Here is a 72,089-nt window from a genome sequence, read left to right on the forward strand (position 1 = left end):
TCTGTCCACATATTTATTCAAGTGACACCATCATAGGATCTAATCACATTAGCCACCCCATTAGAGGCTCGTTCACCTGCACATCTATCAATGTGATATATGCCACCATGTGCCAGCAATGCCCCTCTGCCATGTACATTGGCCAAACCGGACAGTTTCTATGCAAAAGAATAGCTGCTACTCTGAAACATGGTAACACCCATTGTTTCATGTGATCTGTATATATAAAATTTCCCCACTGTATTTTCCACTGCATGCATCCGATGATCACGAAAGCTTACGCTCAAATAAATTGGTTAGTCTCTAAGGTGCCACAAGTACTCCTTTTCTTTTTGTCTTTCCCAAGTTGCCTTGCAAATATTGGTGATTTTTTTTTCTAAGCACCTAAAAGTTAGCCGTTGTGGTGGTCAGTGTGGCATTTCCTGAGTGCCTCTGAGAATCTAGCCCTCAGTATCTGAGATGCTCTCACTCTGTCTGAATTCAAAATAAATCTTGATGTTTGAGACATGGTAGTACTAATACTCCCACTAAATGACATAAAGTGGGCCAAATAACACACAAATCTGATTATCTTCCTCTCAAGCTATGACATTTCATCTTGATTTTCCTTTGTGGGTAATCAACCTCATTCCTGTGCTGGGTTTAGCTTGCCAGTCTTGTGGGAAGCTGCAATTATTTTCATTTCTCAGTTCTGTAACCTGATCATACCACAGCTGTGAACCTGTGTCACATGCAGTCCGAGCCACTGCTTTCTATCGCAGTTGATATTCTTTATTTCACCTCACTCTTCTGCAGTCTGAGTTGCCTGACATCCTGTAATACATCAGGACCACCCATCATGTCTTTGTAGAATTGCCAAGCTTTTATGTTTGCACGTGACTTTTAGTACATAGGACTAGCAAAAGCAAACTCCCCCTTTATTTTAGGCTTTCTTAGAGTCACAGGAAACTGACATTACCTTGTGAAAAAACATCTGCACTTCAGCTCTGGAGTCCATGCCTCGTTGCAGCTTGGCTACAGGTAATTTTTGGTTGAACTACAGGAATAAACTTTCTCTTTGTTTAAATATGGATTGAAAATGACTCCCTTAAAATACAGCCCCCAGTACAGTCAGTGATAAAAAGAGATATGAGAAGAAAGCAAAGGAGGATTTTCAAACATGTTAATTATTATTTCTTCCCCCCCCACCCCCCCAAGGATTTGCACTTTCAATAAATGAAGTTCATTTCAAGGCACATGAATCTGTACAAGACTGTCTGCACCATTTCAGCCCCACGTGAAGGCTTGAAGTGATACAATGATCTCTGAATTAGGATGAATTCTGTCCTGTGAGCACAGTTAAAACCTTTGTTCCCCTACTGGTTACAAAATAAACAAGGAACATGTGAACTAGGAGTAGTGACTAGAGTAGGGTACCTGCAGCCAGGGCCCTGGGGTTTTGTTAATAGCTCTGCAGTTGATTTGCAATGTGGCAAATGTTGTCTCAGTATTCCTGTTTGTGAAATTAGTATAATAATAATTTCACAGACGTTTTTGAGGTGTAATTAGCAGATATCCTGTTTGAGACTCTTCTGTGACAGTGTTTTATATAAAAGTGCACAGTATTATCTTTGCCATAGTAGAAGGCTATAGCAAAGTTGAGAAGTCTGCTATAGCCATCCCTCATTTTCCGTGTTATTGAAATTAGTTCTTAGGAACACTAGAATTGCCAGACTGCATCAGATCCCTGTTCCAGCTATTCCAGTTTATCTCCAACAGTGGCCTGTACCAAATCCTTAGAGGAAGGGCAAGAAACGATGGAACAGGCAGTTAGGGAATAACCTGCCTGCAGGGAAAGCTGCTGACCTCAAGTTATTACAGGTTGGTTTATGCCGTGAGACATGGAGGTTTCTATCCCTTTCAAAGATCTGCACTCTAACTCTTCTTGGCTACAGAAATGCTCCAGGCTGTTGGCAGTTGACCATAAGCTAAAGAAGCCCTAAGGCTCCTCAAATTTATACTGTGCGCCACATCTCAGTGTCTCCTGAAGATGCACATTGGCCATAATGCCTCAAGAAAAACCATTTAACTTATACTGACTAGCTTGGGGAGTTCTTGAATAGGTTGAATACATTCTCAACCTAATTGAATGAGTAAAAATACCCATTAACTTTATTACCAAGACTTGGCCAAATTCGATATTCTGCTTGTATGTTGCATGTCTTTCTCCCCAGTTTTTTCTTTAGATTGCATTAGTGTCTGGGCAGGGATTTGCCTTCTCTGCAGTCTGGGGAGAGCTGAGCAGGCTCTGGGTGTGGTTTATTTCTGGCAATTGAACTTATATGATAAAGGGTTTTATTTGTCAGTGATTGGGTGGAGCACATCACCAACCCTACGGCAAGAGTTCCACTTCCCATTCTTCATCTGGAATCCCCTGTACCAGAGCAAACAGCTAAGACTTCCCGCTCTCTCTCTCATAGTCAATGAGTGGCATTCTGTATTGGCCATTGCTAGTTCAAGGGTTGCTGGGAGATTATGAAGCTTCCCTGGCCTTCATGTAAGCATTACCATGTCCCCAGCCACAATCTACCTAGCCTTTGCCATACTATAAATATGCATTTCGATAGTATTTCAAGGTTTTCTAGTAATACGCTCCAGGGGTCTCTGCCCATGTTCCGGTTGGCTGATTTCCTTGTCACTTCAGGATGAATGTTTAAAGACTCTGAAAAAAATCCTGAGACTATTGCCAGCAAGCAAATTCCACTTACTGAAACTAAAATTACAGCTGTGTCATCACCCTAAAAAGACAGGGACCCGTCTTTGATGATAAATATTTATTTTTAAAACAAAATCTCTGGGAAAGCTTAATTTTCAAAATCCCTCTTCAGCAGGAGAAATGGATATTAAATAAATCTAGGAATGTGATGACTTGTCTCTCTGATGTACTCTCTAGGCATTCTGTTCAGGATGGGAAATCAAACATCCACAGGGGGGGAGAAATAATGAGTGAGAGAGCTTCAGCTGTGTATTTATTGCCATTTGGATCTAAGCCTTTTATCTGTCACATTTGGGGCTTGAGTCTGTGGTATCCAGAGCACCCTCCATTAACTTCCGTAAGAGCTCAGGGTGCTCAGCATACCACCAAATCAGGTCCCATGAGATGCAGGGGATTTTTTGAGGGGGTGGTCATTAATAGATGGAAGTTGTTCTGACTCAGCTGAGACCTCCCCAGTTTCCTCTGCTGTGATATTGTAAATGACTCCAGATTCATGTTTTTCCACAGTAGAAAACACATTAAGTCATTTCCTTGTCTTAAAAACATTAACAGAAAACAAAAAATCCCCTCTCAATTCTTCCCCGCCCACAATAAATCTGTCTGGGGAGAAATGTAAAAGTGAATGTAGGTAGCTTCATGACTCTCACTGCAGTATGGCCCTGCCTCTGAGGTCTATTTAACTGTGACATGCTTTGGGAATGCACATGACTGAGTTTTCCCACTGTTTCCTCTTGTCATCTGAAAACACCCATCTGTCCCCCCACTGCAGTGGAAGGAAAGAATTCCATCCAAAGATGTGAATCATGGGCTCATGTTACTAACTTTGTAGCTCAACATTTACACCCTCCATATTCTCCAATTAGTGTTTTCTTCTGAAAGAGAACCTGAAGGGAGCACAAGGTAACTGATTTGGAACATACTCCTTTGGAAGAGTAACATTACCTGGGTTAATCCCAAACCTGCTGTGGCAGAATTAGCTGTAACACTTATACATAGCTGAGTTTATATTCTGGGTAGTCTATAGTCTACATAGATAACAGCCACTTGGCCACGTGACCTTATGGAAGAAGCAGAGTTTTTTTATAGTTAATTCAAAGCTCGCGGGACACTGCGAACCTGTGAGAGCTATACATTACATTTTAACTGCAGACCAACTGTTCACATGTACACTGCTAGGCAGTTTTGATATTTAGGGGATAAATTCATTCAAACTGGTATTTAGAGTCCATCTGTATGACGTTTGCATTCTCTGAGATTAACTCTGAACAACTCCACAAAATTGAAAGTGAAATTCAACCAAAACCACTGAAATTTAATAGGCTCCAAAAGTTTGACTATTGTCTAGTCCAGTGGTTCCCAAACTAGGGGCACCACTTGTTCAGGGAAAGCCCCTGGTGGGCCAGGCCAGTTTGTTTACCTGCCGCGTCCACAGGTTCAGCTGATCACAACTCCCAGTGGCCGTGGTTCACCGCTCTTGGCCAATGGGAGCTGCAGGAAGTGATGCAGGCCGAAGGACGTGCTGGCTGCTGCTTCTCGCAGGCCCCATTGGCCTGAAGCGGCGAACTGCGGCCACTGGGAGCTGCGATCGGCCGAACCTGCAGCCGTGGCAGGTAAACAAACGGGCCCGGCTCGCCAGGGACTTTCCCTGGACAAACGGCGCCCCTAGTTTGTCCAGGGAACCATTGGTCTAGTCTGTTTCCTTCCTTTGATGTAAATAAACCTCTCTAGAACTTCAGTTTCATAATTCTTCACTTCTGATGTAAATAACTTTCAACAATAAGTGGTGGGGATACCAAATTTATGTGGAACATAGTTAACTTTGGGACTGTAATGGGTGATGTTCCTTGAAATGATGGTTGTTCGAGAGGATGTATGTTTTGGAGGATTAATCATAAGGTTACTAAACTGTTCCCATTAACCATTCATGGTATGTAATTAGTAGAGGTGGTCAGTATTTTTTATTCAAAACACTTTTTAGTGAAAAAAGGCTTTCATCAAAAGGGACATTTCTGTGGGAAATGTCTTTGTCAAAAACAATTTTTTGTTTTGTTTTTCCCAATCAGCTGAAATCTTTTGGCTTTCAGTTGCTGAAAATGGAAAAATCTTTGGCTTGGGGGTTGTCAAGTGCTCACAATCTCCAATGATTAGTCACATTGCATATTGGTCATAATAATCAGGGAGCAGAAACTGAATGAGATGTTTTATTAGAACTGGTGGACAAAAATTACCATATTGTTAAGGTTTCAGAGTAACAGCCATGTTAGTCTGTATTCGCAAAAAGAAAAGGAGTACTTGTGGCACCTTAGAGACTAACCAATTTATCTGAGCATAAGCTTTCGTGAGCTACAGCTCACTTCATATCCGATGAAGTGAGCTGTAGCTCATGAAAGCTTATGCTCAGATAAATTGGTTAGTCTCTAAGGTGCCACAAGTACTCCTTTTCTTTTTGCATATTATTAAGTAGTTTTATTAAAGTGTGACAAGCTTGTTTTAATTCTAAAACATGACTGTACAGCTGCACCAGGGAGATGCTACCATGAAGCCTTGCTACACAACAATTTGGTATGGCAGAAGTGGCTCGTCAGAGCAAGTAAAATACAACTTTGGTATTTTCAACCCCAAGTGGTAAAAATATGATGAGCTGAGCCCTCCAGAATATGGACTCATTATTTACCTTCTGGTGTTGGAGCTTTTAAGATTCTGTGAAGATGAGAGGAAATAACAGCTTTTTCGCATTCACTTAGCTATTTAGCAGATATTTCATAGCAGTTTTTCATTTAATGGTGTGAACTGAAACAAAACCAAACAAATGTCATCATAATTGACAGTGAACTAGAATGATGCCAAAAAGAAAATGCTCCAATGAAGTTATTTTACCCACTGGGTTTAACTTGTAAGTCAGTAGTATTAATGTCAATAACTGGAGACTTCAGTGAGTAGGTAGTGTGGGAATGAAACTACAAGTTTTACTCCCCTTGCAAAAGAAGTATTTTGTAAGACTGCAGTAGACTTCCTACATGAACTTGATTTGTAAGTAGCTGCAGTATATAGACATGTAGTCTGCAAGATTAAAGTTCTTTTCTGTAGGTACAACTGAACACTGGTTCTTAATTCCATCACTACATAATAATAGACACTACTTTAGATGCCCACATTTTATTGCAGATTACCACAGGTCTGGAGCTTTTTGGTGTAATCTTCCTGCAACAGTTTCTGTGGGACAATATTTTGTTTACATAGTAGCCTAAGCAGACTGATTATATATCCTGCAAAGAGAAGTGTATTGCAGTATCTCTTGCAATGTAACTATTAAAGATAAGACCATTGCCAAAACCACATTTAAAAACTAAATTGCTCTCAAGGGCTTTATGATAAAAAGAAACTTGATGCATTCATAGTTGCGTATCTGGTCTTGAACTTATTAATAGGTTCCATATGGAAGAATTTATATAGAGGAAGACTAAATCAGTGATGCCTTTTTTTCTGGAATAGCATCAGCTCAGATTTACAATTTAATAGTTTAAACCTGTTAGTGCACCTAGGAAAAACAATTCTGGTGGGACAATGAGCTTAGCCCTAAGAAAGGCTACCTGCACCTCAAAGGGTTGTTCAACTTTCAGAGACTCAGATTCTCTCTTAATCTTTGAACTACCAAGACACTTGTATTGGCTAGATGGTGCCTGGTCCACACAGGGGTCAAAATTCATGCCTATATATAATCTGTAGGGCAGCATGTGAATGTACATATCAGACTTCAGTATGGGAACTGCTGATGAGCCCTCCTTTGGGAGGACAGAGGAACTGTACCATGGTGGCGTACAGAGATGAGATCAGATTTCAAAGTTAGGCATGCTCTGTTGCTCACATACATTTGTGACACAGAGGCCTAATTGATGCCAGAAGGTAAAAGGTTCACTCCTGTGGCAGCAGCTCCTATTAGGCCTGACAAACTCACTACATGCAACACACTGCTTGTATAGTACTTATCCAAAAAGTGACTTGTAAGGTGTCAAATGAAAGCCCATGACACACTGGTCACTAACATTATTGTGAAAAGTATGTACTGACTCTATGTAAGGAATTGTGTGTGTGTTTACTGAAATTAAGTTTTAAATTCTGTAACAAGGCAAAGTGGATAAATAGGTCTTCCACCAGACCACAGCATGCCTAGTCACCTCTCTTTGGCTCTGATATAAGTTAAGCTTTGTAAAGTCAATACAATGGAAACCCCATGTGGATGTAAAATCAACAGGAAAAACTGGTTGACGGAGCTGTGAAACCAACATGGGGGAACACACTGGAGAACAAGAAGAGGGGGAAAAGAGTCTTATCTGGGGGATCCATTTCAAAAGGGGCATTTCAAAGGTTTACAGGAAGGAAGGAAAAAAGGACCCCTTTCTTATCCTTCACTAAGGAAGCAGAAAGGACAGAGCTTTTTGCATTCATGAAAGTTGGATCCTAGACGTGTGGGCTATTGATGCTGGGAGGTTGCTTTAGGTGAGAAATTGCTTTAGACTGGGATTTGAGCTTGTTAGAGTTAAGATTAGACTCTAGCAAGTGTGTTATTCCTTTTGTTTTATATGGCACATGTTTTCCGAGTGTGCGCGCTCTCTCTCTGTCTCGCTCTCAAATCTTAATCTTTGTAAATAAACTTATATTTGTTTTCACCATAAGTAAATTCTAGTGCTGTGGCATTATAAAGGACCTGATCCTGAGCTGTGACAGTCAAGCTGTGTACACTCTGGTTCTTCATATACAGTTTACCTGGTTATTTCTGTGACTGTCTCGTGTCAGGAACTGGATGCTACCGAAGGAGTTGCTGGCAGAAGAGTTCAGGGATTGGTGTGTGTCTGTAACTAGCCTGCACAAGGGAGAGGTCTATGGTCAGAAGCTGCTGGCTTTGGGGAGCTGAGCTACAGCAGGCATCAGGCAAGAATGCTTCACCCTAAGTGCAGGGGGTGGTGAAATCCCTCACAGCTCTGGGAAGCATCACAACGTCTTTCTCGTGCTTACCAATACAGGGTAAAGCATGCACGATGTATACATTCATATACCTCAGTGGCAGAAGCACACTAGCTAGCAGCACAAATAAACTAGGCCCATACACACAATGGCACATACCTGACTTGAGAAATATGGGTTATAATGTACATTTTACATGACATTCTGCCCCCATGGTATTGTCTCTGTGGCCAACGAGCAGCATGTGCTTGTGATAGGGTAGTTCTATCACCTAATATATTCTCATAAATCCAGGCAGCTCCTTCATGCTCTTGTTTCTGGTGTTAATGTGTAGGCTTGGAACATGGGGAAAATCTAGGCTTGAAATCCTCACTAATGAAAGGCAACATTTGGTGCAGAGGCTCACTAAAAATTATGGATAATTCTTGGTATTTATGGGTACTGCTCCAAACCTCTTGTATGTACAAAAGTGTGCTGAAAATCTAGTGGACAGTCTCCTCTGAGTTTTCTTTACTTCCTAATACCAACTGGAAAGGCACTACTGTGAGATGAGTTTCTCTCACTGTATTTTAACTTGCTTGCTTTTGAACCCAACCAGCCACCAGATACATACAGGTGCACAGAAGTGAAAAACATGGGGAAGCTATCAAAATTTTTCACAGCCTCAAGGGTTAGTTCTAGTTTGGGGTGAAGAGTTGAACAAAGGGGTATCCTTTTTTTATCCAAACCATTTTGTCCCACTAATCTTCACATACCAACAGTGAAGAGACTCTATTACTATCCAGATGTAAGCTCTGTGGCCTGAAGCCCTGAAGAGTAGAGTGCTTGTTATTGACATCTGTTGGTGAAATGGGAGAAGAGTGGCCCAGAACTTTGGCACAAAGGCTCCCTTGGGGAGGGGGCTCTCTGCAAGCATGTGTTGGTAAGCAAGGGAAAATGACTAAATAAACCCGGCCTCATTTTCATTTCAGTTATGTGACATTTGTTTTGGGCACTTTGGTCAAAACGCAGTTACATTTTGAGTTTGGGGGAATAAAACTTGTCCTTTTGTTTGTCAACAAAAAAAAAAAAAAATTGCCCAAAACATTACTGGGATGAGAGATCACCTTGTCCAAAGCCTCAGTTTTTCACTGCTAGAATCTGGAGCTGGGCTATCACCAGAAGATGGAAAAGACTCTGGTGAGCATCCTTTGTCACTGATCCTTCTCTGAAGACTGTGCAGTGAATTGGTGGATGGACCTGAAACAGCTTTTGGTGAAGTTGCATAGGGCAACAGCAGAGTTAAAGAACTTCAGCAAGGGTCCCCTTACCCAATGCCAATAAGGCGGTAAGCAATACTGCTGTGATAGGTGGTAGAATCCCCCTGAGCAAGCCAAGCAGCCCTTCCTTTAGAATGCAGGATCTCTGTGAGAACTTGATGATCAGTTGTTATAGGGATGAATTTCACATTTTACACCAGGCTGATTTGGTCTAGGTTTACTTTGTAAATTTATCTGTAAAATGGGGATCATACCTACTTCACACAAGCATTGTGAGGATTCATTAAGTTGGATGGTGGACTTAGTTGGACGGTGAAACAGAAACAAACTACTGTTACCCCTATTTCTTAGACTCAAATAGCACTGCTGTGATTGATTTCTTTCCTGTTTTTGATATGTAGAAGAATCATATAACAAAAACCAAAGAACAAATTGTATAGCATTTAAACAAAAATTAGTACTGCTAGGCCTCTCCAGACTAGCCCTGTTCCACTTCTTAATCACCAGGGTGATGTCTAATGAAGATTTCATAGGCTGTCATAAATATAAAGGGAAGGGTAAACCCCTTTGAAATCCCTCCTGGCCAGGAGAAAGCTCCTCTCACCTGTAAAGGGTTAAGAAGCTAAAGGTAACCTTGCTGGCACCTGACCAAAATGACCAATGAGGAGACAAGATACTTTCAAAAGCTGGGAGGAGGGAGAGAAACAAAGGGTCTGTGTGTCTGTCTATATTCTGTCTTTGCTGGGGATAGACCAGGAATGGAGTCTTAGAACTTTTAGTAAGTAATCTAGCTAGGTACGTGTTAGATTATGATTTCTTTAAATGGCTGAGAAAAGAACTGTGCTGAATAGAATAACTATTTCTGTCTGTGTATCTTTTTTGTAACTTAAGGTTTTGCCTAGAGGGGTTCTCTATGTTTTGAATCTAATTACCCTGTAAGGTATCTACCATCCTGATCTTACAGGGGGGATTTCTTTATTTCTATTTACTTCTATTTTTATTAAAAGTCTTCTTGTAAGAAAACTGAATGCTTTTTCATTGTTCTCAGATCCAAGGGTTTGGGTGTGTGGTCACCTATGCAAATTGGTGAGGCTTTTTATCCAACATTTCCCAGGAAAGGGAGGGGGTGCAAGTGTTGGGAGGATTGTTCATTGTTCTTAAGATCAAGTGGGGTGCAAGTTTTTGGGCAGTATTTTGGGGGGAAAGACGTGTCCAAACAGCTCTTCCCCAGTAACCAGTATTAGTTTGGTGGTGGTAGCGGCCAATCCCAGGACAAAGGGTGGAATATTTTGTACCTTGGGGAAGTTTTGACCTAAGCTGGTAAAGATAAGCTTAGGAGGTTTTTCATGCAGGTCCCCACATCTGTACCCTAGAGTTCAGAATGGGGGAGGAACCTTGACATAAGCTGTTTTGGGTTTTCCAGAAATCTAACTTCCAAGCTTCCCCAGACTTGATTTGAATCAAGCTTCATGCACTTAGCAGAGGGACCAATTCAGATTTATAAGTGACCTAGTCTCAATCAAACCCTTCTTTTTTTCTTCTTCTTACTACATGCCACCAATGTGATAAGAAAAATGTAGATATGACATTTGTGTAGAACCATTCATGGAGTGGAAATGAAACTACTAGTGATGTGTCCCTAGATGGAAAAAAAAAATCCAATTTGCAGAAAATTGTACCCTGGCATCTTATCAGATATTTATGAATACTTTAGCGGAGAAACTGTTCATATGTAACTTAGAAATTTGCCACCAAAGTTGCTTATGTTACAATCTTTCCCTTTACAAATCCCATATCATCTTGCAGTTTCCTGGCTTGTCGACTGCACTAATAGCTTTACTTATTATGAACCTTGTACAGAAAAATAACCTGTAGTGGTTAAATACTACCATGCAAATCCCTACCCATGACTAACAATGCCTCAAATCAAGAAAATGGAAAGAATTGTAAAAATCTAATATTTCCCCATTTTGCTGTTTACCTTTTTTGCACTTGACTCAGCTTGGACAATGGAAATAGATTAGTCAGTCTCACATTTGCTTAGTTCCACTTTCTGGTTCTAAGGGCATGTCTACACTGCAGCTGGAAGGTATAATTTCCAGATTATGTAGACATCCCTGTGCTAATTTTGATCAAGCAAGTATGCTAAAAATAAAGTGTAGCTGTGGTGGTGGTGGCCTGGGTGACAGGAGGGGCTATCTGCCAAACTGTGCACCTAGGGCCTCGGATGGGATTGCACTAAGGATGGAGTCCTTGTGGCACCTTAGAGACTAACCAATTTATTTGGGCATAAGCTTCCGTGGGCTAAAACCCACTTCATCGGATGCATGGAGTGAAAAATACAGTAAGCATACATGCATCCGATGAAGTGGGTTTTAGCCCACAAAAGCTCATGCCCAAATAAATGTGTTAGTCTCTAAGGTGCCACAAGGACTCCTTGTTGTTTTTACTGATATGGACTAACACGACTGCCATTCTGAAACTTATTAAGGATGGCTATCCCATCCTGATGCTTGTGCCATGGTAGCTACACCTCTGTTTTTAGCACACTAGTTCAATTTGAACTAGTGAGGGTATGTCTGCCCAAGCTGAAATTACACCTTTCAGCTCCAGTAGACATACACTAAGCATTGGTAGCACAGTGCTACAATGTTTGGCAGTAAATACTGAATGTTTCAAGCCATGTTGTCCTTAAATCATGGAAGAAATGTATTAAGTTCAATAAGACTTCAGATTTGGTCCCAAGATACCTGACAGTGTTCCTTTAAGTCAGCCCTTTACAATCTTGTTGCTATTATTGCTCCTGATCTGTTTCTCTTCATGATAAATATTCCTTGTCTGGCGCTAACACCATTCCGTTATAGAAGGATGTCATCACTGTTGTTATTTATTTGAAGACAGTGTTTCAAGTTAACACCTACAGGCAGCAACTGACCCAAATTCTATCGTCTAGTGCTTCAGTTTAAATACCGAGTGAGTTCACTGATATGGTCCCAAGAGAAATGAAATCATAAACTGAGCTGTCAATAAAAACAGCACTGAATCTGGTCTGACATTTTGGTTTTACACCTATTCCTGAGTGTTCAGACAACTGCCAAATATTCACTAAGGCATGCAAATTCCTAAAGTGCCATAGATTTAAGCACAATTTTATCCAAAAATTCATAATGGAAGAGTGTCTGCCATTCTTCTGATCTAAAAAATTCAGTCTTTCAACAGAGCAACGATACCGTATGATTTAGGAAATCAGCTACACAAAAAGAATAATACGTTTCTAAAAAAGACATCCCTTAAATTGAAAATGATTCATACAAACTACCAAACAGTAACAGATTTTATTCCAAGACGAGGATGGATTTGTGTGACCTGCTACCCAAAAAGGCCAAGTTATTAAATACTGGACCATATTTTCAGCTAGCATAGCTCCATTGACTTTAATACTGTTGTCTTCAATAGAGCTACAGCTGCTGAGTATATGGCCTGGTCCATTATACATTACAAATATCTGGACTCTCTAGTCTTTACATGCACAGTTGGAAAACTTTGGTAATATGGATGAAAGTTATTCCTGAAAGACAGTTTATTTAAGATTGTTAATGTTATCTTCAGTTATGTTTCCAGTATATGGGTCCATAAAAGCCAAACCCAGTGAAAAAGCTATGCAAAGATAAAACTTGCTGAAGCAGTGATTTGATAATGTGATCAGCTGATCACAGAAAGAAATTACAGCTGCAGTGAAACAAACAGCACAAAACAATCCTACTCTGGCAAGATTTTAGCAGTTCACTGACCTATCAGCTGCTCTTTGTGCTTTTCCTTCAGAGCTGGGGAATGAAGCAATTTTATTCCTTGCAAAAATCTCTTGGATTCTATGTGGTTGTCACCTGAGTATGTGTACTAGTGAAAGTATCTGAGAAGTTGGACTGAGCTAGTATTGGATCGCCTAGCATATGCTCTTACTAGATGAGGACTGTCTCCTGTAGTATATTTCTAGGTGCTTGCTCCTATGCCCATTGAAGTAAATGGGTGTCTACCTAAAGCCTAGTAGAGTTCATTAAAAAAGTTAAATCCGTTGGTCATTCTCCCTTGAAATTACTCACGTGACCTTCCAATACTTCTTGTGAGAGTCTATTCAAGACCGCAATAGATCTGTTAAAATATTTTCCCATTAGTAATCCTCAACTATCTTTTTTTTCATCTAATTGCAGTCAGAGGCAAATTAGCAAAATATGTTCTGCAAATATTTGGTCAGATTTTTAAATGAGTTCACTCCGATTTATTTTTGCCCATTTTGTGTTCATTCATCAGTTAAGCTAGTGAACAACTTCAGGGGAAAAACATTCACTGGGGGAGCGGGAAGCAACAAGAGCATGCCAAAGCTCATCCTTTACGGAATGGTAAAAATACAGGGCAGCCTTCTCTGCTGATGCTTTTAGAGGCACCAGCTTGCCTACTTCCCCCTCCCTTGCAATGCTCAGGTATGGATGGCAGGCCTGCTCTCTCCTCTGTGTCTCCTGGGACATTGCCTCCTTCTACCTGACAGTTCCACAGGAGCCTCTCTATTTCTCTCACATTGGGGATGTGGGGTGTAAAAAAGAGTGATTCAGATATGTACATATATTAATTGGGACTCAGGAGTCAAGTTTTGCACACATTTAGCCCCTTAAATGCCTACCTTAACTCTTTCATTACAATAATTAATGTTAAAGTCTTTTGGCTGATACTGGCTGGAGACTGGATACTATTTTTAGATCTTTCTGCCTGGCTTGATTCCCCCCCAATATGTTCTGGTGATTCTGTTCAGGTGTCTATTTCTTGCCTTGGTAGCCTAATGAAAGATGATGCAAGAAGGCTGACACCAGATTGGAACAAACAAATCAATCAGCACATTTACTGTCAGCTGCATTGATATGCCACTTGCCTGTGCAGACATCTGACTAACTTAAGCCCACTTGAGCTTAAAACTCAGCAAAGAAGAAAACATCAGATTGCATCTGATGAAGTGAGCTGTAGCTCACGAAAGCTCATGCTCAAATCATAGAATCATAGAATATCAGGGTTGGAAGGGACCCCAGAAGGTCATCTAGTCCAACCCCCTGCTTAAAGCAGGACCAATTCCCAGTTAAATCATCCCAGCCAGGGCTTTGTCAAGCCTGACCTTAAAAACCTCTAAGGAAGGAGATTCTACCACCTCCCTAGGTAACTCATTCCAGTGTTTCACCACCCTCTTAGTGAAAAAGTTTTTCCTAATATCCAATCTAAACCTCCCCCACTGCAACTTGAGACCATTACTCCTCGTTCTGTCATCTGCTACCATTGAGAACAGTCTAGAGCCATCCTCTTTGGAACCCCCTTTCAGGTAGTTGAAAGCAGCTATCAAATCCCCCCTCATTCTTCTCTTCTGCAGGCTAAACAATCCCAGCTCCCTCAGCCTCTCCTCATAACTCATGTGTTCCAGTCCCCTAATCATTTTTTTTGCCCTTCGCTGGACTCTCTCCAATTTATCCACATCCTTCTTGAAGTGTGGGGCCCAAAACTGGACACAGTACTCCAGATGAGGCCTCACCAATGTCGAATAGAGGGGAACGATCACGTCCCTCGATCTGCTCGCTATGCCCCTACTTATACATCCCAAAATGCCATTGGCCTTCTTGGCAACAAGGGCACACTGCTGACTCATATCCAGCTTCTCGTCCACTGTCACCCCTAGGTCCTTTTCCGCAGAACTGCTGCCTAGCCATTCGGTCCCTAGTCTGTAGCTGTGCATTGGGTTCTTCCGTCCTAAGTGCAGGACCCTGCACTTATCCTTATTGAACCTCATCAGATTCCTTTTGGCCCAATCTTCCAATTGGTCTAGGTCCTTCTGTATCCTATCCCTCCCCTCCAGCGTATCTACCACTCCTCCCAGTTTAGTATCATACGCAAATTTGCTGAGAGTGCAATCCACACCATCCTCCAGATCATTTATGAAGATATTGAACAAAACCGGCCCCAGGACCGACCCTTGGGGCACTCCACTTGATACCGGCTGCCAACTAGACATGGAGCCATTGATCACGACCCGTTGAGCCCGACAATCTAGCCAGCTTTCTACCCACCTTATAGTGCATTCATCCAGCCCATACTTCCTTAACTTGGTGACAAGAATACTATGGGAGACCGTGTCAAAAGCTTTGCTAAAGTCAAGAAACAATACATCCACTGCTTTCCCTTCATCCACAGAACCAGTAATCTCATCATAAAAGGCGATTAGATTAGTCAGGCATGACCTTCCCTTGGTGAATCCATGCTGGCTGTTCCTGATCACTTTCCTCTCATGCAAGTGCTTCAGGATTGATTCTTTGAGGACCTGCTCCATGATTTTTCCATATAAATAAATAAATTGGTTAGTCTCTAAGGTGCCACAAGTACTCCTTTTCTTTTTTCAGATTGAGTGGTTTGTTAACAAGCCATCCCGGAATAATGAAAGCTCACAGCAAAGGAGGGCTAAATAGCCTGCATCAGACACTATTCCTGCACACTGTATTGCTCCTCCAGACCCTACATTTGGGGTGTGCTCAGCTTTTGGCTTGAGGCCCAGCTCTCACTTAAAATTTTAAAACTTTGTTGGGCTGCTCAGCAACAAAAACATAGTATCACTGAAGACATAAACACTCTGTTTAAAGGTACATATTTCATTCTGGGATGTTGCTTGGCTTTACCTCCCTAAAAAGGAATGGAAAGTTAGAAGGCTGAACAGATTTGTGTCTGTTAACAAGAAATTTGTTAGCACACAAATTTAATTAGGTTTTCCTCCCATTGTTACTTAATATACACAGGGCAGCTATACTGAATTGCCTTTCCTGTAAGGGGTTAATCAGTTAAATTAACCTATTTGGCACCTGACCAGAAGGACCAATGGAGAAAGAAGATACTTTCAAATCTGGGGGGAGGTTTTGTTTGTGCTCTTCATTTGTTCCCTCCCTTGGGGAAAGGGATCAGGCAGGAAAAAACATCTCCTAAAAACCTGCCTGAAATGAGCATCTAAGATTACAAAAATTGTAAGTAAAACAAGGAAATGCGTTAAATTATCTTTTGTTTTAGCTTGTGAATTTTCCCTATGCTAAAAGATAATTTCATTCCTGTTTTGTAACTGGGAAGCAGAGTCAGAGGGGAATCCTCTTGTGTTTTAAACCTTTTTATTTACCCTGTAAAGTTATCTTCCATCTTGATCTTGCAGGTGTTTTTTTTTTTTTTAAATAAAATTCTTCTAAGAATCTGATTTTTGGTGTCCTAAAAACCAAGGGGGTTGGTTTGTGCTCACATTGTAACCAATTGCTTAGTATATAATTCTTAAAAAGAAAAGGAGTACTTGTGGCACATTAGAGACTAACCATCCTATGAAGCGAGCTGTAGCTCACAAAAGCTTATGCTCAGATAAATTGGTTAGTCTCTAAGGTGCCACAAGCACTCCTTTTCTTTTGGTGAATACAGACGAACACAGCTGTTACTCTGAAACCTATATAATTCTTAAGCCTCCCCAGGAAAGGGGGTGAAGAGGCTTGGGGGAATATTTTGGGAAAATAGGCACTCCAAGTGGTCCGTTTCCTGAATTTTTGTCTAAATCACTTGGTGGAAGCAATACCATCCGAGGACAAGGAAAGGGTTTGTGCCTTGGGGAAGTTTTTAATCTAAGCTGGTAGAAATAAGTTTAGGGGGTCTTTCATGCCGGTCCCCACATCTCTACCCCAGAGTTCAGAGTGGGAAGGGAACCCTGACAAAGCTGCACTAGGATCACAGTCAATAAAAATACTTTCCTTAAAGAGGAAAGGGACTTTATGCCTAAGTAACAGTATTGCCTCTGTACAGAGTATGGAAAATGCATGGTCTCTCTGCTCCCTCTGCTGGCTCAGTGTGAGAGCTGTAAGGGAAATTTGAGAACACAAACTTATTACTGTACTTTCCATACATCATAACTAACTCTCCTGCACAAGTTTTTTACACTAGTCTGAAATGACACTCTAAATTCAACTCCAAACACTTGCTTTATTTAATTCTGGGTGATGTATCAGTGGACTGAACAGTCTGATTAAGAGGAAAGTGTTTAACAAAGCAGCTAAGGAAATGCATATCCACGCCATGGCTGGCTAGAAGACAGTGTGGTGCTCTGCTGAAATTAGCATCAAATTCAGTACCTCCAAAATAAGTCATTCAGGAAATATTTTGAGAGGGGTTCTAATTAATCTGATTAATGGAGGAAATCTAAAGGACAGGTTTGCTCGTGTACACATGGCAAATTATGTTGGCAAAAAAATAAAATAAGCTTTTGTTTCATGACTGTGTCCTCCATATTTTTTCCTCAGTTATAACTGATAGTTCCTTGCAAGTCCTGCTGTGTCTCAGAAGAAGTCTCAAAGATAGATGCCGCAAGTAATTTATAAGTAAATATTTACCTGCCCTAAGAGGTGGGAAAATAGTAAGAAAAGTAGATTTGTAAGACACCATAGACTCCTGAAAACAGATTCCCAGCTTGGACAAGGAAAGGAATCCCCAGTATAATCTGTCCTATGTACCATGGTTCAGGGAAAGCAGCTGGCTGGGAAACCTTCTGCCTAGAACCAGCGTAAACTGAGAAAGCTAAAACCCCTCCCCTGTGACTGACAGCTCTGGTTCTACTTCCCCAACAGTAGAGCAGGGGGAAACACAATTCTCTGTTTATAAAAGTAGGTGGAAGTCAATGATTTTTATATTACTAAAAGACCATGCTGCTGGCTTCACAAGATTAACTTTATATTGGGACAATTGACTGAATAAGCTTATGGATAAAATAACATGAAGTCACCTAGTTTCATAGAAACATGACAGCATTGGCATTAGGAAGTCATTCTTAACCTTTCCATAAATTTTGTATAGTCTCCAGGGTTAGGCTAGATCTAAATATTTATTACATTTCATAAAGCAACCTATGTCCTCATTCACGCATAGTAGGTACCAATATGAAGGTTTAAGCACTTCAGCTGAGTTTTACATCTGAATGTAAAAGCCTTTTCCAGTGACCAGTACAGTGACCTCCATTCAACATAAACTATCTCCAAACTCATTTAAATGGCTACCCAGCTGTAACCAGCAAAATTAAATCGCCAAAAGGTATCTTTACTTTTCACAAAAAGCTAAAGAATCTTTGTCTTGTATGGGAAAGGGGCATCAGCAAGTATAAGGACACGAAACCAAGAGCTTGTAGTTATGACAACATAGGCACCCCTCAGAATCCCTGAAGCCTCTCCTCACATAGCCCTGATTTGCAATAACTTGAAGCAGAGTTGTCAGCCACAAAATCTGACGTAACTTTTCAGATTCGGGGGTGTTTGGATTTAGTCCAATCATCACTGAAAACAAAAGTTGACATTTTACAGACAAAACTCTAGATGTTGACCAGTTCAACCTCCAATCCTGATCTCCTTCGCCACCAACTCTAGCCCTGACCCCTTGCTCCTGAAGCTCCCTTCCACCACACCACTAGTCATCCCAAAAAAACCTATCTCCCCTACTTACTCCTACCACTCCAAATGAGCTCCAGCCAAAACAACACACCTCACCCATCCATTTTTTCCCTTCTCACTTAGCTCCCACCAACCATGGTATTTGTATTCTACTCCCAAAGAAAATCATTTAGAAAATATGCAGAGAGGATTTGTACTAGTTTACTTCAAGACCACCACTACATTAGAGTATGCATGAGGGTGCAGAGGTCCAAAACTGCTATTTAACATAAATCAGTAAAGTGATTTGAGGTAGTATTTTCAACTGTAGATCCTATTGCCTGTCTTCTACAACATGTAGAGCAGTGGTTCTCAAAGCCTGTCCGCCGCTTGTCCAGGGAAAGCCCCTGGCGGGCCGGACCGGTTTGTTTACCTGCCACGTCCACAGGTTCTGCTGATCCCTTCCTGCAGCCCCCATTGGCCTGGAGCAGCAAACTGTGGCTGATTGGAGCCGCGATCAGCCAAACCTGCGGACGCAGCAGGTAAACAAACCAGTCCGGCCCGCGAGGGGCTTTCCCTGTACAAGTGGCGGACCGGCTTTGAGAACCACTGATGTAGAGGATTAATCATGGACTATTTACAAAAAAATCAGATAAACTTTAAAAAAAAATATCAAGTGAGCATCAGCAATACTGCATGGATTTTTAAAAAGTCATGTTTGAGGTTAACATACAAATAGAACTTTTACTGTAAGGATTATTGGAATAAGATAGCTAGTGTGCATCATGACTTTAAACTTCAGTGCACATTCTACCCATGCTGCTTTTCATCCAGGGCCTAGAGATGGAAAAAGTAGTATTTTACATCCGAGGAACCTGCGGAACTCTTTAGATCAAAAGTTGCTGGTTGTCAGGATTGTGGATGAAGGTATAAGATTTAGGATAAGAGATGTGCTGCAGCCTCTAATTACCTTAATGGGTTCTTTTAGTATTAATTGCATCTCATTTTGGGTGGCTGCAATATATGTAAACTAAACTCTAAGGCACAGCCCACAGAACTAGCTAATTAGGATGCACCTAAAAGCTATGTGCTCTTGTAAGGACTCTAAATTTCCATTACTTCAGTAGAAACAATTTCAGGGCTAAACAAAACTAGGCTACTTGGATAGTGAAAACAAAGGACAATTCTCCAGAATGGAGCATTATCTTGTGCTGAAGAGGGTTCAGATTGGCAATTCAGAATTCTTGAAATAATCTTGAGCTAGTCTGCCAGTATAACAAGTGGGTGTTTAACTGTACTGAAAAGTCAGTCTGAAGTAAGCACAGCCAGGATGTATCAATGTATAATACAGTCAAGTAGCAGTAAATTGTTTAGGAGTGTAGGGAACCAGTATAGGTTTCCAAGGTAAGAAGATAGTTTTGATGTGAAAGCTTATATTGCTGTTGCCAGGGTTATACTTGTTGCATTGGATCTATTCTTCAAGGCTATCAATGTAGGGCCATTTATGAGTTGTACATTTAAAAAATGGCAGCTACATCAAAATTTAGTTATACCATAAACTCATTTAATCTTTCCTTTACAGGTTTTCCTCTACAGGAAGAAGAGCTGGAGAGTTGGTCCCATCCTGTTCCCCTACTGTTAAGTTATATGCAACAGTACAAAGTATATCCATTACAACAGCAATTTGTGATGCTATGCATTGACTAACAAAGGAGCACAAAGAAAAGGAACAATGGAGACACAACGGAACAATCTGGAGTTATTTATTAGGAAAAGTAAGACAAAGTACTGCTTCAACATTCATACTGAACAAAACCAGAAAAATACACTACAAAAAAGTAGGTCCATCATATTGAAGTTGGCTTATGGCAATACAGTACAAAGTAGTAAATTAAATCCAAACTTCATTTATGCAAGCAAGCAGTAAAGAGTTGTATACAGTTTTGATGGGGATGGATTACACTGTAGGCACAATCGATTTGGCCACAATGAAAATACTTAATTACATTATATCTATTCTGTACATTCAATAATGAGCAGCTATAAAATGAAAAAATAAATTAAACAATTTACAAGAGATGTACTACAGTTTACATAAATTTAATAAAGTTAATACAAATTTGCAGCACATTGTACTTTTTACATCATATCTTCAGTGTCAGAACAGTAAACAAATAAGCTCAGACATAAGTACAATATAATAGAATAAGGCAACTTAACTGAAATGGCTCTTATGGAGAACATGTGGGTTTGGAGTTTATTGATTTACTATCCCTTTTGCTAAGGAACTAAACTCTGAATGTATGATTTGGTCACTAGAAGGCCTACAACTGGTAAGAAAATTGCCTAGCAATTAAGAGAGAAAATACACATGGTTAAAATGACAAATGTAAAAACAGATGGTGCTGACTATCAAAAGACAACTTTTTGCTTATGTCCCATCTCAGTCCGAACACCAAAGTAACGCAAATTTTCAGGTTCTTGGTACTGCAAATTTAATTTTATTCCCCAAACATCCTCACTCCCTACAAAAATCTGTGTTTAAATGAGTCTTTTGTAACGTTCAAGCTGAAACCAATGTAACCACTTAAAGGCTTTGTATTTACAAAGGTCTAAAATATCCATGCTGAAGGAATTGTGAAATTTGAACAGATTAAAGTTTATTACTGCAGATTAACAATTCAGAAATCCTATTTCAGTTTATTTTATGGATAGGACTACTTAACAAGTTACATCTTTAAAATTAATTTTAATTAAATATTCACAATTTTCAAAAGTGATTAATACTAATAGTAATGGTTGTACTTTTTGAAATGCTAACACAGAAGGACACGGTGAGCCCCCAGTAGTTGGTACTAAAACTTTGTCTACTCTAAACAGCTTTAATGATAAAACCATGGGAAAGTATAAGATTAACATCTAAAGCTAGTTTTAAAACTGAAATTCTAGAAATGAAAAGTGATCCATGTCATAAAATTCACAAATTGAATGTAATCAGCTTTACAGAAAGCCAGCCCCATGAATGGCTCTTGACCTTAATGAATTTCAATCCAAATATATAAAAAAGGAAGCTTGACATAAGGCCATGAGAAATCTTCGCAATTTGACAAATTTCAGATCTGTCAAAAGGACCAGGCCATAAATATTAATTCTATTTACAACTTTTGATTCTAAATTTTTCAAATGATTTAGCACCAGCAGCAATATGCAAAGTAGCACTATTGTTTTCCCCATTTGCATGTCGTTTTTAAAAAAGTCTTGGGGCCAAATGTTTCACTGCTGCTAAAAGTAGCTCCCATTTAAACCAACAAGCTACTTAGCAACTAAGACAAGCAGGATTTGGCAATCAGTTATACAGTATTCTATACATGTCAGATCTAAGCAGGTAAACTCAGCTTGGAAAACAGGCTTGGTTACAAACTTTATCTTCAAGTCTTCTTTAAAGGTATTATTACATTTTATAATACTGGTAACAATATTTGGAATATATTAACAAGAAAAGCCAGATATATCTGATCAAGAGGGTTTAGTAATATGCACTTAAGTGTTTTGTGGAATATAAGTGGGGAATTATTGCACCACACTGTGAGAAGGCATCTTAGTGCCCTGCCATTCGCTCCATATTAAACACAAACTTCCATAAACTTGATTAAGTTTTTGCAGATAATTAACCCACCAACTCTATTCTTAATGAGCTGAAAATTCCCTGTGCTACTGTGCCTTAGCCTGAAGGGGAAGGATTATCTCAAAATGTAACTTCAACTGTATTTATCAGACATGCTTGCCGACATATTACTGTAAAATACACAGCTAGCGTTATCAATACTTAAGTATGACTCAGTATTGTGTGTAAATTCCTTAATCCAAACAAAACCCAACAACTCTACACATTGCAGGTTTTCTAAATACACGTATGTGGGAAAGATGGAGAAACCTCTGTTTCATAAGGCAAACATGAACATAAGAAATAGCCAGCTTCACTGCATGTTCCATTAGATGCTGGGGAAAGTGGGTTACACCTATTTAGCTGCACTGGTTCAACCTCATTATTTCTGTTTTGCTTGAACTGATCAGTAACAAGACCATCTTGTCTCCAATTCTGTTATGAACTAATCTAATCTGTCTCCTTAGGATACCAACAATTCATTTACAGAGTTTTTATAATAAATGAGATATTTACAAAAACAGTAAAGGCATGAAAGAAAGATTATACAACGAATAAACATAAGAATATACTGATTAGTCTTTAAAGAGCACAACTTTGCTCTAAGTGCAAGCACCTTGAAATACTTTCAAATGTTAAACTCCCACAGCTATCCTGAAACATTAGGAAATATAAGTTATTGCCACAGTTATTTGGAATGGGACAGTTTCTTAAAAAAAAAAAAAAAAAAAACACTTCCAAAAATGTGGTGCTTTACTAAATATCTACACTGGTTCAGGTAGAATATAAAAAATTGTAATATAACAAAGGCCGTTTATTCTCCTCACACTAAAAAGGCAAGGAATACCTTACATGTATATACAAGATGTGTGCTACCAACCACCTGAATGCAATAGGAATAGAACCTCTCAATACAACTAATACGCAGGCAAAAGTATTACTGAAGAACCAGAATTATTAAGCATTTCTTATATATCCCTTGAAAATGGGTAACACAGCCTGGCCTTTAACTCTCTTAATACCAAAAATTTAAATAGCATTAGGAAGTACTGCATGAAGCGTCAATACCACGTAAGTGCTTTGTTGCTGGATGTATGCCACTGCAAGCAAAACACTCTTAATGACGAAAAAGGGGAAACTGAGCTGTTCAGAGCCTTTACAGTCCCAGATTCTAAATGGAATGATGCTTTATAGAAAAGATGTTTATACAAGTGGCAATACTATTAGATTCACAAAAAAAACTTAACAGAAAAATGTAATGCCAGTATTCTAGATTTGGTCTTAAATTTAAAGGTCCAAACTATGTAGCAAAAAGGAGTTCCTTAAAGTGCGGTTACCTTAAGCACAACTAGAAAGGTGTTTGGAGTGGTTAGAGATTTGTTAGCTATACCAGCCAGTCCATGATATCTTCATATAAAAATGAAGCGTCCAATAAAGAAACGGCCTGTACTTGTGGAGCAAAAAGCAAGCATCATTGCAGAGAGACAACGTTCTGACATAATGCATGGACAAATCCAAATGGGAGGAAGGGGAGACAAAGTGGTAGGCATAAATACTCCAACAAAAGTAGACTAGCTTGCCATGAAGATGGGAGGCCAGAAAGCTCATACTGTCTTCTTGACTGGTCTAGCAGACCACCTAAAATGCTGATACACTTATTCTCCACGTCTACAGTAAACAGTCTGGGGTGACGAAAGTATTACTGGTGCCAAGAATGCTCTTACATCAAATTGCAGTGCCAGCAAAACTAACATCGTTGGCACCATATGAGAAATGAAAGGCACTCGTCCGGCTTGATTTGAGACTGGCTACATTCAGAATGAGCTTTGCCTTTTTCTTTCAAGGGAAAAACCTCTACTTGAAGGAAGTGGTTCCGTTTGAGAATTCAGCAGTAGTCATGAGGATCCACAAGCTTGCAAAGAAAGTTGTTGCACTTCATCTGCTATAACATGTGACAGCTTGTCTGAGTTGAGACAAAGGAATGCCAAATGTGAAGGTAAAAGCATAGAAGATAAGAAAGAAGTGAACCTACATCAGCGATTCACTCTAAAGGAAGTGAGCCTTTTAGCCCTGGCAAGGTTCTTTTGGTCTATATACAAAGGTCTAGATGAAGAAAGTTAAAGCTACTTTCATTTGTACTTGCCATGCTTAGTGACTCCACTAAAGGTACAATCAATCTTTGGATCGGATGACAAAAGGCTGTGTTTGTAAGTTTTTGAAAAAAATAACCAAATAAACCTCAGTAACTGTGCCTGAACACTCTCCAGCAAAAAAACCCTCTATTAGGATGGATCTCAAGCGGTCCAGAGGAGGGCTACAAGGCTTTGCTGGTAGTCTCTGGGGAGAATGGGGGGGGGGGGGGGTTAAGAACAACCACCAACCAACTTACACTGAAGGAACTAAAAAAGGCGAGACAGACTTTTTCCGAAGTTGAAGGCAAGAAATATATAAAGGTAGGACATGCATCTTATTTCTCATGAGGAATACTAATAGCATATATGCAATACAGCTATTCAAGAATTACTTATGAATTTATTCCTGTGTCCATGTTAACTTCAAAAATTTATCATAGGCTACATCAAATTAATATTTCTTGAATTTATGAAGGTCATTTCTCTCAGACTGTCTTGCTAGGGAACTGGAAAAATAAGATTTTAGCTAAACTTACTTTCAATATCTTCAGGTCAAAATATACAACGTACTTCTAAATACTGCTTCAAAAGCAACTCTCAGTTTATGCTCCAGTAGTACAGGATGTATATGGAAGAAGTAATCTATGGCAATGGATATGGACTAGCTAAAGTGTTTCTTGCCAAATTGCATGACATGATGCTGAAGTACTAAGTCTCCATCCCTCAGGAAAGGCAAGCATTTGGTGTGTGAAACTTTGTACGAAGCTAATACAACCTGCAGAAAAATGAGTTTTCAAATAATCTCTCTGTGAAAAGTTCATAGAAGAAACAAGTCTAAATTACTTCTTCCTACTACAGGCTGTTAATGCAAACTAACTAAGCTACTTGCTTATAAACTCAGTCATGGTAAAACCTCTAGCAACTTTCATAAAGGCACATTTTACCCAAGCTGTACCAACTTGCTTCATAGATTGTTGCTGCCTTCGCTCAATGATATAAGCATAGTTCTAGAAATGATTCTATCTTTCCAGACTGAAGCCTCAATTTAAAAGTCTTCACAATGGAAATTTAACTTAGGTACTCAGCAGCAATGACAAACTATATTTGCTCCAGACATTGCTCTGGGTGGAATGAAATAGCCTCCCATCTCACCCCTATAAAAGTCACTGCACTTCAGGACCTTAGGAAATTTTATGGAGTTCAGCTAAAAAAAACAAAACAAACCCCCCCCGCCCCGAAAGAGTATTTTCTACTTACTATTTTCAGTCCCCTCTATGCACATTATGTGGAAAGGTAATGTGGCTAAAAAGTTGCTGCTGTAATGCAACATAGCAATGTTCTGGAATACTTACTCATTTACTTGATTTAGAGTCATATCCATTTAAATAACATGTTTAATTCCAACATATCAATGAATTCTAATCAGATATATAGCTTTGAAAGCATCCACAGGAAATACTTAACATTAATTTACTTCCTGCAAAATTGGGTATTTCTTCTGAGGTACACTAAATACACTGACATACATAGCTGGCTTGACTTCTGACATAGTCTTTCTGGTCTAAAGCCTTTATCTCCTGGCTGCAGCAACACTTACCACAGTAAAACAACTACTGTAAAATTTAAAATAGTCTGAGAACATAGTATGTAGACAAAACAAAGACTAGTCTCAGAATATGCAGTTTATCCCAAGGCCACAGTTTGCAATAATGGGAATTGTTTAACAAAGTGTACTAAACACTGGTCCTTTTGACTCTGCAATACAAACTCTGGAGCTACAAAAACAAACTTTCAATTCCAAACAAGATCAATTAAAATCATCAACATAAATTTGACACTGACTTATTAGAAGTGAAATATCTTGTTTACGATTAATGAAATGAAGGACTGAATGTTTTCAAATCGGTAGAGCAGGGATGGAATTTGTACAAGCATCCTCACAAAGATATGCCAAAGCAACAGAATTCCAAGCTGTAATACTATTATTTTAGTCCCAGGCCTCTTTTGGGTAAATACACTCTGCCGGTTTTGTGGTGACTTTCACAAGTAGAGGAGAATGAAATCAAAATGTTGTGAATGTAAGGTCATGGAATTTTGCATGTCAGATACCTTTTCTAAAGGCTTGCTGTTCCTTGAATCATGAACCTAATCCAAAGGGATCTTCTCAAAATACGATATCTACCTTTCGATAAATGAATTGAACAAATGTAAAGCTTCACAAGAGTACAGATATGTGGAAATGCAGCAGTAGCTGACCTTATCTGTATTTTTACTTAGTATATTTGCAAAAAAAATTAGATATTTTCACATTAGACCTCAAAATTCTGCAATTACTGGAACATATTAAGTGCTTTAACACTTTATGCTGTCCTTATATTGTGAAATAATCTTCTACACTACATAGCTTTGCTTTCTGTTGATGGCACTTTGGTGTTTTCAGGTCAATTGTCTTAAACATACAATTCTGCTCTTAGTACAGTGCAATAATGAGACAAAAAACAAACTCATAAAATAAACCATTTTCACCAGATTATCTACAAAAGATATTTGCTTAGCACTAAAGCTTCATGTTTAAGTCCACACTATTGTAAATGATGGACACTTAAAAGGGCTGGAATTCTTTCTTTTGGAAGCTTGTTTTTCAGAGGATGTATTGCATATTAGAAGTTCAAAACTGGCTACAAGCACTGGAGATCATAAGGCAAAACCCACAGGTATTTCACTTAAAAATGCCTTACACAGCAAGATCCCACTTTCTTAATATGGTAACATCCAGCAGTTTACCACTTAAATTTAAAAACAACTGCAGCAAAACTGCTGCTTTTTTTCCTTTGGTTCCCGTTGACTTAAACAATGTAGTAATAATGCCATCCAGGTGGAAAACAATTCAGCGTAGCGGCATCTGGTACTTCAGCTGAAATTCGGCAATCCAAGAAGAGCACCGACAGCGCCAAAGTATCCCTGTTTAAAAAAAAAAAACAAAACCACACACACAAAAAAGCTGTCATTCCAAGTTTCAACCACCACATTAAAATTCAGCATTCAGAAAAACCTTTTTTAGCCACAGAAGAGTACTTGGAAGGCTCACACTAAGTATGAAGAATAACGTACATTTGTAATATACTGCCTTTTATCTGAAGTACTCAAAACTTTACGAATTTAAATACTTTGTTTTTTTTAATAGCTAACATTCCCTGGTTAAGTTTTTTCCACCCACTAAAGCCTATATATTACTAAAAACTATTAAATTTTTTCATTTGTTTGTAAAAACAGCTAATGTATTTCTAAGGCCCATACCAGTGCTATCTGAACACATATACCAAAACCAAAAGGCTTTTCAGAAGAGCCTATAGAGATATAGCTGACCTTTGAACTTCAATATCCACATGGACATTACCTCTGAGGCAGTAGTTCAGCACTTATCTCAACTCTTCACCTTAAGTTTCTCAAAGGTATTCTTCAGTCCTGAACAGAGCCAGCTATACTTTGGACTGGACCTTGAGGCTGCATGTGGACAAACACAAGAACCACCTCTCTATCCCTGGACCACTTCATAACCAAGGTAGAAGCAAGAATTTTTTCCCTATGCAAGACAAAATGACCACCATCATGGTCCCCCAAAATCAAAACTTAAAATCTAACCAAAAAAAGTGCAAGGATAGCACTAGCAAGGAATTTCAACCATTCACTACTGAGAAAAGAGAAAACCTTTTGAAGTGATAAACACCCATTTTTTCAAGGTCTGTGTGTATAAAAACATCCTCACTGCATTTTCCACTTTTATGCATCCGATGAAGTGAGCTGTAGCTCACGAAAGCTTATGCTCAAATAAATTGGTTAGTCTCTAAGGTGCCACAAGTACTCCTTTTCTTTTTGTAGTTTTATAGAAATTCTATCAATTTTTTTTCAGTCTTCTGGCAGAGAGGCAACAACTTCACACCCTGCTAATGTTGGATCATATTAAAGAAGTTCTGTATTAAAATCACAAATGAGTTTGTTTCCCCATAGTTTAAATTCCAGGGTATTACTAATTAAGAGGTCTCTTGGTTTTTGGTACTGCTTCTCTCCCTCTATGTGTGAAACTTGCAAGCTGCTAATTGTGTTAATACATTCTAAGACAGAGTCTGCTCTCAAAGCAATTCTTTGTAACGACAACTACTCACACAGAGAGAGACTCAAAGCAATACTCTGTAACAATAGAAACAGCACCCAGAGACTCCCCGCCCTTTCGTTGTACTCATCTCACTTTGTTAACAATTGCGATTAAAATAGAGATAGAGGATGTATGTGGATGGATGCTTGGTGTGGAGAATAACTGAATGATCAGGGAGGTGCCAGCCTAAGAATTCAGTGTCCATCAGCTGAAGAAGGCGTCAAGTGGAAATAACCAGAGGACACCCGGAGGGCAGACTGGAATCCAGCCTCAAGAATGGGAGAACCAAAGAACAAGGTAACATCTGGCAGCACAGAGCCACCAGGAATGTGACATCTGCTGATTGATTCAGCAACAGCATGATGAAGCAATTCCCATAGACTGGCATAGGAAGAAATTCCTATAAAAATGGACTCTAGAAAGTGAGAACTTTGGGGTCTGATTTTGCAAACCAACTTCCAGAAGCATCAGATGAGCATCTGACAAGGTCCTGCTCCCTCCTCATGCCCAGGCCACCTGGCCAGTGGCTTGGCATGAGCAACTGTAAGGCTGGTAACTATGATAACAACCTTGCAGAACCTGTGTGTGTGTGTGTTTGTAGGAATGAATGTGTGAATATATATGAGACTGAATGGAATGTTATAGCTATAACTGTGATTAACTAACTATAACTATGATTCTTTCTGTATTCACAATAAATGTGGTATTTTGCCTTTTCCCCTTTAATAAGATCCTGCTGGTTTTTATTTTATTGGTATAACACTAAGCATAAATCACTTAAATTCTGACTGTCTGCATTCAACCCCAGAACATATCCTCTCCTAGTAGGAGAAATTAGCTTACGTCAGCAGAGGCCAACTCAACGAGGTTAGCCTCTGACCACCAAAAAAAGTAGACAAATGCCTCCAAGAATTTGGACCGTTCACTGTAAGTATCAGTTGTGGAAGAATTAGAACTCAGGGCGGCTCCTAACCTTTCAAGATATAAAAGCAAGCTAATCAAGATCAGCAAAAATACACAATGGCACTTTGAGTTGCCAGCATCCTATATCCCTCAGGAGGGCTTCAGGCTTCAGCAAGGTACTAGTAGGTAATATTCCACCCATAGATAAGGAAAGAATATCCACATTCGTTCTGTTGGACCTCTCTGCAGCAGTTGGTGACATTAAACAAATATCCCTGAATTGTCCCCAAGGACAAACAGGATGAAAGGAAATCCTGAAGTCCTTCTTCTGGGGACCCCCCTCCCCCCCACTTCAGACTGAACTTAGAGAACTGATATAGGTAGCTATTTCTGAGCATTACCTATAGAGTCCCAAAATACCAGATTCTAACCCCACTTGAAATAGATTACATAAGAAACTGTTTGGAGAATGGTTGAGACAATCCAAGTTGAAGTGCCTGTGATATGTAGAGTACACCCAGATTACACATCTTCCCGAATTTTCAATACCTCACTGAAACAACACCTGGATTAAAAGATTTGTTAAAGTTCATCCCTCAAAAACTGATATGATGCAGGTTGAAAAAGGGAAGCACTGCAATTGAACCTTATTCCCCTTACATCTTCAACTCCTGAGAGCATTTGCCCTCAAATTAAGGTAGTCCATCACCATTTGAATCCCTCTAAATGCAAGTAGCTCCGGTGGCAAAATGCCTATTTAATTTAACTGACCAGAAGACTGTCCCATTTGAATAAGAGACAGACCTGGCCACTCTGATTTATGTATTAATTCCTAGGTAGGTTTCAGTAACTGAAACCGTGTGGCTGACGCCAGATACCCTGAAATGCTTCATCTGGGAGAAAGCAAAGCAAAACATATTCTGAAGCCTTCCTCTGTGTTTGTATCCCATTCAAAGTCTTCAGATTGGAGTGGCATGAGCTACTGCTCCCCCTCCATAACTGTGATATGCTGTAATAGCTGTTCCATCAGAACAATGTAATGGTCCACCCACTGGATGTGGCTTATTAATACAGAAGATAGAAATAGACTCCAGAATTCATTGATGCAAGAAAACCACAAAATTAACTCTTTCACAAATAAAGTCAAAATCCATTCCTTTGACTTATCAACCACCTATTTCTCTATAGGCCAGGAAGAATAACACAAAAGTGATACTACTGTGAGTTTTATAAATATTTGCAAGGTGACTGGATACTACAGTTATGGGGTCATTTAAAATAGGTATTGTGGATTAAGGATAAGGCAAAACACATACGTACATGTAAGTGTCCTTTGCTTACCTCATGTTCTAGGAACAAGGCCTTCAGCTGGCCTTTTGACCAGTAATCCAGTGCATATGCAAGAAGCTTCATTGACAAAGTGTTCACACGCAAAAAGTTACCAACAAAGACAACTCTGTTTATCTTCTAAAAAAGGAAAGAAAACAGTATGAGCGTTATGACAAGTTTCCTCACTATCCAGTGTGGCTTTAAAAAGCTAGGATCAGAAGAAAAGAGGTTGTCACAAAAAGATTTAAATATTGAATGCTTCACAGTAGAGAGGAAGAGTACAGACCCTTAAAACAAAAGATTGAGACTTACAGAAAAACTGTAGTAATGTCATTTGAAAAATACCTAAGTGAGGATTTCAAACCACTGAAATAGCCTAACTAAAAGTCCAGCTAAATCAAACATACTTATTCTTGGTAGAGCAAGACTTAATGCCTTCATAGCCCTGTACAATGCTGCTTGATCCATATGCAACAAGGCAGCACTGTAAAGAAGCCGAAGACAATGAGAGAGTTCAGATGTTCATTTCTTCAGCTGTTAATGAATGCATGGTATAAGTTAATTAGAAGTGAGACGTCAGAGTTCACATTTAATATGCACTTTTAATTTAGTGTTTAAAAATGCTTTAAAAATTTTTATTGCATTTTCCAGTTATGGGGACATTTAAGTTGAAAATAAAACTGACACTCTGATAGCAAGAATAAGCTCCAATAACTGAAGGCATCTGAGAAGTATATAAACACACAAGCATGCTTTACTAAAGTTTAACAAATGACTGATGTGAATATTCACATCCAAATTGTTCCAGAAACTTGTGCAGCAGGACCAGCCACTGACTATACTCAAAGAACTGACACTTGTCTGCTCCTCCCACACTTTTATCTTGACAAGTTCATAATTTAAAAAGGTACAGAAATGCAGTTAAAGCACCCAAACAACCTTAATTCTGCTCAACAATGATGTGCAGGAAAAATAAAATCTACATTTCTCTACTATGTTAATCTCTGACCACAGACTGTTTTAATTAAAAATATTACGGTAATTACAGAGTGTTAATACTGGACAGAGATAGGAAAAATCTAAATACAATTAAGGTTGATTTTGATGCCTCAGCTATTTATTCCCTTACCTTAAGGTATAATAACTTGACATTCCTAGGTTTCAGAGTAACAGCCGTGTTAGTCTGTATTCGCAAAAAGAAAAGGAGTACTTGTGGCACCTTAGAGACTAACCAATTTATTTGAGCATAAGCTTTCGTGAGCTACAGCTCAATTCATCGGATGCATACTCTGAATCGTATGCATCCGATAAAATGAGCTGTAGCTCACGAAAGCTTATGCTCAAATAAATTGGTTAGTCTCTAAGGTGCCACAAGTACTCCTTTTCTTTTTGACATTCCTAGGTTCACTATGCTTGGTTGTAGGATAATGACAACATTCCTGTAATGCACTTTATCATTAAATTACTGGTATGTACTCTCAACCTTATCCTCTTCATAGATTATACTAGGGCTTGGGGAAAAAAACCCAAAAGCTTACTAGACAGACACAGATATGAAAGAAGAGGGAAGGCGATCGCGAACTGTGATGTCAAACATAGAATCCAAATGCAAAATCCATCCTGCCCACCTCGTAGGAGGAAAGTAAACGTGCTGGGATTTCTAACAGTGCTGTCCTGGACGACTCCAAGCAGGGTCCATATTTCACACAGGCTTCTGGCTAGTAGGTGACTATTTAGGAATCTCCATCTCTAGCTCAGTTGCTGGAAGCTAGAAAAAGCTTTCTCCTCATCCAGAGCTCGCTGGCAAGGGGAGATGGGTTTTCGCTACTCTATACCTCAGCTGCCACATTTGGTCCTTTTATTACTAGTTCAGCGTCTTCCTGTGTTGATCAAAGCTTCTTGGCTGCCCACTGCTGTACGGAGCTTTAAGTAGCCATAATGAAAATGAACCTCAGGTTTATTCTGATGCTATCTGGCAAAGTTCTGAGAAGCAGGAGAGGTGATGGAACTATTTTTATGCAGACTCAGGAAGAGAACATCAATTTCACATAAATTGACGTTTCAAATATTAATTTGGAAATAATTAGAAGCATAACTTAAAAACAAAGCCTTTTCACCACCTCTGTTAATCAGAAAAAACGTTTTATTTGCCATTACAAAGTGAATTCTCAAGCCTCATGAACCTTCCCAAAGGTACTAAAAGTATTCTGACCCGATGTCAAGTTAACAGAATCAAACTGCCTCAGCTAGGAATTTGATAAAGGACTTGAAATGAAAAGTGTTTTATAACAGTAGTCCTCCCAATGACTGAAAGCAACCACACAACCCATATGAAATTTTCTGATTCCCCTCCCCCACCTCATCCTCCAACTAAAATAGTTTACCTCATTTACCGCACACATCCGTGCTATAGACCCAATGTTATTGGTGATTGTAACCAGTGTAGCTCTAGCCAGGTCTTCTTTACTAACAGATTCTCTCTTCTCTTTGTAGATCATATTCCCAAAACTGGAGAGAGAAAATACAATACAAAGTGAAACATTTGTCTTCAACAAGTTTAGAGTACAGTTTCCATGCTGTAGTGGAAATTACATCTTCTGTTTATCCTCAGTCTTAATTGAACCAATTTTCAAATGCTCACTGAATACAGTAATTTGACCACCAAGATTGTGGAGGGTTATGTACCTGCATCCATTCCTTAAAAAGAAATATACTTCCTCCAAACATTTTAAGACCCTATGAGTTAAATCTGATTATCCTACAGAATTCCATGAAGGAACAGCTTAAATCTCAGCTAAACAAGATTAGTCCACAGCACTAGCCAGAACAAGTAAAGGTAATTCTGAGCCCTGACTGATGTATTCTGCAGATTCCGAAAAGTCAGCCTCGCTTCTTCACAAAACAAAACTATTTTGCTCCATTCTTGCCTTTAGGTGCCATCGAGAAAAAGATAACCAAACACAAAAATTTCAAGTATAATAAAATAGCCCTGGGGATTTAAAGTGACTACGTAATCATAAGAATCATACAAGTTTATTGATGCTGCCACAATTCTAGTTTTCCTGGGGCTGAGGAATTCTGTCCTGCCGCTGGCTCTATATAAAGCAAGCAACTTCAGCTCATATCTCTTTATTCAGTATTTTGCCTAATCACAGCTTGTGGTCTCTTTCTGGCTGAAGACATAAGAACTCTCACCCTGTTCATATGGAGTGGCTGAAGCAAAGCAGGGGGAACATGGAATTATCAGCACTGTTTCCCATCCAAAGCCCCTCTGAAATTAAAGCCACTAGTTGTTTCAGAAGGAGGAAAAAAGTGAGTAGAGGTGGTATACAACAGACTCCAATTGAGGGCAAGTAAGAAAAATCTGAAGTAAGATCTCCCTGGGGAGGGACAGAATATATTTAAAGAAAAAGAAATGCAGTCATAGAAACAGTCATTCAATTTTTCACTTCCAGCAGGACTGATAAACCCATTATTTGTTCAGACTAAATGTTAGATTCAAGTTTATGTTATTCTCATTCTCCAGTTTCATCATTCCTCATTCCTGCTTCCAAGTACATGGATGCTGCTCCATTAGCCTCCAACTAATGAGCAAGCTGAACAGAGTAAAATATTAACCTTCTGCCATTGGAGGCCAGCCCAATTATCAAATATGCTGGTGACATAATTACCCGTCATCCTGAGACAGACCTAAGACTACCTTGCAATTATGAAATCTTGTGATAGGCTAGCAACTGTGTTTGACAGAAGCTAAGGAAATAATTGCAATATGAATGGCTGAATAATAAAATAGTCTATCTGAATGTTTAATAGAGGGAAGCTCTCTAGGTCGATCAAAAATAAATCAGGAGGACTACTTTTCATTCCAGTATTCAAATGCAGGACCTCAGCTCTTAGAGCTGACAAACAGCTGTAATTAATTTGTAGGAACCTAGAACTTTTAAAGTTGAAGACATGCCTCCATTGGTTCACACTTATTAGTGACAAGCAGATCTTTAAGAATAGCCAAAACTGTTGAACTATGACAGCTGTACTAGACTTGGTGGGTAAATTAAACCATCGACTACAGTAAGATCACCAAAAGTATTTTCCCAATTGAAGAGCTTTTCAACATTCATTAGACAGCAAATATAAAAATATAAGTATGCTCAAAACCATACTAATTCATCTGGTGCCTGTTGAATGTTTCTGAGATGCTGTATAAAACTGAAAACAGTGGTTAAATGAAAATCCTTTGCCTGGGTGCCTGGCTGGTTAACTTAAAAAGGTATCAAACTGAGGAAATAAAGCCCAGACAGGAAGAGCTGTTGTAAAATGGAGAAGAAAGCTGTCAGATTAAACAATGCTCTCAAAGATCCCAAACAGCCATTAAAAAGGTTTGACAAATATTTTCATTAATTTTTATTTCCTTTCTATGCCTGCTTGCCCTTTGACCTGTGAGTATTCTATGCAGGAACATGTCTGTTTCTTTTAAATCTACACTTGATGCTGTTTTTTAGTTTTTCAGGAATAAAATATTACACAGAATGGGACTGCTATAGCTAGCTAATAATCAACTACTACTATCTGGTTTCAAAATGTTCAGAAAGGTTAGCTGTCTATATTTAAACACAAAAGTAACTGAATTGAAATAGTAAGACTGCAAAAACTGTTCTTCTAATAGATACTGAATACAGGTCTCTTTTTTAAAATCTTAACACCTCAGTCTTGAGACAAAAAAAGGTGATGCCTCCTCATTAACAGGTCATGAATAGTTAAGACTACATTTTAGTCACGGCTATTTTTTAGTAAAAGTCATGGAGAGGTCATGAGCAGTAAACAAAAATTCACAGGCCCATGACCAGTCCATGACTTGTACTATATACCCATAACTAAAACTTGAGTCAGGAGGTCATGGGTGCTCTGGGGGAATTACCTGGGACCCTGCTGATGCTGCGGGTGTGTGTGTGGGGGGGAAAATGGGAAAACTTGTAGCAGCGCGTGGCCCAGGACTGTTGCTGGTGGCAGGAGGGTTAACAGGCTCCCTACCAGGGTTCACGCAGCTCTCCAGAAGTGACCGGCATGTCCCTGCAGTTCCTAGTGGGAGGGAAGGCAAGGGGGACTCCACACGCTGCCCCCGCCATGAGCTCCAGCTCTGCGGCTCCCACTGGCTGGCAACCGACACCCCAACTCCCAGCCCTGAGCCCCTTCCCACACCTAAACTGCACCAGCAGCGGTCAGTGTGACTGGCCCAGAGGCTGCCTGATCTGCTTGGGAAGCCCCAGAGCCAGCCTCACCAGCCACTGCAGAAGTCACAAAGGTCACTGAATCCGTGAGAGATATGGAGCCTTAATTACAGTTAAATAAGCGAGTTTCTGGCTTACCTGGAGGCTACTGCCCATCCTGGCAAGCCAAAACGTTCATAGTCCCCTCCATAAATGTCCCGAACAAGCTTATCAGCATGTGTACTGTCCCCTTTGGATGCCATTTCAAGAGCTTCTTCAAAACTTTCACAGCCAGTCAATAAACTGCATAAACCCAGAAATGTCCCTCCACCTAAACTAATGAAAGAGGAAAAGAAGACTTTTAAACAACATTCTCACATAGTACAACTAAATAATCTATAAATGTATTCCTTCAATTAAGATACTGATTTGTCTGCTTTCTTCCTCAGAGCTTGGTATTGCTTAGCAAAGCAGTCAGTCGTGAATCATGGCAACAATGTTTACACAGGTATCAGCTTAACTGTGCACACACAAGATTTTGAGCTGCAAAAGTTAAGTAAACTATTTAAAAATAAATGTGTTTTTGCTGTTTCCCGAGAATTCTTTTATTGTGCACCTAAATTAAGATACTAAAATTCATACTTGTAATAGGTAAGTGAAATAGGTGTGAGTATCAAAGTGCCAGTGGGAGGGCATAAACTCAGATGAGGATGCCCAGAAGCACCCACATCTGATCACTGGCTTCAAGTCCTTGTTCCTCTTTCTGCATCACTTCAGTGAACGCTTTCTCATTTTTCTCCAGTAGAGCAGAAAAAATATGAGTTTACTGGAATAATGCTATACAATAAAAAAAAACAAAACCACTAATGTGACAAACCTAAAACCACACACTATTGATATTAGTCTCCTGTTGCAGACCACACAGCAGAAAAAACACTAACTATACCTCCTTACTAGAGCCATGGAGATAGCGTACAATTAATGCTGCTGGTAATTAAACAGGACATGAAATCAGTTTATCACATGGAAAAGACATGCAAAGAAATTATTTGAAAGCTTAAGAAAATATTAGGGTCATTATTCCATACAAAAATAATAATTTAAGATTTCATATCACTACCTTGTTCCAGTCACTCTCTTATAGCTGTCTTTGGAATGGACTGCTAAAATACTGACTCCTGAACCAATGTTTACAACCAATAATGGGTATGGGTCATCCAGGTTAAAAGGCATCTTTTGGCATCTTTCAGGTTCTGAGGCATTTTCAAAGTAATAGCACTCTGCCTGGCCATTGAAACTGACAGAGTCTATATACAACAGACCTTTGACAAGGCAGTCAAGCTCATCCAGTTTGTGCAACTGGAGGTTTCCAATCTGTGAAAAAGGAAAGGACAAAATTAACAATTCATGAACTAAGTATGCTGGACATTTAGTAAGCCCAGCAGCACACTACTAAAGATGGAAGAAGTTAGCTTTCCATGCACTTATGCTTTAAGCCATTGTTCAAAAATTAGCCCCCCCCCCCCTTTTTTTTTTCAATTAGCAAACACCCAAAAATACCAAAGTATTTTATTAGCCAAAAATCACATCTGCAAATCTGTGTACCTTAAAAGGCAAAACCACTCATTTGTAAGATACTAAAAAAGTTCATGACTCCTTAAAAACTTGAACAATGCCCTATTTAACTTAACCATTACTTCAAGGATTGTAAGAAATTTAACCTGCAGTCTGCCTGGCTTCTGTCAATGTTTAATCTCAAATCATTCCCTAATACAGAAACACTAGTAATAGAAAAAGGACATAGATAGATAATATACTTAGTACCTAGATGTCTCAACTCATTTCAATAGTGTAATCTTTTAATTAATTTTCAACCAGATCCATATTACTAATGCCAAATCTCATCTTCCTTTTTTAAAAAAAATATAATCTGATTATTAATAATACCAATAGAACAAGCCAGAAAGAATATTTCTAAGGTTACTGCATTTAACAAGTAAGTAGTTACTTAGCCTTTACATGTCCAATGCATGAAAAGATTGTCCAGAAAGACACTGCCTATCTTCCACTGATAAAACAGCTGTGACCAGTTTTGTTTGTTTTTTTAACCAAAGACTACAGTACTAGGGAAGGTAGGCTACCTACTGTGCGAAAATCTTCTTCAAACTTATAAGCACCGCCTCCAGTGGCACAAAGCACCGTGTGTAGTGTTGAAAAGTTTTTATTTCTTCCCATTTGGATAAAAGTAGGCAAGTCATGAGTTGGGAATCGAATAAAGTGCAAGTTTCCCCTTCGGCCGAAGAGCGTCAAGTCTTTCAGTTCAAGGTGGACATCTCGAATGCCAGTGGATCCATAGGCTATATTGGAAGTCAAATATTTGCGGATGCTCTTCAAGCTTTCAACTTCCTCCTGCTCCTCTTCTGCAGTGATATCAATAGGTTCAAAATATGCAAGTTTCACCAGTGTTCCCCCAATGTCCATGCCAAACCATGGAAAAGCTGTGGAGATGGAAAAAGTATTCCATTAATATTGTTAAAAAGAAAAACTGACACCACTTAAATTGAGATTACAGAGACTGAATACTCTGAACTAGGAAAATTAATGCTTTTTCTTTTCTTCAATGCTAGGGAGAGGAACAATTTAAAGTTTGGAACCAGATAAGAAAAAAGTGAAGTTATTAGCCACTCCTTTGAAGTTATCTTTGTAAAATGTATTCCACTGGACCTGATTAAAACCAAAACACGAAGTAACTTCTTCCCCTCCCACTGACTTCATGTGATCTCCCAAGCTAACTTAAATCCACTAACACGGGGGTGGCAAACCTATGGCTCCAGGGGCACACGCAGCTCTTCAGAAGATAACATGCGGCTCCTTGTATAGGCACCGACTCTGGGGCTGGAGCTACAGGCGCCAACTTTCCAATCTGCTAGGGGGTGCTCACTGCTTAACCCTTGCTCTGCCACAGGCCCTGCCCCCACTGCACCTCTTTCTGCCCCCTCCCCCTCCATGCCCTCACTCTCCCCCCACCCCCGCCTCATGTATGCCATGAAACGGCTGATCGGGAGGTGCGGGGATGGAGGGGGAGCTGCTGATCGGCATGGATGCTGATGTATTACTGTGGCTCTTTGGCAACGTACATTGGTAAATTCTGGCTCCTTCTCAGGCTCAGGCTGGCCACCCCTGCACTAACATGATGCTCAAATAGATGTACTGTAACATATTCTACTCCCGACAGCCTTTTAAAGAGGAAGTTTACCTATAATTTTCCAAGAACCATTTTCTCCTGACCATATAATACATTTAATAATTCTTTTGAGAAATAGGCACTTTTCCACTGATTTCTGAAGAAAGTACAACAGGACCAAGACAGCTAAGTCCTGGAGGTGAAAAAGGAATGGTGTATAGCTCTTGGAAATTGCAGAGTACTAGTGCCAAGTATGTGTATTTAAAAAAAAAAAAAAAAGCAAGATATTGAATGTTACTGAGTTTCGGTTTCTAGCTAGTGTTTCTATACCTTTTTCTGAAAAGGGGGAATTTCTTGTATTAAAACAGACATCTTTGGTAAGAAACACTTCCAGTGCTACTGAAATACTGGTATTTTGTCTCAATCACATTTCCTTCACTCCAGATGTTTGAAGTGATAATGTGCAAAAAGATGATTTTCATTGTAGAAGCCTATGCTAAACAATAGGTCAAGATCATGACTGACGTACGCAGGCATCTAGTAAAATCAGCTTACAGAACTCTGTGTTGGAAAGGATGGTTAGTAGTTTCATCTAGTATATTCCCATTTATTGTGGCACAACTGATGTTATCCCTAAATAATCTCCGATAAATAGATTTCAAATCTAGCCCAAAGTATGTCTGAAGGTGATTATTCCACCAACTCTTAAAATAGCTTGTTTCACTGTCTGTTACTGTATTTGAAGTTAACAGCCTAATATTTTCTACTCTAAGAGTGTTCTATCTCTGACATGTAGGTCTTTCACAAAAGGTGTGGACCAAAGAGATTCTCCATGCCTATCATCTTCTCTTCAGCAGCTGTCACTGCAGCTGCTGCTTATATATTGTGGTTATATGATATTGTGGTTATATGGTAGTCATCACTACCCTTTCTGAAAAAGGAGTATTATCGCAATGCTTCAAAGCCAAGTGTGCCTCTCTCTCATATCACAATACATATCTCTTCTACACATCTTTATATGAATTTAGCTTATTCCATCATATTTCTTAGCACATATTTTCCCCCTTTTTTCAGCAAACATTAGGAAGGCATGATTAGCATTTGATAGCCTGGCACTGTCCCTTCTGAGTAGCTGATTTTATTATAAGCTAGTAATCAATATTAAGATATTTATTTAATTTACTCATAATGGAGCTTAGGACATATTTTAATTCTTTCATCATATGAGCAAAAGGCAACCCAATAGTATGCAAGTAAACAGGCAGTCAAGGGTAACTTTTTGCTACCCCAACTTCCTGTCCACCTCTTGGGATTTTACTGTATATCTGATCTCAATTTCCTTGATTTTTATTTACAACATTTTAAAGCATCTTCTCCCTCCTCTCCTATGTTGCTACAAACTATTTTAACACAGAGCAGTATCAACCCAAAGATATGTTATCATTTAAAAAGGTGGGAGGAAAGAAAGAAATGCTACAGAGGCCAACTGTGATTAAAACTGAATATATAAAAATGTTTAATAGGAAGAAATTGGCTCATTTGTCCTTTGCTTTAAAACCCAGCAGGACCCCAGAAAAAGGTGATAATCATCATGCCATATTAGCTATAGATAAACCTGTTGACTACTGTAACTGGGGCTAGGTTATTAAACTCAGAAAACAAAAGTAGAAAGAAAGAGAGTGAATATATGGGGGTGGAGGGGAAAGAAGTCAGTTTTCTTAAATAATTTCACTTCACTTACACAGATCTCACCAAATATCAAAATAATTTTCTGGTTTTAGAAACATCTGACTTCCCAGCTGGACCTTCTGAATACCAAACTTGGAATCTGACAGTTACTTCTCCAAGTGCATGCTGAATGGGACAATTAGCCACTTATTTTTCCAAAGCTACTCCCAACAATCCTTTGTTCTTAAACTCAATTCAGATCCAGTTTACACTGAACACAGTTGCAGGATTAAAAAAAGAAAAAAGAAAAAAAAAAAAAGAAGGAATATGTCCAACCTGTCGAAAATTTAATTCCAAATTGTATCAGATTATTAGTGGTGGTGGTAGGAAGATAACTGAATAGATACTATAGCAAATTAGTCAAAGCTTGCCTCAAGCTGTTTATATGTGTAAGATCATTAATGGCATGTTTTAATGGACATCCATGCAAAACTTGGAAGGTAAAAGGAACTTAAAAGTTGCTGTACATCTGGAGAAATGGATACTCATAGAACACTACCAGATGTTAGGGTATGTACAAAACAGGAAGAGAACCAGCCAAAATACACAAAAATTATTTTTTTTAAAAAAACTGGCAATTATCTACATGAGGGTCAATACTTGCACTTGGAAGTAGAAAGTTCCTTTAAACTGTTGGGCATTGGGAGAAAGGATTCCTCCCACTCCCTGCCCTCTCACACAGATGTTCTACAACTGATTTTCATCGGGGAAGCTGAATTTTTGTTGGACCTTTCTCAGAAAAGCTAGCACCAAGTCTAGGTAATGTTTCAGTATATTGCAATTAATTTTAGTGCTAGTCTAGCAATGGTTTCTGTAGTATTAAAAGCTCTGAATGTTTAAATATCTTATTTCTTTAAGGTAGCCAATAAAAAAAAAGTTTCAATTTGCTAGTCAGTAACTGTCTCCACCTAGCAGTTCACCTATGCAGTACCATGTTCTTTGGCATCTCAAAATAATAATAATAAAGAAACCCGCTGCCTATGAACCATAGACTCATGAGTCCATAACTTTCTCCTCAAACAATAGATCAGAAGGGTTGGTAGCGAGCACTACTGGCACACTGAAAGCCCAACAATCTGAATACAGTATAGTGAAGACAGCAGACAAGCATAGTAAGGGATCCAGGAACACAGGAATTCTAATCTGTAGAATACACACACAGGATTTAATACATGAAAACACCTCCCTGCCCAAAAAGCCATTCAGATCAATTATATAACTAGATACAAATGAAGAATTTTTTTATTTTAACATATACATGCATGCTTGATTTGGAGATTTTAAAAGGTTTCTCATTTTTTTAGCCAGTAGCACTTCACTCAAGTGAAGACTAGAAAGGGGAAATTTTATTTACCCAATAAACCAGAAAGGGTCCTTAGGAGTTGTTTTAATCCATTCAGTAAATATGTAATTGGGACTTTAAAAAAATTGATTAAAAAAAATACAAAGGATCCTTTCTGGTCTATGGAGATATTATGTAATTAAGACATGTTCTTTCGCTTGTTTGTCACCCAATAATTGTGAAAGAATCACCTGCATCTGCACAGTAGATACTTCTGATTTCAGCTGTTAATGGTTAAAGGTTTGTGGAGAGAGGCACGGGACCAAGTTATGAAATTAGACACCTACCAGTCTTTGGAACTTTAATCTGATTTACAGGAACAAGTTTATGCTTCTCGGATACCCAATTAAAAAAAAAAAGAGGAGCAAAGCAAAAAAAAAAAAAAAAAGAAACCAACAAAAACACAAGCATAAAGTTGAGGGAACCAGAGAAAGCCAGCTCAAGATGAAAAACTTCCCATTTTTCAACTTGGAACATATTTTTATGCTAGTGTTATCCAATACAGCTTTCTTTTGGGGGTAACTACTCAGTATTTGAAGGTGGGTATTCTTGACACTAAATTAGAGAATTTAGAGAAGGATCAGATTCTTTGCTTTTACCTCATGTCAGCAGATGATAGAACCCGAGCACATAGTTCTGGTCAATAGGTTTTAAAAGAAATTTGAAAAATTTCTTATTTGTGAAAAGGTTGCAACCTCAACGTTGGGAGGCTTTTTAGGGTTGTTTTGCTGCATTTAATATGCAAAATGCCACTAGTTCACTATTTATATTAGAACTAAGAAACGTAGGTGAGAACCTTTTTCAGAGAGGTTTCTTGGCTATATAAACCATAATAATTTAGTTTATATGAAATTTTTCCCAGGAAAAAAAAATCAACATTTTACTTTCTTACTAAGTGGGTTATATGTAGGGCACTGTAGGAACCGCTGTGCACAAGCTGTTATTTTTCATGTTACCTTGACAGTGACAAAATAGGAAAATTTATCCACGTTTGCCAATCCTACCACCATTCTGCACTTGCTCAGCCTGTAGCTGAACAGCTCCTGACTGCTGTCCAGGCTGCCTGTGTACGGCTTCATGAGCCATGGCATTAAGGGGTAGGCTGGGTCCCCAAGGATACATATAGGCATTTCAACATCCCCAACAGTTATTTTCTGGTCTGGGAAGAAAGTCCCTTCCTGCAGCTTTTGAAACAGACCAGAGTTCCTGAAGATGCGAGCATCATGCACCTTTCCCGGCCATCCCACGTTGATGTTGGTGAAACGTCCCTTGTGATCCACCAGAGCTTGCAGCACTATCGAAAAGTACCCCTTGCGGTTTATGTACTCGGCGGCTTGGTGCTCCAGTGCCAAGATAGGGATATGGGTTCCGTCTATAGCCCCACCACAGTTAGGGAATCCCATTGCAGCAAAGCCATCCACTATGACCTGAACATTTCCCAGGGTCACTACCCTTGATATCAGCAGATCTTTGATTGCGTGGGCTACTTGCATCACAGCAGCCCCCACAGTAGATTTGCCCACTCCAAATTGATTCCCAACTGACCGGTAGCTGTCTGGCGTTGCAAGCTTCCACAGGGCTATCGCCACTCGCTTCTCAACTGTGAGGGCTGCTCTCATCTTGGTATTCATGCGCCTCAGGGCAGGGGAAAGCAAGTCACAAAGTTCCATGAAAATGCCCTTACGCATGCGAAAGTTTCGCAGCCACTGGGAATCGTCCCAGACCTGAAACACTATGCGGTCCCCCCAGTCTGTGCTAGTTTCCCGAGCCCAGAATCGGCATTCCACAGCATGAACCTGCCCCATTAGCACCATGATGCATGCATTGGCAGGGCCCATGCCTTCCGAGAAATCTGTGTCCATGTCCTGATCACTCACGTGACCGCGCTGACGTCGCCTCCTCGCCCAGTATTGCTTTGCCAGGTTCTGGTGCTGCATATACTGCTGGATAATGCGTGTGGTGTTTAATGTGCTCCTAATTGCCAAAGTGAGCTGAGCGGCCTCCATGCTTGCCTTGGTATGGCGTCCGCACAGAAAAAAGGCGTGAAACGATTGTCTGCCGTTGCTCTGACAGAGGGTGGGGCGACTGACGACACGGCTTACAGGGTTGGCTTCAAGGAGCTAAAATCAACAAAGTGGGTGTCTTTACATCAAGGAGTATTTCAGGCAGGACTTTACGGAGGGTTCCAATAAGAAATGGTGCACCTAAGTTATCGTTCTTATTGGAACAAGGAGGTTAGCCTGGCCTCTGATTGATACATGGCTAGATTTACCTCACTGCACCTTCTCTGTGAGTGACTGCAGTGTGACCTAGAGGAATGAGTCCCCTAGACAGGGGAGGAGGCAAATGAGTACAAAACAAATGTGGTCTATTTCTTGTTTTGACCCACTCCATCTATCTTTTATATCTTTGGCTGGCAGCAGACGGTGCAGAAGGACTGCATGCCATCCACATCTCATGGCTGCTCGGCAGAAGATGGTACAGTACGACTGCTAGCAGCCCCTATCACCTGCCCGCTCACCATAAGATGGTTCAATAGGACTGACTGCAGGACTAAAGAGAATGACCTGGTCAAGTCACTCCAAATTTAGTCCCTGCGCCCATGTCTGCCCAGGCGCTCCCAGCCAACGTGGCCAGGAGCACCTCGGACACGACGAGGACGACTACCAATCGTATTGCACCATCTGCTGCCAGAAGGCAATGGGTTGCTGCTACTGTGCAGCAAAGCCGTACCGCGTCTGCCAGCACCCAGGAGACATAGGGTGACGGTTACCTGAGCGGGCTCCATGCTTGCCATGGTATGGTGTCTGCACAGGTAACTCAGGAAAAAAGGCACGAAACGATTGTCTGCCCTTGCTTTCATGGAGGGAGGGAGGGAACGGGGGCCTGACGATATGTACCCAGAACCACCCGTGACAATGTTTTAGCCCCATCAGGCATTGGGATCTCAACCCAGAATTCCAATGGGCAGCGGAGACTGCGGGAACTGTGGGATAGCTACCCACAGTGCAACGCTCCGGAAGTTGACTCTAGCCTCGGTACTGTGGAAGCGCTCCGCCGAGTTAATACACTTAGAGCATTTTCTGTGGGGACACACACACTCGAATATATAAAACCGATTTCTAAAAAACCGACTTCTATAAATTCGACCTTATTCCGTAGTGCAGACATACCCTTGGAGACTAACAAATTTGTTTGAGAATAACCTTTTGTGGGCTACAGCCCACTTCATCGGATGCATAGAACGGAACATATAGTAAGAAGATAATACACACACACACACACACACACAAGCTGGAAATTGCCATACAAACTGTGAGAGGCTAATTAATTAAGATGAGCTATTATCAACAGGAGAAAAAAAAAACTTTTAGAATGATAATCAAGACGGCCCATTTAGACAGTTAACAAGAAGGTGTGAGGATACTTAACTTAGGGTAATAGATTCAATATGTGTAATGACCCAGCCACTCCCAGTCTCTATTCAAACCCAAGTTAATGGTATCTAGTTTGCATATTAATTCAAGCTCAGCAGTTTCTCATTGGAATCTGTTTTTGAAGCTTTTCTGTTGCAAAATTGCAATCCTTAAATCTGTTACTGAGTGGCCAAAGAGGTTGAAGTGTTCTCCCACCAGTTTTGAATGTTATGATTCCTGATGTCAGATTTGTATCCATTTATTTTTTTGCGTACGGACGGTCCGGTTTGGCCAATTTACATTGCAGAGGGGTATTGTTGGCACATGATGGCATATGTAACATTGGTAGATGTGCAGGTGAACAAGCCCCTCATGGGGTGGCTAATGTGATTAGGTCCTATGATGGTGTCACTTGAATAAATACGTGGACAGAGTTGGCATCAGGCTTTGTTGCAAGGATAGATTCCTGGGTTAATGTTTTTGTTGTGTGGTGCGTGGTTGCTGGAGAGTATTTGCTTCAGGTTGGGGGGCTGTCTGTAAGCGAGGACTCATCTGTCTCCCAAGATCTGTGAGAGGGAGGGATCGTTTTTCAGGATAGGTTGTAGATCCTTGATGATGCGCTGAAGAGGTTTTAGTTTGGGGCTGAAGGTGACAGCTAGTGGCGTTCTGTTACTTTCTTTGTTGGGCCTGTCCTGTAGTAGGTGACTTCTGGGTACTATTCTGGCTCTGTCAATCTGTTTTTTCACTTCAGCAGGTGGGTACTGTAGTTTTAAGAACGCTGGACAGAAATCTTGTAGGTGGTTTGTCTCTGTCTGAGGGACTGGAGCAAATGCGGTTGTATCTTAGAACTTGGCTGTAGACAATGGATCATGTGGTGTGTCCTGCATGGAAGCTGGAGGCACGTAGGTAAATATAGCGGTCAGTAAGTTTCCGGTATAGGGTGGTGTTTATGTGACCATTGCTTATTAGTACAGTAGTGTCCAGGAAATGGACCGCTTGTGTGGACTGGTCTAGGCTGAGGTTGACGGTGGGATGGAAATTGTTGAAATCATGGTGGAATTCCTCAAGGGCTTCTTTTCAATGGGTCCAGATGAAGAAGATGTCATCAATGTAGCGCAAGTAGATTAGGGGCATTAGGGGACGAGAGCTGAGGAAGCGTTGTAATGTTGGCATACTGTGGGCCCCATGCGGGTACCCAGAGCAGTTCCGCTGACTTGAAGGTATATATTGTCCCCAAATGTGAAATAGTTGTGGGTGAGGACAAAGTCACAAAGGTCAGCCACCAGGTTAGCCGTGACATTATCGGGGATACAGTTCCTGATAGCTTGTAGTCCATCTTTGTGTGGAACGTTGGTGTAGAGGGCTTCTACATCCATAGTGGCCAGGATGGTGTTTTGTGGAAGATCACCGATGGATCGTAGTTTCCTCAGAAAGTCAGTGGTGTCTTGAAGATAGCTAGGAGTGCTGATAGCATAGGGCCTGATGACACAGTTTGCTCAAGCTCCAGGAACTAGTTCCTTCTTGCATCACCTCCTTCTGATCAGTTGTGACACTGGCTGAGGATTTCACATCTAATTTGTGTATTTCCTTATACAAAATCTATGACCTCTCTATGTAAGATGTTGATGCATCTCTTAAATGGAGATTTTCTTTTCACCTTATCATCCACCTGATTCATCAAGGGAGTTAACTGAGGCCTTCTTGCCTTTGATAGTGGTTTGATACAGCATGTACAGTGCTTTGGACTTGGGACATACAATGGCATTCTATGAGTGCCATTTTCATATTCTGCATGGGCCGTGACTTTCTTTGGATGAGTGGGCTAGGGACATACTGATGGCAGTATGATCTCAAGACCAAGGAAAACTGAGTTGACTGAGAATAACCCCTCAACACCATGCTGGAAGTGTAATGGTTGTAGAACTATGCCTGGCTGGGGAGAGCTCCCAACCCTAAGATCTCGTGGTGGTCCGGGGGGGGAGAGAATGAGAGGAGGAGAAAATTCTTGCCTTTTCTGATTTCTCTGTTCTTCCCCTGAGCCATTTGGGAATGAGCTACAGATTTCAGCTGTTGTCCTCACAGAATATACCTTGTACTTGTCCTTCCAAGGTGTCTCCCCAACTTACAAGGGCCCACTACACTTGGAAGCAGTTGACAGGAAAAAAAAAAGAAAAGAAGAAAGAGGAAGCAAGCTTTTTTTAGCCCATGAGATTGGATCTAGAAGACTGACTGCACAGGGCTGCTGCAAAACAATGCCTTCTACTTCTGTAACATTCTTGGGTGTTGGACTTCATTTGAAAGCCAGGCAATGCTCAGTTAAGGTCTCTCCCACAAAGAAAGGTGAGTGTTAAAAGAAAGAAAACTTGCAAATATCAGGGAATGATAGTTTAGGTACTGCCTCAGATATATACAGCACCAACACTTTAAACATGAAAATGCAAATGTAATGCAACAGCATGAAAATCTTAGTTTCAATTTGCCAACAATGCAAGAACACTTTACAAAACATCTGTACAATATCACATAATCTAATCATTTAACTCATCTCTAAAATATGACTACCTAATCAGATCTGTGCTGGGAAACAGGTTTTGTTTGTAATCAAAACTAATCCAAATCTTATTCCTAACCAGACTGCACGAAAGCAGATGCATAAGCATATACTTCAGTTTAATCAGCTAGTAGACCATAATTAGTTTTTCACCCATTTTTAAACTCTTGATTATTTACAGGTTAAGTTTTAGGAAAATATCAATAGTACAATTTATATACATAATCTAACTGTTGGCGGAAAAAGATGAATTGGAAGAAACACTCTTGAGAAAGTAGTTGGAAACACACAGATTTGAGCTAACTCTTCTGAGTCACATGGTAGAAAAAACAGTAATAAAGCATACATATTGAACTTTTTGACCTCCTTTCTCTCCCAACAGAATGTAAACAAGTGTCCACATGTATATGAAAACTACCTGACACAGAATTTGAGTTCTAAATCAAGTTGCATCAACAGTACGGTTTGGTAGCAAAATTTATATCTAATATAAATGTTATGCACATTACATTAGTGTAAGAATTAACTTGAAGTTCTTAAACACTGAAAATTTTATCACATTATTTCAGCAGTTCTCTAACACTTATTTTTTGCTATAGGTGTTCCCAAACTTGCCACAACCCTCCTCACAAATAAGACCTTTGACTAGTAGGTGTGTCAGATGTTATCCCCTCCAGCTGAGTGTTGGAAGGTAGTCTTTCAGTTCAGAGTTTAAAATCGAGCACCTACAAAAGACAGTTCAGTGTCAGGAAAATTATTAACCTGAAACTTGTCTACAATAATCACAGTTAAGCCTGTAAAACAGAAAATGGATGACAGTTTAACGTCACACACCATTTATCGTCTACAAAAATCTATTTCTTCAGTCTTTCCAAGAACTTTATCTTTCCGGCTCTTAAATTACTTCCCCTCTGGTTTTGTGATTAAACAGAATGCACTCATTACTGCTACCAAGAAATACTTTCTTCTTACATAAAGAAAAGAAGCCCCTTTCCATTCATTACAAGCTTCTCAGTCAAATGAGAAATCAGTTGTGATAAGAATGTCATGATGCAGTTGTCTTAGTAACATCAGGCATAGGAAAATCTTTCAACCAATAATTTACAGAAGTGACTTGTGTTGTATGTTCCCCACGAACACCTTCACATACCCTCTCAGACTGCCCCATCGGAATTAGAAAAACTGTCAAAATCTGTGAAGCAACTACCATCCTTTCTTTCAAATGCCTCCAAAAGTCACCTCTGCTGTGGTAAAGAAAAGCTGTCATCTAGCAACAGCTAGGCAGATACCAAGTTATGACTACTGTTAATTCTTTAGTCTTAGTATATCTACAAGTTATAGATATATTTTAGTTTGGATTAGTTATATTACTGTCATGGTATCCTCCCTCACTCCTTATTTCAGCCAGTTTATAACTTGTCTTTTAGATTGTGAGCTCTCTGGGGCAGAGACTGTTTTGTTATGTTCAGACAGTGCCTAGCACACAAGAGCCACAACCTGACTCAGACTTACAGATGCCACCACAAGATAAATAAAAACACCGTACCTGGTACCAGAAACCTGTGATTAAAAATACGAAATTAATTTGGAATTAAAAGAGAGAATACATAATATTACTTGAAGGATAAAAAAAATTATATGGACCTTGTAATTATTCCCCAAACAAGAATACAAATACAGAAAATACAAAGTTGAGATTAAACTTAAGGTAGGGATATGTGCAGTTTATGAAATCCAAACATGTTAAGGTTGTTTGGGTGCCTAACTCTGCCCTATAGTGAAATCATCCATTCAATTACAATTAGTGCATGTTTTTGTAGTACCACATTCGATCAAACTAATTTTTAGAGAGAGACACTTCATTCCCTCCCCGCCAGCCTTCATTGTTTCAGTACAAAGTGAAGTTAAGATTTTCTTTGGGTGCCTTAATTATTCATTTCCATAAGTTCACATTTTGATTTCTTGAAAGCACAAAATCAGCAACGTCCTTGTATTTTAAATTACTAAACATTTCATACATAACCTGGAAACAAGGTGGGTACACTCTCTTTTGGAGGTATTCTTTATTTTTTTAAAAAATATTAAGTTTTAGAGCTTCATTCACCAGTCTACTGACTGCGTTACCTCACTCTACAACAGTAGAGAGTCGGAGTGTACTGCCCAGCTGTGTACCCTATGTTCCCCTGCTCCTTACATTCATTCCTGCTCTCCTTGTTGCGTAGATGTGGTACAACATAATTTTGTAAAATACTTTTTTAGGATTAGTTATGTTTTGACATCATTCTCCATTGCTGAAAGTTTCTTCAGCAGAGGAAGATGGACAATATTTTTTCTGCAACAATTTCCACAAAGAATTCCCCCCTTCCATGACGGTTGCCATCTTCCAAAGCTTTCAAAGTGAGATTAAAAGTATCTTTAGCAAAGGTATATTTTCAAAATGGTCAATGCGTTCTACTGGAAAACATGAGTGTGAAGCCTAGCTGCCCTCAGAGAAAATAATGCTGTCAAAGGCCACCATCTTTTCTGAGAGAAACTAGGCTTCACTTTCACTGTCTCTACCATCAGTGGAGATGCACTAGTACTCAGAATAGAAAGATTTTTTTTTTAAAAGTAAAAAACAAGTGTGGGCTTCTTAGAATTCATAATATCATTGTGAACACAAGGAAATTTACCTGTTGCAACCATGCTTTCTTCAGTTGTGTTGAACATGGTTCCATCTTGTCTACACTTGTTCTTAACACTTTTAACTGTATTTCGCTTCCAGTCACTACTGATATCTGTTAGCAACAGGTACATTTCCTTTCGTAAGCAAGACTTATGCTTCCCCCCTCCATGCGCTATTTGCTCAGTGAAACATAGCTATGTATTGACATATTCCCTACCCCCCCCAAATATTTACTGAACACTGATACTTACTGTCTAGCTATAAATTTGTAGAAATCTGACATTGGCCCAATTCTCAAGACCTTATTCATTGTACCTACTCCTTACACCTAATACGAGTTATTCCACCGAAGTCAATGGAACACCTATGATCAAGGGTTGCAAAATGGTTCCAATGTCCACTTTAAAAAACAAACTATTGTTGCCTGTTCAGGTATCAGCAACTAAAGTGACACATTGTATATGTACATTTTTTTAGGATACCTTATATATTTGTTTGATGAGGAAAAAAATTAACAGCTTAGATTGTAACTATGTTTTTTCCCTTTTGGCCATGAGAGTGAATAAATTCACTAGCTATTGGTTATAAAATGAAGAGTATCTTCAGGCCAAACTTAAAATTAATTGATTAAATATGTATGAAGCTTTGAACAATAGAGACCTAAAATTGTTAATTCTCATGTTCAAATAGTTTCAATTGTTAGTGACAAGTCTTAACGGTGTCACTGATGATCCCCTACAGCACCTGTGCATCTCAGAGATGCTACTGAAATTTACAGTTCCTACCAGTTATGTGCAATCAGACTAGCATTGTTTTAAAATATTGATCTACTGTAGATGTATAGCCCATTACCATAGAGACTTTCTGACAGCACCCCCTAAAACTGTTTGGAGACAGTTTTAGAAGAAAATGCTCTCTTCAGAAGACATTTTCTAAGATCAGTACAAATGCACTGTTCACTTGAGAACAATTCTGCAGTGTACTCAGCAACCTCTGTTTTCACTGAAGTTAACATGAGTTCAGGGTTTTCAACACTCTACAATATGAGGTCCTAACATTTATTTTATGCACTAGAAAAAGATTAGGAAAAATATTTTTCTCAACTTAAATCAATTTTATGTTTATAACCCTTTTGACAGCATTACTAATATTTCTTACATGATGTGCACAATCAATGGCATTTTATCACATGGCTGTTAAAGCAGTAGCGTGTTGACATTTTCTATGTAATTTTTCAACCACTAAGCTTTTCTAGGAGGGAAAAAACCACTCACATAAGACGGCAACTTTAAATAAATGAATGAACGTCACAAACAGGAAAAAGTGAGGCTGTTTGGGTTTGCAGACTTTAACTGTGTTAGTTTTAAGTAGTACATTTCAGCCTGTGATATTCCTTAAATTTGACCAACAGAAAAAGGATAATCTCTCAAAATAGGTGGACTCTCCTTCCAGCTCAGAGACCTTCTTCGTGACCCTGGGCAATCTCTCTGTACCTCAGTTGTTCATTTGTAACATTGGAATAATACTACTCACCTACACCTCATAAGTTAATATGCTATGAGTGCTACCCAAAAGTCTTAAAGTTCTGTGAGGAAAAGACTATCTATTCTATAGCATGGGTGTCTAGTACCTAGCATAACAAGGGGTTTTATCCCCAATTGTGGCCTCTAGGTGCTACCACAGGATAAACAATAATGAATAGTAGTAAGTAAGAAATATCATTAGTACTACAATTGTGAAAAGAGTACTTAAAAAAGCAAAAGTCACCTTGTAACACTGATTTATTTTTAAAAATATGGTCCCCCTTCTGTGTTCCCCCACCCTATCTTCAAGAAGCTTTTTAAGGCACAAGAATATCCAAGTAATTGACTGGCCACTGAGATGCAACTGCTTAACAACTTGGATACACTGATGAACCCTCCAGGTTATTAACAGAATAAAGTCTCATGCCCCTCACCCCCTCAAAACAGAATGCCTGTCCTTTCTTCCACCTGTAAAAAGCCCTCCCATCAAAAATATTTTATTATTCAATTACTTATGTAGCTCCCATCACAGGGGCCTCCCATATATTTAAAAAACAGTATTAACTCTGGTTGCTAAAGAAACATGATTTCAGAGCTTAGCTGATCTTCTAGAACAGCCAGCCAAGAGCTGGAGAGATTAACATAAAACAGAAAACGTCTGTACTTATAAGTCAGATCAATTTGAAGAAAGGGAGCCCGATTTTACACCAGTTTTTCCAACCCACCCACAAATGGAAAATAAATGCCTCTTCCTTCCTAAACCAAAATTACACCCAGGCTTACATGGTTTCTTGGCATCCTTGATCTTCATGTCTTTGCAGTTGTAGCAGCTCTGTGTAGCTTTCTTTCCTAATATCGGCGGGTGCGAGGAGCAGGAGCAGCACCTCTGGATGGGTTTCTCTTTCTCTCTGTCTCCTGATGGGGCGGGAAGAGTCAGTAGCTTGTAAGGGCTGGGTCTCTATCTCCTGATCTGGGACGTCGGGCTCGTGGGTGGTAGAGAGCAGCAGTTCAGTCAGTGGGCGTCTCCTCGAGGTCTGGGATAGCAGCAACAGCAGCACCTGATCGGTTTGTCTAGTTAAGGGGAGAGGCACAAGCGTGGGGTGGGAAGAGATATCTCCTCCCTCAGTTAGGCTGGGTAGAGCAGATAGCTAAGGACCTGGCCTTTGGGGTCTGGGCAGGGCTCTGTTAGGAGAACCCGCCTCCTCTAGGGGATGGTGGCATCAGCTCTAGGACGGTGTAAGTCCTGCCGGGGTGGACACGGCTTCCCTGTCTGCGGGGCTGCTCTCGTTTGCTGCTGGAGCGGCGGCAGCACCTACATAGGCTATAGGTGAAGGGGGTATGGAGGAAGAGGGGTGTGCTCCTGCTCGCAGCACCGACAGAGCGGGGCGTAGCTGGCTCGAGACGGGTGCGGCGGCAGCCCTGTGGGAGGGGGGTAGCGGCGTAGGAGAAGCTGCTCTCTCGAGGCGGGTCCTCCCTACATTCAGAGGCTACTCTGTCGCGGAGGGGTCCTGAGGCGAAGGAAGCGGGCAAAGAGAGGGCCCAGGCAGCTGGGAGGAGAGGCGCGCACTCCACCTTCGTGGCCGGGGCGCAGGGTGCCTCTCTGGGCTCCCACCAGCACAAGATGGCTGCCTTCCCCGGTGAGCCGCTGCCGCTCTAGCGCGCCACACGACGGGGAGGTAGAGAGGGAGGCTCAGCGTCGAGTCCGCCCGCCCCGATCGCCCCTGCCGCAGCGCTACCCTCTCCGCCCCAGCCCCGGGGTCCCGCGCAAGGAACGATGGGAGCCGCAGTCTGTAAGGCGCCGAGAAGCCGTTCCCTACCTACAGCTCCCAGCATGCCCCGCGCTACCCTCCTCTTTCCGCCTTCTGTGCGCGTGGCACGATGGAAGATGCAGGACAAGCAGCCTTTGCCTACGGCTCCCACCATGCAGCGCGGCGTCCGCGCCCCAGTTCCCCCCCTGCCGCGAGAACAGCACCGCTCACCCCACCTCCCCCCGACCAATCACAGACCGCCGCCTCTTCTCGCGCCCCCTCCCTCTCCCATCGCCTGTTCCTGCCGCGGCCCGCTCATCTTTCCCTCTCGCGTCTCCCCAGGCCTGTGTCAGGGGTCAGGCATTTCCGGGGGCGCCCCTCCCCCGCAACGCAGCCCAGGCGAGCGGGCGCTGGCCCTTTAAGAGGCTGCGTGGAAGGGGTGGAGGAGGAGCAGGAGGCGGCATCCCAGGAGGTGTGCCCGTGCTCTTTGGACCTGCTCTCTTCCCCCACAGGATGGGCTCCCTGGTCCCCACCCCTCGCTGCCCTGGCCTGGTCTACAGTACAGGGGAAGGGAGATATAAGCTGCTCCACCTTGACCTAGCTGTGGAAGTGTCCTCACTTAAAGTTGTCTCCTGCCCAGTGCCAACGGAAGAGCCTGGCTCCAGTGGTTGAGTGACACCACCCTCCTGAGCAGCTTTGAGTCAGGCTCTACATTATTGAGTTGATGCAGTGTCAATATAGACATTGCTTATGTTGACTGTTTACTAGCCTTCTGGACCCATCCCGCAATGCCCCACGCTGACAATACAATCAGGACAAGCGCTCCTGGTTATGATGTGCCCCCCTAGAATGAGGAGCCACATGTGCACACACACAATTTAATAACTCTGGTGGCCACAGGCTGGTGTAAGTTAGGCCAAGTTTTGCGGTGTAAACATGGCTTCTGCTGGCTCCAAGGCTTGGCTCAGCAGGGGTAGGAAGCAGCAATGACATGTAGGTACCACTGCTCTGGGGAGGTGCCCTGGCAGCAGCTGAGAAGGGCCCAGACCCTTGCCTCGCCTCAGCCTGCCTTCTCTCCGCTCCCTGCAACCTCACCCAGTGTGTCAGCTGCTCCCGTTCGGGCTGACACATGAGAAAAAGATAAAAACACCTTCTCACCTGGGGCACAAAGTCATCGCTCCATGTTTGGCTTCTCAGTCCTCATCCTTAAGGGAAAATGGCACAACACCTCCCAAAAATGAGCGTGGGAGCTTAAATTCATAATTGTGCTAGATACTAAAAATCCTGGTGTGAATAGTGACACTGGATTTACATCTCATTACAGCAATCTGTAACCCACTAATCCTCCTTTGTGCTATGACTGCAGAGGTGTTAATTGCCAACTTCATCTTGAATGGTCTCTTACATCAAGAGGTAACTCCTTATGCTTAACAATCTGTTCCACCTTGTATTTAAGGCGATGTCTACACTAAGTACACTAGGTAAGTATGCTATGCAACTCCAGCTATGTGAATAACGTGAATAACATAGCTGGAGTCGATGAAGTAGCTGGAGTAGAGTTACCACGTGGGGGTTGACAGGAGAAAATCTCCCATTGACTTACCTTACTCTTCTCATCGGAAGTAGAGTGCAGGGGTCAACTGGAGAGTGATCTGCAGTCGATTTGGCTGGTCTTTAGTAGACCCATTAAATTGACCGCTGGTGGATCATCTCAGAGCATCGATCCCCACTGTAGTGTAGACCTGCCCTAACTGACATTTTGAGAGCTTGTCTACACATAGAGCACTACAGCAGCACAGTGTAGACTCTATCTACACTGATAGAGTGTAGATAGAGTCTACACTGATTTTTCCATCAGCATAGGTCAAGGCTGATTCCCCACTCTGGCACTTTGAGTGCAGAAGGTGGGGGCCTGCAAGGATTCTAAAAATTAATATTGGCCACTCCAGACTTGTATTAAATTCCCAAGGTTACAGCTTCTCTCTGATCTTGGATGGGTAGATGCTGCCACCACCCAAATGCAAAAAACCCCAAAACCCTTTTGAGATCCCAGAAAGGCACACTTGGGAATTCCTTCCTGTGGGGGTACCCTCAAGACCTTTCACACACACACACACACACACCGGGAAGAGCTGAGAAAGAAAAACAAAGGAAATCAGCTGTTACCACCAGCTAATTAAACATATGCACAAACCTTGTTGGGACACAAAAATCCAGTCCTGTTCTTAAAAAATGTAAATTTTATAAAAAAACAAAAAAGAAAATACATCTTAAAAAAATTACAAAAATTAAGCATCAAGATAGCTCTCTTGAGGTTCAACTTAAAGGTTACAAGCAAAACAAAAGCACCTGGGGTTAGCACAGAGGAGTTCACAAGCCTTACAGAAATAAAAGAAATAAACCTAATCACATCTTCCTAGACATTCCCTGATCTACTTACATATCTGGGGTTTCAGATAAGTAGGTTTGAAGTATAATCTGATGATTTTTCATACTGTTTTTTAAAGCTTCCTACAGCATAGTTCAGCTCTGTTCCTGCTCTGCATCTCCTCTCTCTGGAGAACAGACAGCAAAAGGGGAGATTTGTTTCAATTTTAAAAAGTTCTATCCTTCCCATTGGCTCTTTTGACCAGGTGCCCACTCACTTCCCTTTACCTATACATGCAGTCAGACTTTTTAACCCTTTACAGGTAAAGCAAGTAGAGAACAGCTACCAAGAGGGATTCTATAGCTAACTGGCAGGCTGAGTGTCCACAAAAGGGAGCTATCCCCCTCCCTCATTTATCACAGCATAGTTAATCCACCTCCCTGAGAGGTAGTAGCTAGGTCGACGGAAGAATTCTTCCATTGACATAATGCTATCTACATGGGGACTTAGGTCAGCTTAACTATTCCACTCATAGATAGGATTTTTTCACATTGCTGACTAAGGTTGTTAAACTGACCTAATTTGCCAGTGTACACCAAGTCTGAATAACTTCCCCAGACATGAAGAATTGCTCTGTGTATCCTGAAAGATTGTCTCTTTCACCAACAAAAGTTGGTCCAATAAAAGATATTACCTGACCCACCTCAATCAATCCTAAATTCTGTACTCTAAACATAATGGCCACCATTGAAGTGAAAAAGTTAGAAATGGCAAAGTTCCTAAGTGGTCAATACACCTAGTAAAAAGATTGCTTCAGACATGCAAAAGTATTCTTCATTTGTAATCATATTTCCAATGTGAGTTAAGTAGCACTCAATCAATACAAATAAATAAATTCAAGCTAGGCCAGGTCTACACTACAAACTTACATTGGTATAACTACATCACTCAGGGATGTGAAAAATCCACACCCCGAGCGACGCAATTATACCAACCTAACCCCTGGTGTAGGCAGCACCATCGACACAGGTACTGCCTCTTGTGGAGGTGGATTAACTACGCTAATGGTAGACGCTCCCCCAGCGGCATGGTAGTATTTTCACTGAAATGCTACAGCAGCAGGATTTTAAGTGTAGATTTGCCCTTAAGCTTATAATAATTAGCAATTCTGTCATTTGCCTGATTTTTCAGGATTGAGAGGCACATAACTGGAAAGTCAAGTGATCTGCCAAACCTGATTAACAAGATTGCGGTGTTTTCTCCAATGACTAAGATTAAAGCACTCTCACTTTGCATTTGAAAATAATGTAAATTAATTATAAGCAATATTTTAATTGTTCTGATAAACTGTCAGCTATCTCCAGCAAAGATGACATTCATGGAAATAGGGGTTTGAAATAAATGAAAAATCTTTTCAAGTAAGAGCTATTAGTCTACTTTGCAAGTGAATTTTTAATACCTTTACATGTTTACACTCATTTAGTAGATGAGGAAAAAATTTACTGGGGAGAAATTAAGAATACTGAGTGTCTTACTTGAGATTATATGAACTCTGTTTATAAATCAAGTTTCACAACATCTAGGATAAAAGTACTACTGTACGTTTTTTAAAATACAGGTGGACCAATGGACGCATGAAGAAGTGATTTGCTCAAAGTTACATAGTAAGATGACAGCAAAACAAAGAATGAGTCTTGTTCTACATTTAAAATGTACTCCTTTGTAGCTATGTTGGTCAGAGGTGTGAAAAACTACAACCTTGATCATCATTGTTCTGCTGACGAAGCCCCCAGTGTAGATGCAGTTATGCAGACCGAAGAGTGCTTCTGTCAGCATAGCAAACATTGTCTAGGGAAGTGGTTTTCCTACATTGGCAGAAAAACAGTCTGTGTGTGATGCCTGCTTCTACAGTAGAGGGCTATCTTGGCATATGTACTGTAGTGTAGACATAGTCTGTGTCCTAATTCCAATTAACCTGGTCTCTACTAAACTAGCCATCTTTGGTCAAGTCATTTAGACTGTAAGGATATGGGTTAATATTGTGTGTACTGTATTTCATAAAATAACCTTTGTGTCAGAAAGTTGACTGCTAACACCACTAGGATAGAAACAGTTACTGCTAAACAAAGAAAACTATACATCCCTCCCTGTACATCCTACATCAGAAAAGCCTTTCCTTTCCAGCTGTGTAACAGGCCTAACAAACACCCTTCCCTCTTTATTATTTTAAAACAACCCTCCCGCTCCTTTCTAAAGTTTAAGCAGAACTATAGATATTACCCTGCCCTTGACCCCCTGGTCACTCTCCTGCCAGAGTGCCACTGCTTCCTTCCTTTAAAACCCAGCAGATAGGTCAGATACATTACCAAGATCAGCTGCATGTGCTCTTTCACCTTTCCATGTCTGTTTCTCTACCACTGCAGAGTCAAGAGTGAAACAAAGGGTCCAGCTGGGACTACCCTGATGGATCAAAGACCCAAATGTACAGAAAACTTGGGAACCTAGATGGGTATTAAAACCAAAGACAATGCAAGACAGGGTGTATTTCCCTCCCCACAAATACACAGCTGATGGCAATTTTTTGTAAGAAACTAAGGCCCAAATCTGTATTCATTCCTTAGGCAAAACTCCAATTGACATAAGTAGGCGTTTATACTGAGAAGAGCGCTTAATTAAGCTCTACATCAGTGGAGCTCCACCATCATTTGTTAGCTTGCCAATCCTCAAAGTCCAGCAGATGTCCTTTAATCAAAAACCTTGTCTATTACAACGAGAATAATAAAGTATCACATTTTAATAGGTTTGATCTGAGAAGTCTAATGGTCTATTATAGCATCCAATATAATATTCATTCTTTATGCACGCACTGTATAATTAAATGAAAATCTCCAGAGGTCTTGTCAATTTATTGCACTTTTAAAGGCCTACCTTCTTCTAACACTTAGAGCAGAAGAGTAGCAGGCCAAGTTCAGGCAAGAAATCAAGAATCCTAAATCTCGAAATTTCGGTGTGTACTAGCTGACTTCCACAGTGCCCAGCCAGAGAAAATAATCCTTACCAGAAATCTGAATTTGAAAGGCTTCCTTCAGCCCACTTCCTAAATGAATAAAAGGGTGGCTCTCTGTAGCCAAAGTTTGAATCTGTCAGAAGCCTTTCCTCCTTTTCACAAGCATGGACTGCTATAATACTCATTAGATGAGATTCCAGAGGATACATTCTGCCTCTAATGAGCTGGGGTAGGAAGATGACAGCTTACCCCTATGGAAATCCATACTTCCTTCCCAGGTAGGTTTCCTGAGATGTGCTTGCACTGGGGGCAGGCATTTATGATTTTTCTTCTCAATAAAATCCCTCACTCCACCAAGGCCTGGAAAGGCGTAAAAACCTGTCACAAGGGAACTGTATACATTTAAAAACCAAATAGAGGTTGATAACTTTATAGAAAATGAAAATGTGGACACTTAAATTTTCACTTGCCCCATTTCCTTTAAAACTATGGATATTGGAGAGCTTGTCTTCAAGTCTTTTTTTTTTTTTTTTATGTAAGCAGAGACAGGGTGGGCTCCACCCTGACATCTGGTGGTGAGGTGTGGCAAGTTGTGGAAAAGAACTTCAGGGGCTGATCTCATTTGCATAGGCACACCCACCCCGCCTAGAATGAGGCCATAACTGCCCAAATGGTCACTTTGGCTGCTGTGGGATCCCCAGTGTCTCTGTTATTGGGGCGGGAAGAATAAATTGTTAGTATCCTGATTATGGGAACTGTGCTTGGAACTGTACTTGGCCTTTTTGTTATGATGGAGGACTCACCATCAACTGAGTAGCACTCACTAGGCAAGGGACATGGGTTCCAAAACTCTGTGAATTGAGAGAGACTTGAGACAGGTATTAGTGCCTGGTAGTGTAGGCCCCTTTGTGAGGGCCTGAAGTACCAATTGCACCTCTGTCTCTCTCCACTGTGGAATGTCAGAGCTAATTTTGGGTCTATTAAGGGTTTTGTTACAGGTACTGTGCTGAATTCACTTCAGCCTTATGGTGCACCAGCACTAAGGCTCCCACTACTATGAGCTGAAATCACTGAGAGCTGAAATCACTGAGCACTGTGTCAAGTAGTGGGGAGCCGGAAGATCTAGTGTGCAGCGGAGCTATTTGTGAGACAGCGATCTGAGCGGAGCCGGTCGTGAGACAGCGGTGTGTTCGTGAGACGGCGGTGTGTTCGTGAGACGGCGGTGTGTTCGTGAGACGGCGATCTGAGCGGAGCCGGTCGTGAGACAGCGGTGTGTTCGTGAGACGGCGAGCTGAGCGGAGCCGGTCGTGAGACAGCGGTGTGTTCGTGAGATGGCGATCTGAGCGGAGCCGGTCGTGAGACAGCGGTGTGTTCGTGAGACGGCGGTGTGTTCGTGAGACGGCGGTGTGTTCGTGAGACGGCGATCTGAGCGGAGCCGGTCGCGAGACAGCGGTGTGTTCGTGAGACGGCGGTGTGTTCGTGAGACGGCGGTGTGTTCGTGAGACGGCGATCTGAGCGGAGCCGGTCGTGAGACGGCGGTGTGTTCGTGAGACGGCGAGCTGAGCGGAGCCGGTCGTGAGACAGCGGTGTGTTCGTGAGATGGCGGTGTGTTCGTGAGACGGCGATCTGAGCGGAGCCGGTCGTGAGACGGCGGTGTGTTCGTGAGACGGCGAGCTGAGCGGAGCTGTTCGTGAGACGGCGGTGTGTTCGTGAGACGGCGGTGTGTTCGTGAGACAGCGGTGTGTTCGTGAGACGGCGGTGTGTTCGTGAGACGGCGAGCTGAGCGGAGCTGTTCGTGAGACGGCGAGCTGTGCAGAGCGGAGCCGGTCGTGGTGGAGCGGAGCAGAGCCCTGTGGGGCAGTCAGCTTCAGGACACGTAAGGTGCCCCTTACCTCTTTCCCCCACACCCAGGCACATTTTAGCCAGACTGGGGAGTAACACTCTGCAGATGAACTTTTGAACCCCGGGACTGGACTTTTTTTGGACTTTGGGTGATTTGTGGATTGCTGGACTCAAGAGACGTTTGGGTTCTGGGACTCAAGAGCCTGAGGGAAAGGATGTGGCCCAATTTTTCTGGGGTGGGTCGGTGTTCATGGTTTGGTTAATGAACACTAGTTGTGGTGTTTCCCCAATTTAATGCTGATGTTGTTTACCTCATGTTATTAAAGATTCTCTACTACACCAAGACTCTGTGCTTGCGAGAGGGGAAGTATTGCCTCCTTGAGGCGCCCAGGGGGTGTGTAAGATTTTCCCAGGTCACTGGGTGGGGGCTCGAGCCAGTTTTGCATTTGCTTTAATGAGAGGGAACCCCTGTGTACTGAACCCGGCCCTTGCTGCTATCAACTTGGCCTGGCAGAAGGGTTACATTTAAATCACTTCCTCCCCCTAAGAGGAAGTTATAAACATAGCTGTATGAAACTTCCTTCCCTTCCTGTAAGCCCCAAGAGACTGTGAGAATTCCCAAACACTGTTTTTAAAGAAAGGGTATTAAGTTGCGGTTTTGTGGTTTGCTGTGTAAGGGGAAGATTACTAATAGAATGTACAAAAAACTATATTAAAAGAACATTTAGATTGCAGAGTCAAGCACTCGTGAGTTAGGAAATGCCAGAATATAATTTAATATATTCCTTTAAAACTATGGATATATGGAGAGCTTGTCTTCAGGTCTTTTTTTTTTTTAAATCACTTCCTCCCCCTAAGAGGAAGTTATAAACATAGCTGTATGAAACTTCCTTCCCTTCCTGTAAGCCCCAAGAGACTGTGAGAATTCCCAAACACTGTTTTTAAAGAAAGGGTATTAAGTTGCACTTTTGTGGTTTGCTGTGTAAGGGGAAGATTACTAATAGAATGTACAAAAAACTATATTAAAAGAACATTTAGATTGCAGAGTCAAGCACTCGTGAGTTAGGAAATGCCAGAATATAATTTGCCTATGGAACCAAAGATCTGCCCCCTTCTAAGTAGGCATTTGATGCAGTCTTCAATAATATGATTGTGTATTTTTTTCCAGAAGAACTCTGCCTCATTCAGTGCACAGGATAGACAGTGCTTAGGGAATGAGGCAACTGTTCAATATTTCCATTATTGTTCAGTTAGTGGTCCCTGCCTTATTTACTGCACACCATCCAAAATCCCCAGTCAACACAGAATTAATCACTGCTTCCACATCTTTTCTAGGTCACTCATTGTAGTGTCTGAGTGTCTCACAACCATTAATGAATTTATTTCCACTACAAGAGAAGAGAACATTATCCCCATTTTACTGATGGAGGAACAGAGACAAAGACTTGCTGAGGCCACACAGTGAATCAGTAATAGCTAACATTAGACTCTGGGGACTTCCTGACCCCGAGATCTGCACTTATTCTTCAGACTGCATTGCCTTATCTTACTGCGAGGAGTGCTGAACATCGACAGCTCCCAACTGACTTCAGTTGCAGTTGCGAGTGCTCAGCACTTCTGCCAAACAGGCTCAAGTTGGGCATTCACAAAATACAGAACACGCACTTAGTAGTCACCTGTGAAAAGTTTTAGTTGAAATGACTTGTCCAATGTCACATAGGAACTCTGTGGAAAAGGCAGAGAACAAATTCAGGTTTCAGAGTAGCAGCCGTGTTAGTCTGTATCCGCAAAAAGAACAGGAGTACTTGTGGCACCTTAGAGACTAACAAGTTTATTTGAGCATAAGCTTCCGTGGGCAAGCTTATGCTAGAACAAATTCAGATCTCCAGGTGGTCATTCAATTACTTCAACCATGATGCACATTTTTCCTCTTCCTGCAGTTTTCTACTGTGTTTTCCACACACCTTCCAGTTTTAAAGTAAATGAGACAACACTCCTCTTGGAGAGACAAATTCTGGCTCACTTACTGTACACACACAAGCCAGAAAAACAGTGCCCAAACTTGTTTTGTTGAAGAATGCATGGTGCATGCCAGCTGCCCCAATTCTTACTTTGCTGTAATACACAGAAAGCTTGCTGGGCAGAACCTAACGGGAATCACGGAGGAACTTATCACATGCAGCTTTCTCTTTCCAGACTCATGTGCTTTTTTCCTGGCTTGGGCCCTTTAACTTCAGCATGGATAGTTTGTCTACTGTTCTGTACAAGCAAGTTTTATTATTTTAAGCATGTATTAATAAAAAGATTTAGTACATAAAATTGGTCAAAACAGAGTGCTTCCTCTCTTGCTAGTGCTATTGTTTTTGAACAACAAATGCAATTATTTGAACCTGTTGTGTAAGTATAACTTTATGGCAATAAAGTAGATGGCTGTATAACAAAAATGATGTAATTAATAAATCTGAATGAGACAAGCACTACTGTTCATCACAGAAAGTTAATGACATATTCAGCATATGTTGCACTGTAACAGGGCACAGATTCACCACAACAGCACCTCCTGCCGGTTGGTTTGGGAATTAGCTCTTTCAGCAGTGCGCTTTTGCTAGTGGTGTCTCATCCACTGTTACTCTCTCCATCATCCTCACAATCACATCCAAGTCACTCCCAGACCACGACATCGGCTTCTGGACACTGCCTTCCGGCTGTGCCCGCTCTGCTGGTTCTCCCCACTTTCCAGGGGACCAGCAGCTTCTAGTTCTATCACTCACTTCAGTAGCTCATTGCAGTCTTCAGTCTAGCCCCTTCCTCCAAAGACAAACTGCAGTCTGGCTTAGTCACTCTCATCACTGGCAAGTGGGGGTGAGGGGGCCAGACCCACCTGCTACTCTGGGCCCTGACCCAGTGACCCTCTAGCGGCAGCCACTTACTGCCCTCCTCCATCTCTCCTCTACTGCCTACTTCCCTGGGCCACTTCTCCATAACCCCAGCACCTTCTCTGCCCCTTTGAGTCAGGGCCCCAGTCTGGCAGTCATCAACCTAGATCTCTCCCAGTCTCTGCTCTGCTTCTCTAAGAACCAGTTCTTCTCCTTTGCCCTCCAAGAACAGACTCCATTCCTCATGGCACTGCAGCCTTCTTATAGGGCGCAGCCTGGCCCTGATAGGCTGCTTTCAAGCCTCTACTTGATTGGCTCCCAATAAGCCCTTCCAGGATTGGCTGGGGCTCTGTGCAGCCTCTTTGGCTTGCTTTAACCCCTTCTGCACCAGAGTGGACTATATGCACAAAGACACAATACAGGGGGGAAAAAAGCAAAAATGTACACTCTGATTCCCTCCTCCTCACATGCAAGGTTGAAGGATTCAGTTTAATACAGTTTGGTGACAAGCTCAGAATACTCATCAGTTATCAGGTGAATATTTAGCTATACTAAACAGAGATGGGTGTGATCCAAAACACTAGTTTCAAACACCCAGAACTTTGGGGAAGTTTGAAGCAAGATCCAAACTTTGCCACTCAGCTCTATCTCTATTAACAGAAAACATACACATGGACACTTATGTGTGCTAGGTCTTGTTTCTGATTGAATGGGTTGGTGAAACTCAAACAGCTGAAAATAGATTTCTTTATTGAAAAGATATATAGAACTAAACAGATATTAAGCCAAAAGGGTCCTATGGAAATTACTTAAAAACCTGGAAATGGCCCAACTTGATTATCATACACATTGTAAGGAGAAAAGGAGTACTTGTGGCACCTTAGAGACTAACCAATTTATTTGAGCATAAGTTTTCGTGAGCTACATCTCACTTGAAGCTACAGCTCATCATGAAGTGAGCTGTAGCTCACGAAAGCTTATGCTCAAATAAATTGGTTAGTCTCTAAGGTGCCACAAGTACTCCTTTTCTTTTTGCGAATACAGACTAACACGGCTGTTACTCTGAAACCTGTCATTGTAAGGAGAGTGATCACTTTAGATAAGCTATTACCAGCAGGAGAGGGATGGAGGGAGAGAAAACCTTTTGTAGTGGTAAACACCCATTTTTTCATGCTTTGTGTGTATAAAAAGATCTTCTGTACTTTCCACAGTATACATCCGATAAAGTGAGCTGTAGCTCACAAAAGCTTATGCTCAAATAAATTGGTTAGTCTCTAAGGTGCCACAAGTACTCCTTTTCTTTTTAAAAACCTATAGAATCTATTAGAAAATTATCTAGAAAATTATTTTTAGTTTTTGTTTTAAACCAGCCTGTGTAATTTTAGACCAGGGATATAATTCTCTATAAATTGTACATGACTTTTCTATAAACTTTACCTTACCACTTAAATTTAGAAAGGAGTCAAAACTAGAATAACTTCTCTAACTTTTTATGGTGCTGGTGGGTTCACTTAAATGAGGACTTGGATCCAAACAATTATGCATGGCTTGGAACACCTGGCAGACAAATATTTATAAAACCCCAAACCACCTTGTAGTTCTGCCCTAAAATCTCTAAAAAAAACCCATACACTAACTAGGTTCCACAATTTGGCTCCTACTCTTCTTGCAGCTCAGTCATGTGTCATCTAGTGACTCAATGAGAAACTGCAGTATCATTTTTATGCAGCCAGAAAAGGGTCTGTGTTAAAAAAAAATCAGACCTCTGGGCTGATAAGGGAAAAAAGATACACTCCAAATGTCAAACGAGTTTTACATTTAATCTCTTTCATCACAAGAGCTGTATGGAACATTTTCCTCACCCACACACACACAAATGCATCCTGACATGGCAAAATCTCATTTAAGGCATTTAGGTGAATTGATGTCAAAAACAATTCCTGGCCTATTACTAGAACTTAAACCTCTACCTTTTGAAAAAAGGTTTGAAAAACTGGAATTACAGGTACATCAATCTCCTTCTCCCACTGGCATCTCTGTTAAAGTGACCATATTTTTAAAATGACTCACTTTTGTAGGGGCACAAAATACACAAAAATATAAAGAACACTTTTTAGAAAGTGTGCTGGTTTTACTACTGCCAGCTCTGGATGGAACAGCAGCACATGAATATGTCTCAGAGGGGAGGATGTTTTCTTGTACCCTAGTATACTGAGTGAATTTAGCATGAAACACCAAACAGGTATTAGTAGCATTCACTTTGAGCAAAAGAACAACTTTGGCAGCTTCTACGCTCATTCAGCTTTTCTCTTCACTCCAAATACTGTCCATCAAACTGAACACTCCTTTCCACTGGACTGTTTGTTCCTGGGAAACATGGAGCAAACTCCACCTGTTACAGGACCAGCGTTCCATAGCTGTAAAAGAACCAAACTTTTGATTGATGAAATGATATTTCGGGGACCTGTAAGACATTCATGGGATGTTTTGATATATGAAAAATCATGACTGTCCCAGTAAAATTGGTGTGCAAGGTTTCTAATGTCCGTGACTTCTTCCATGATGCCCTTTATGTTTGGAATCCCAAGCTGTTTCCTTCATAAAGATTAACTTCAGTTGTCTTGTCTACAGGAAGTGAGGGGGAAGGAAATGTTTTTCAATAAAAGTAACGCAGCTTGCAATATGAGTACATGTTCCATTCACTTGAGTAACCATGTGTTTCTGTGAGGCACCAAAGTTGCTTTGGGTACTCAATAAGGAATAATGAATAAGAACATAAGAATGGCCATACTGGCTCAGACCAATTGTCCATCGAGCTCAATATTCTGTCTTCTGACAGTAACAAATGCCAGGTGCTTCAGCAGGAATGAACAGACAAGGCAATCATCAAGTGATCTATCCCTGTCACCCATTCCCAGCTTTTGGCAATCAGCGTGCATGACAAATTGGTGATATTCAAGAGATAAGAAGCTGTGTGGGACAGGCAACTAAACCCCTTATACCCTGTGCTCTTTGCGCTGGTTAACCATTTGTTCAAAATCCAGTTTCAGGTGCTGGTTATGAGATCCAATTTCAACTGCTGGTGTAGGACCTGATTATTTGAGAAGCTGTCACTCCCCTCCATCTTCCATCATGACTGGTAATTTGGTTGGGGTACTTCTGCAATCAGATCTGTGCTAATGCTTTTTGGAACTGGCAATGGAATGTTTTCAGTAGAGGGCTCTTGCTTGCATTACATAAGCCCTTGGATGATTCACAGGGAGAGTCTGATCAGGGCAGGTTGCATTTGTTCTAGCAGGCTTTTAATTGAGGCTTTTAAACTGTGGCTTGGATTTAATCTTTTATATGGCAGCTCTTTATATGCCTGTACCATGGGTGTAACACAGCAAAATCATGAGGTTGGCCAATTTTCTGTGGATATTATTGTTACAATTATGTTAAAATACTGTCAAGCATTCAAGATGATAGATATCTAACTGTGTATATGAAAACAAAGCCATAATATATACAGCTGTTTATTATTCACACATGCTTTGTTTTGTTGGTAGATGGAAGGGGATTTTTTTGCTTGGGCTGTGTATCCTTTGTTTACCAATATGTACACACTGAACAAAACTGTATGCTCAATCCCCAGAAACATATTTTGATTTTTTAAATAAATGTTATAAACATAAAACAATTCAATAAATGGTCCATCCAGAGGCAAGCAGAGTAATGTTTTTTTAGCCAGGAGGCAGAGTGGCCTAATGGACAGGAGACTGGGTGAGGTGTTCTGAGGTCTGACCTGACTATGGGGATCTGTACTCTAGTGTATTATACAGAGTCCTAGGAGACCTAGGCCAAAATGCTCAAAAGTCTCACATCTCAAGTTGGGCTCCCAAAATGAAATAGCTGCCAAAATTTTCAAAAGTGGCCATGTTCTAATTTGGTCCTCCAACAGTGACTCCGTATATAACCCTGGCCACCCCTCTTAATTCCTTTCCCTCTGTAGTTAAAATACCATTCATTTGGGGGATCTCAAATTACTTTACCTAAAATATATTAGCTGTGGTTAAAGTAGATTGAAACCGGTCTTGCCACACTGGCTAAGGAGTGGGATGACCTCTAGCACAGAGAGCTGTGCTTCTCATCCACCTTCTACCAATGTACTTTAACCCTGAAATAAAAATGCAGATTATTAAAGGTGGGGCTGAGAATATCGCCTATTATTAAAGTTGCCCAACACTTCCTATTACGAGACCATGTTTTTCAGTTGCTTACAACTTTGCCAAACTTCAGCCGTTTGGGGGGTGAAATGTGACAGGCTGGATGTCTGCCTCACTCTGAATTTTTTTTGGAAAATTCCAGCCAGAACTGTTCAGCCATTACTTAGAACAAGGGAAGGGGGGCAGGGGAACCGTGTTTTCCTCATGTTAACACATTCTGATGACCTTTTCTTTCAGCAGCTCTGGTGCACCCAGACCTTGGAACAGGCACTTGAAATTTGCCACGTGGTTGGCCTTTGGCTTAGGGATGTGCCTATTGCTATTCCTATGAAAATCAACCAAATGTGGCCAAATTATAAGCCTCTGAAAAATATGCAGTATGCACATGCTCAGTAGAGACTGCGCATGCTCCAGCCTGTGTCTGGACAGGACTTTCCCTACAATTGCCGATCTGGGCTGCTGCAGACTGTCCTGGGCCCTGGAACCACTCTACGTCTTCCAAGTGCTTTATGATCATTTTCTGATTAACCCTCATAACCCTCATGAGAAGTAGGTAAATTGTGTTATCTCTAGTTCACTGATGGGCAAACAGACACGGGAAGACAAAAAGTGACTTGCCCAAGGTCCACCAGGGGGATAATGTCAACAACAATAATAAAATCCAGGAGTTCTTGGCTCCCAGTCATAGAATAGTCTTCTCCCACACACTTACATTTAATTCTTCTGGGAGAAAAGAATGCCCCATGCTCTTGGGGAAGGATGTATTAAGGCAATAATGGGCCCTTACACAAGAGCACATCACCAGCGAATTACAATTCTATACAGCGAAGCCATTTCTCTCCAGCCTGTTTGTGTGAATTGGTGTGACAGTGAGATTTACAGTGATGTAGCATCTAGGCTAAGGCTTACATAGATGAAACCCAGGGCATGAAATGAGCAGCATCCTCAACAAATCAGAGCAGCACATCATTACCGGATACTGTATGATACAGGCTTATTGTGCAGGGAGCAATTAACACAGGGGCCTGTTGTGGGAACATCAGAGGCAGGAAGTGATATTTATTTATTTATTTAATATTTAGAACTCACCAGAAAATACAGTTTTCAAATAGAAATTGCTAAAAGTCTAAGTAAGTCTTAAGGAAAGGGGAATATGTTTGTAAATGCTTGTAAAAATGCTTCGAAAATGTTTGTAAAAGCTCATATTTTTAGAGTCATGAGTTTAGCTGAAGATGCAGAATGGAAATATCCCTCTTGTAATCTTATGAACACACATGAAAATATGTTATCGCCTAAAAGTTATCCCCTTAAGACTTTTCTAGATTCCTTCCAACATTATGTTTAATCCTAGTTTTGGTTGGTGCTGACTTCACCTATGTCTGGATTGTCTTCACCCACTTATTTTGTCAGCTGTAGAACTCTCCTCTTGAGAAAAGAACTGTACAATATGAGGCCCAGAAGTGGAAGAAAGCTGATACGGGCCGGTACAGCACACCAGTAAGAAAGTGGCCGCTGGTACGGGCTGGTATACAGGTATAAAGAGCTGTGGCAGTGCTTTAAGCACCGTACCAGCAGGGCTGCTGACGGGGTGCAAAAGGGGCAGCGGCCTTGGGGCCCAGCAATTTAAAAGGGCCCAGAGCTTCTGGCAGTGGCTGGAGTCCTGGGCCCTTTAAATCGCCACTGGAGCCCCGGGTGGCACAGGCTGGGCAGTGCTGAAGGGCTGGCTGGGGGAGTCTGGCCCCAGCCCCGCCCCTTCTGCCCGAGGTCTGGCCTCTTCCTGGGGCCCAGAGCCGCCCCGCCTTCACCTTCCCAGGACCCTGGACACCCTGCATACTAGTAAGTTCTTTAAGTTACTTTCATCCCTGATGAGGACTGAAAAAGTTATGCATTCATTTTTCTGAATAGCATGATTTCCACAGTTGTCTGGCCTTCACACAGAAATGACCTGGTAGAAAGCTGAGCTTGTTACTGCTGACATGGTCTTGGGATTCCCATCACTAATTCATATAATGATAAAAAATCCAAAGAATTATGATCAAGAAAAACAAAACCTGTTAGTGCAGGTCAAGAAAATAGAACTGCAGTTTCACAATTTTTAAAAAGGAAGGACAATGTTTAGTTCAACGTTTTTCTTTTTTTTGTTTGTTTTTTGACTCAAAATGTTGCACTATTTTACTCTTTCTCAAAAAATTGAGAGAAAAGGAGGGGGGGCAGTCCGTCCAATGAAATCTGACAAAAAGCATGCCATGAACATTTTTGTTTTGAAAATGGTATTTGAAAAAAAGATATTTTTCCATGAAAATGTCTTTTGCTCAACAAGCCATAAAAAAAAATCTTTGTTGGAAATTTTTTGACTGGCTCTAGTTCCTTGGAGATTTGTGTTAAAAGAAAGAGGGGCCTGACCCTGACCTTCATTTCACTGGTATAACTCAGACCTAACCCCATTGAAATCAATGGTGTTAAACCAGCATGCAATCAGAATTGGTTTGAATGTATCAAAACTGATTTAGATGATGACATTCTTAAAAAAATTCTATAATTCTGGAATTTTACCCCAGTAGATTTGAATTTATGTGCTACTTTTCTATTCAGCTACTTTTCTCATTGCTTGTATGCAAGTACGATATCTGTCATCAGTCAGCAATTTCAGCAGTAATCAATGTAAACTGTGTGTATCTCTGCCCTATTATATTTTATGCCTCTTTTGTAGGAAATTTTTTTTCTTGGAAGGTCTAGGACTTTTTGGCAGCCTCACTGTCATGGATTTTATTCTGGCATATTGTTCTTTGTCGTTTTGTTTCTTGCAGGTCAGCCTCCCACAGATTTAATAGAGTTTAATGTCAAAGGACTCAGAATAGCTCATCTAGTCTGACCTCCTGTGTATTTCAGGCCATTAGATTTCACCCTGCTGTCCATTCGTTGAACCCAGTAACTTGGGTAAGAATAAAGCAATCCAGTTCTTGGGAGACCAAACTGTGCTGTACCACAGGCAGAGAACGGGAAAGACCAAGGTGCAACCAATGCTGAAGACCCCTGCGATGGCAAGGAATTAAGAGATTCATAAATTCCAAGGTCAGAAGGGACCACTGTGATCATTTACTCTGACCACCTACATAACACAGGCCAGAGAACTTCCCCAAAGTAATGCCTAGAGCGTATTTTTTTTAAATAAAAAACCCCCCAATCTTGATTTTAAAATTGCCAGTAGCTGGAAAATCCACCATAAACTTTGCTAAAGGTGGGATTTGATAGGATAGGCCCAAATGATCCTCGTTGATGATCTGTGTTCCATGCTGCAGAGGAAGGGAAAAAAACTCCAAGGTCCCTGCCAGTCTGACCTGGAGGAACATTTCTTTCTAGACTCCAAATCTGGCTACCCTGAGAATCTGCTGAACATTTAAGAAAGAGGACCTCATGTGGACAGTTCATGTGAGTAAAGATTTGCAGGGTCAGACCAGTATCTGTATTCTTATTAGCAGGGATAAAATAAAAAGGAAAGCAAGGGAGAGCACTTGCCCCACCTATGCTAAAAGCATAGGTAGCACTTTCTCCACTCTCCTTGTGGTCTGAGACAGCATTGTTCTCCCTCCTCTGATGAGTTAGTATTACCAATCCTAAATGTTGAAAAATCATGAGTCAGGCCCCCCCAAAATCAGGGGACTTTTTATGTAATACATTTGGGGTTCTAGTTCTTTTCCTTCTGACTGGTCCCTTGGGTCACCTTTTCCAGCATTTCTCTGCAACTAACAAGGCTAGAAACATTTTTTAAATAAATGAAAACGAAGATTCTCACTTAATCCCAGGACTCCAGGAGC

The 72,089-nt window shown here is 40.9% G+C and overlaps 2 protein-coding genes across 2 annotated transcripts; one reads left to right on the forward strand and one right to left on the reverse strand.

Annotated features, from left to right (window-relative positions):
- Window positions 1-27,059: 27,059 nt before the first annotated feature.
- On the reverse strand, window positions 27,060-53,988 carry PANK3 (pantothenate kinase 3). Its single transcript, XM_084637741.1, has 7 exons — window positions 53,012-53,988; window positions 37,965-38,317; window positions 36,940-37,193; window positions 35,979-36,155; window positions 33,000-33,123; window positions 30,628-30,753; window positions 27,060-27,191 (listed from the first exon to the last, which is right to left on the reverse strand). The coding sequence occupies exons 1-7, from the start codon at window positions 53,037-53,039 to the stop codon at window positions 27,141-27,143; spliced, it is 1,113 nt and encodes a 370-aa protein (XP_084493867.1). The 5' UTR covers window positions 53,040-53,988; the 3' UTR covers window positions 27,060-27,140.
- LOC311525663 (uncharacterized protein) lies at window positions 53,440-60,411 on the forward strand (the record flags this gene model as incomplete). Its single annotated transcript, XM_084637962.1, has 4 exons — window positions 53,440-53,514; window positions 53,665-54,448; window positions 55,301-55,389; window positions 60,337-60,411. The coding sequence occupies 4 exons, from the start codon at window positions 53,440-53,442 to the stop codon at window positions 60,409-60,411; spliced, it is 1,023 nt and encodes a 340-aa protein (XP_084494088.1).
- Between the last annotated feature and the right edge of the window lie 11,678 nt (window positions 60,412-72,089).

This window comes from Lepidochelys olivacea (assembly GCF_965140295.1).
Source record: "Lepidochelys olivacea isolate rLepOli2 genome assembly, chromosome: 8".
Classification (NCBI taxonomy): domain Eukaryota; kingdom Metazoa; phylum Chordata; order Testudines; family Cheloniidae; genus Lepidochelys; species Lepidochelys olivacea.

Coding starts and splice junctions, on each gene's coding strand:
- PANK3 (XM_084637741.1), bottom strand. CDS start 53,039: ATGAAGATCAAGGATGCCAAGAAACCAT. Junction 37,194..37,964: donor TTGAAGAAGATTTTCGCACA/GTAGGTAGCCTA, acceptor CCTTTTTCACAG/ATTGGAAACCTCCAGTTGCA. Junction 30,754..32,999: donor GGATGTGTGCGGTAAATGAG/GTAAACTATTTT, acceptor TTCCTTTTTTAG/AAGATAAACAGAGTTGTCTT.